At 42.4% G+C, this 60,948-nt stretch overlaps 2 protein-coding genes and 1 long non-coding RNA gene across 3 annotated transcripts in view; all 3 read right to left on the bottom strand.

Moving 5' to 3' along the window:
* Nucleotides 1-1,114: 1,114 nt before the first annotated feature.
* LOC308295364 (kelch-like protein 23) lies at nt 1,115-25,566 on the bottom strand (the record flags this gene model as incomplete). Its single annotated transcript, XM_080738419.1, has 11 exons — nt 25,434-25,566; nt 23,431-23,565; nt 22,654-22,845; nt 21,099-21,242; nt 19,719-19,905; nt 19,034-19,174; nt 17,933-18,040; nt 16,075-16,257; nt 10,685-10,828; nt 3,167-3,350; nt 1,115-1,406 (listed from the first exon to the last, which is right to left on the bottom strand). Exons 2-11 carry the CDS (start codon nt 23,560-23,562, stop codon nt 1,115-1,117), a joined length of 1,707 nt encoding a protein of 568 aa, XP_080594545.1. The 5' UTR covers nt 23,563-23,565; nt 25,434-25,566.
* LOC308295215 lies at nt 25,563-27,939 on the bottom strand. The gene is made up of 3 exons (XR_013962566.1): nt 27,792-27,939; nt 26,184-26,278; nt 25,563-25,631 (listed from the first exon to the last, which is right to left on the bottom strand). It is a non-coding gene; the product is annotated as an uncharacterized lncRNA (long non-coding RNA).
* Nucleotides 27,940-47,310: 19,371 nt separating this feature from the next.
* Nucleotides 47,311-60,948, bottom strand: part of LOC308295363 (kelch-like protein 3) — a 22,858-nt gene continuing 9,220 nt past the window's right edge. The window contains exons 9-13 of the mRNA XM_080738418.1: nt 52,236-52,343; nt 51,271-51,369; nt 49,789-49,932; nt 48,845-49,031; nt 47,311-47,582 (exon numbers count right to left, since the gene is read on the bottom strand). Coding sequence (XP_080594544.1) covers nt 47,357-47,582; nt 48,845-49,031; nt 49,789-49,932; nt 51,271-51,369; nt 52,236-52,343 — 764 coding nt within the window. The 3' untranslated portion in view covers nt 47,311-47,356. The remainder of the gene's footprint in view (nt 47,583-48,844; nt 49,032-49,788; nt 49,933-51,270; nt 51,370-52,235; nt 52,344-60,948) is intronic.

The following is a 60,948-nucleotide window of genomic DNA, read 5'->3' as shown; positions in this document are numbered from 1 at the left end:
GAGCAGTGTCCAAAAATGTGTTTTAAAAATCGGCCTGAAGGTGGCGCTAGAAGAGGGCCATGTGAGAAATGAGGGGTGGGGTCTCCGCGTTGCCTTGGCGGACGAATAGGTACCGGCCCCGGCTCTCCTGGACGCTCCACAGCCGGTGGAGGTTTTGGTAGTAAATGCGACCTACGGTCGCAATTAATATTACTATTATTCAATGCTGGTTGCCGCAGTGGAATATCTAATATTAACATCAAAACAAAGGCCATATTAAGGTAGAAAGGATCACTTTAGGCTATTCTATGAAGCCCAGAGGTAACACATTTTCGGGTTTTGTCCCCCGTTCACGCCGTCAATGTGATGATGTCATCAAACGATAAAGTCGACTTCAACTCAAATTTTTACCGAGTCGAGTCGACTTGCAAAAATCACAAGTCGTTAAAAGCCCTAGTACAGGGGTCTTCAACGTTTTCAGGCCAAGGACACCCTAGTTAAGAGAGAGAGAGAGAGAGATGAAGCAGGGACCCCCACAACCTTTTCATAGTTTCCATATAGTTTCATCGTTTGACAGCACAATCAGTGTATTTTGGATTCATTTCAATTTGTGTTTTCAGATATTTAACCACTTAGAGTCGTCATTACTTAGGTCAAGTTTATTAACTTGATCTTTCACTCTGTACTTGGTTTGCTCCTTTTCCTTCTAATACACCAAAGCTATTTGCCAAAAAAAGCCGATCTACAAGCTCACAACGCCTCACGTTGCGAGGCATTGTGAGCTTGTAGATCGGCTATATTTGGTCACAGTTCTCAGAACATGGACACTAGGGTTCAAGTTGTTAATTTAAAAAGGATTGGAGGATCAACTGTAGTAACTCTGGGTCCCGGACCCCCTGTTGAAGACCCCTGCCCTAGGGCAACAGTCCGCCATTCCGAAACACCGCTATTCCGAAGCAGGGTTAGGGTTAGGTTTAGGGTTAGGGTTAGGGGTAGGGTTAGGGTTAGTTAGGGTTAGGGTAAGGGTTAGGGTTAGGGGTAGGGTTAGGGGTAGGGTTAGGGTTAGAAGTCAACGTTCGGAATAGCGGTGTTTCGGAATGGCGGGGTGTAACCCTGCCCTAGTACCCATAGGGTCTCATGGACTATAGGGTATATAGTCCATGAGAAAGAGGCCATCGTCGGAGTCACTCACATAATAACTACCAGCATCATCATCATCATCATCATCATCACTATCAACCACCTCCTCATCATCGTCGTCATCATCATCATCATCATCATCATCAGCTGGATATGGGAAGTCATCCCTCAGCCTGAAAGACACGCAGTTGAGAGCATAGCAAGCACTGTGGCGAGAGGTGGGCATCTGTCCCACGGTCTCCCACGAGTCGGTCTCTTCACAGTAGCGCTCGATGCTGTTGGAAAACCTGCACGAGGAGAGAGACCGATAGTCATGAGAGAAATGTCTGTTATTACACTTGAGATTATTGAGATCATCTCAATTATTTTCGCATAATCGATACATTTTATTTTATATAAAATGATTGTCTTTAAAGGGGAAGACCACCCATTTTCAATATTGAAATATGTCATTAATATACCTTAGAGGAGTTGTGTGGAAATAGAAAGAAAGTTCCCCCTCTTCTGTGTTGCCTAGAACTGGAGGATTGATTTTGGGGTTTGTATTGTAAAGTACAATGTGTGATGTCATCAAATTGTACTTTACAATACAAACCCCAAAATCAATCCTCCAGTTCTAGGCAACACAGAAGAGGGGGAAATTTTTTTCTATTTCCACACAACTTAATGACACAGTTCAATATTGAAAATGGGTGGTCTTCCCCTTTAAAGGAGTAGTTCACCCCCAAAATGACTTTTTTCTATTGATTACTCATGCCATGGAGACTAGAGTTCAATAATATTTTTAGTTTTTTGTCGCATTCCTAAGACAAAAATGTGATAACAATGAATTTACCCCCATTCGTTCCGGATGGTGACCCGTTTCGAAACGGGTCACCATCCGGAATCAATGGGGGGTAAATTTACTCAAATCATTTTTTTTGTCTTAGGAATGTGATAAAAACCAAAAAATATTATTGAACTCTAGTCTCCATGGCCTGAGTAATCAATAGAAAAAAAGTCATTTTGGGGGTGAACTACTCCTTTAAGGTTAGTGTTATGTTAACTCATTTAGTGCCACCCTAGTCACCACTAGAGGGCGCCCAGTGGCCATAGAAAATCCCATAGAGATATGCTGGTATATGCAGAAGCCCTGCAGCCATGACTTGCCTGAACACTTTCCTTTGTGCATGTACAGGAAGAGGATGAAGTTAGCTTGAAGTTAGCTATTGGCTACCAAGCATTTTAGAAGCCTTATTTTCGTCAACTTAGCCATGATTAAATCTTGCACACCTCATGCATGGGAAAAAAACTGAGAAGAATGAGCTCTAAAAAATCCAATGCAATCCTGGATTGCATTGGAGTGGATTTGTGCAGTTTGTTCACAGCTTTCAAACAAAAAAATCCGATTGGAAATCCGTTCAGGCATTCTTGAGATAATCGCCATTATGTTTTACATGTTATGTAAACAAACATGGCTGCCCTGTATGTTAGATGGGGTTGTATGGGGGTGGAACATGCAAAATCGCGATTGAAATCATGTTCACTAGATTTGATGGGGTCCAAAAAAAAAATTTCAATTTTTTTTTTTCAAAAAATATATTTTTTTTTTTTTTTTTTTTTTTAATATCCCGAACTAGTTCGGGATAGGCACTCTGGGATGCGATAATATATCCCGAACTAATTCGGGATAGGCACTCAATGAGTTAAGTTCCAGCGTTCAATATCAAAAAGACAATTCAGTCGCAAATCGCAATCATTTGTTAGGGCTGTTTGATTTGGCCTAAAAATAAAATTAGATTTATTTCTCAGATAAGTTGATTTCAGTTTTTTTGTCCGACTTGGGCTTATTATATTGCAGAACCTTGTCATGTCTTAGGAGGACTGGGCTGTGGACCTTTTGCCCTGTAATGAGCGAGATCCATACCAGAATTACCCTAACTAAAGTGAAAATCGATTTGACGATTTTCTTTTTTTTAAATCTTCCAAACAAAACGAATCTGATTTCGATTAAAAATCGATTAATCGCCCAGCCCTATTGTTTATTGGGACTCCAGCAGTGTCTTACTGGTCGTATGCTTGCTCCCATTCTAGCATGGCCGCGAATTCTTTCATCCCTCCTAGAACGTAGATCTTCCCATCCACCACCACCACACCAGAGTCACAGCGGGGCTCTTTCATGGGGGCACACACACTCCACTGGTCCGTCTTCGGGTTGTAGCATTCCATTGTGTTTTCCGCAAATGCACCACCTATTTGATCAATAAGAATGAGCAGGATAGAGAATGTCAGTGGGCTCTATTGGATTCATTTTTGTGTTGTTGTTGCTATGTACAGTATAGAAACATATTTATACAGAATATTATTTTATTTTTGTTTGAATAAATTGAAGTTTTTCAGAAATCTTAGGTCAGGACTTAGGGGCCTATTATACGGAGACGAATTTGTAATTACCAGGTAGTTTTTACTAGTAAAACGGCCATTTTGACACACGGAGACGCGTTTTTATGACCTAATCCGACACTTTTTTGAATTCGGGTCTGAAAGTGGAAAAGTGGGTTTTCGCATCAAATACGCAGCTGTGTAATAAAGGAAATCGCCGGCGAGGGAGAGTGCGATGATGTCATAGCCCCCCTGCTCCCCCTCCCCGCTGCATAACAGTGTCAGTCTGTCATACTAACCGAAAATGTATTGTGTTGTTGTAGGCCTAATTAAAACCCAGAAAATAGCCAAAACTGAACACATAGTGATCTATTAGCCCAAACCTCATTTGGAAAATATCAGGAGTAGGCTAGCCTATATGAAAGCCTTTTAAAAATGTTTATAGCCTACAATTGGAATCCTTCTCCAAACCAATCAATTACAACTGCCAGCAAAAGACGTAAAGATTATGTAGGTCAGATCAATTTAGTATTTAGCGCAGCTGGCTACTATACAGCTCGTTTGACAGGAGTCGCAAGCACTAGGCTACCAACAGCTCTCCTCTCATCAAAGTTACTTTAAACCAGTATTCCATTCTCAGCCAACTAATTATTAAATCCATTTATTTCCGAGTTTCCAAGAGACCGACCATTTAATGATTATTAAAGCCCATAGTTGTGCGTCCCTCTCTGCCTTCATGTGCCGATCCATCCACTTGCAGTGCAGCCGTGCGCTGTTCTGATTGACAGCGAGGAGCTGTAAACTGTACACTTTATCGTGTAACATTTATGGTATTCCAGGCAATAATGCATTCCCCTTGTTTTTACCTAAAAACTGGATTAATTCTTCAAAATGTGGACTACATCACGTCACAGATGCAGCGCACTCAAGGTAATTATTGTGATTTATCCAGATGCTTTGCAATTAGGCTACTCACACGAGTAATGAATATGCTGACAGACAGACAGATAAAAGAAACAGCTCATATCACAAAAATCAAACCTCGGTTCGAAGTGGAGCCGTGAATTTGAGCAGTTCCAGGTCTATGTTTTTGATTGAAGTGATTTGTAATTATAATCAAAATCTACAAAGTATTTACAAAATAAATAACTTTTGAACGGCTCTTTGAAAAGAACGGATCCCAGAGATTCGGCTCACTTCAAAGTGACATAAATCCCATCCAAAAAATCGGCTCACTTCAAAGTGACATAAATCCCATCCAAAAAATCGGCTCACTTCAAAGTGACATAAATCCCATCCAAAAAATCGGCTCACTTCAAAGTGACATAAATCCCATCCAAAAAATCGGCTCACTTCAAAGTGACATAAATCCCATCCAAAAGATCGGCTCACTTCAAAGTGACATAAATCCCATCCAAAGAATTGCGCATGGGCAGATCCTGTTCATTCTTGACTGGACACAGACTCTGGTGAGACAGGACACACATTGCCACTCAGAGGGAGCTCATGTGCTCTGCACACGGCTCCAAAAAAACGTCCTCCTATCGCTCCTAACTTTTACTGTCCAGTCAGAGTCCACGAATAGGCCACTTGCTCATAATGTCACAAAATTCTCCTCCTCCTCCGGCGCTGCTGGCGCTCCTCCCGCCAGCAGCGTCAGTTCTGCAAATGCAAAGGTATGGCAACATGGCTGTTGTCTTGCACGTGTGAAGGCATGCATGCAATACACCAGTCATGTTGCCAATACTTTTTAGCAACAAGCATGATTAATTCATTTTAAGAAGTACATTTTATTATTTTCTCCTGTAATCAAGGTACGTTATACCATACCCATGTGCGCCTCTGTAGTCTACTCCACTCGCTGCCTCGCTCGGGTTATGCATTTTTTCCGACTTTATATCGCCCATCCCCATAGATGTCCAGAAATTTGCTCCATATAGTTCCAACCTTCATCTTCCAGGTGGCTTTTATTGGCTTTTTAAAAAACCTCTACGATTTAACTTCAGCCAACTGGCTGCACCGCGGGACTCATTGAATATGCGAACAGAGTTCAACAGACGATAATAATATGGATTTGGGAGCATAGCATGTCTCATTAAAAACAACATAGGCTATATTTTATAGTTGAAGGGTAAATACACAGTAGCCTATATGTACGGGCATATGTAGGCTACTACAGCATTTTGCATGACATGGTGCGTTTCGTGTAAACGCAGACAATACGAATCAATGAGGAGCCAATGCGAGGTGTAAAGGCGATCTCATTTTGATAACGAATCCAAAATGAGATCGGCAGCGTCTCCGTTTAATAGCAGCCTTAGAAGGCGTTTTGAGGTGCTTTTATTTTACTGGAATATTTTAACCCTTTTTGTGCCTATCCCGGACAGGTTCGGCTTTATTTCAATCCAATACAATGTTTTTTTTTGCTATTTTACTTACCCTGAGGTGCTTGTAGAGATGTGGGTGGTCCTGGGTCGTCCTACGCTTTCAAACAAGTGATTCTAGATGGTCCGACGATTTATTCCATTGAAAATGGTTTAAAATAAAGTTTAGAGCCCCCCAAAAAAAACTCAATCTATACTGTCGGCGGCGCGACATATTCCGGGGTGCCTATCCCGTACTAGTCCGGGATATTTAATAAAATGAATTAATTAATCGGAGGCCTCAACGAAGCCCCGGTCTAAATGTCCATCCATGGCCGGGGCCGAGACTCTGTTTACATCGGCCCGTAATCGGGCAACGCTGCCGCACCGCGCCGCCCACATCAATACAAACTCACATCTTTAGAGACCTTTTTCTCTGAACTGTGTTCCCAGTGCAGCGACAAAGTTTTTTTGCGACTAAAATAGCTTCAGATCGGGCTTCTAAAAAATAAAGAAGCTAATAGCTAACTGTTAGCTAACTTCCTCGTCATCCATAACACTGGTCGCAGTGAAATCACAAGCCATTACTGGCTGTGTCGACGGAAGCTAGAGCGAAGGCCTATACAGAAATGTCTGGCTCTCTGGCGCCCTCTTTTGGCCCAGGCACAGTATGAGTTAAAAGTGTTTAAATAGACTAATCTTTATTTCTACTCCACTATATCTCTGGAGCAACGTTTTAATATGTGTACCAAGCAACATCTCCAGGTGCTCCCCTGAGAACTAGATTACAACAGCGCCCCCTAGAAAATGTCAACGGCACAGCCCTACTATACGGTTTCACCTACACGTCCGAAAATTGGTACACATTTGTATCATGTCCAGACTCACAAAAAAAAGTCTCTTGGCGCCATGTCCGAAACCAAACAGGAAGTCAGCCATTTTTACTAATTTATGGCGTTTTGGCGCATTTTTGGCCGTTTTCACATGTCTCACTTTAACAAACTCCTCCTAGGGGGTTGATCGGATCAACTTCAGATTCGCTCGGCATACACAAGACAACTTAACGATGAAAAGTTATCAAAATCGTGAGTTTTCGTAAAACGGCGTGCCCGTGGCGAAGCATCAAACTTCCTTCGCCAAACAGGAAGTGCCCCCTCTTCTGATTGGTCGATACTTGATTGTTCCTTTTTTTTGCTAGAACTCATCAACCGTTTGTCGCACAAACTTGTGGGTAGTGTCATTTTACTTGATTCAAAGTCCTTGTACTTAATTGGTTTAAGTTAGCCCCGCCCCCTCTTCTGATTGGTCGATTATTGATAGTTCGTATTTGCTATATCTTTTCAATGGTTTGTAAGTGCAATAGAGTAACTGTGTCTAGGTGTAATAACTGTAATAGTGTAATAGCGCAATAAGTGTAATAGTGTAATAAGTGTAATAGTGTAATAGTGTAATAAGTGTAATAGTGTAATAGTGCAATAAGTGTAATAGTGTAATAAGTGTAATAGTATAATAGTGTAATAAGTGTAATAGTGTAATAAGTGTAATAGTGTAATAGTTTAATAAGTGTAATAGTGTAATAAGTGTAATAGCGTAATAGTGTAATAGCACAATACGTGTAATAGTGTAATAGCGCAATAAGTGTAATAGTGTAATAGCGTAATAAGTCTAATAGTGTAATACAGGGTTCCCCAATTAGTTTTCGCCAAGGGCCGAATTATGTCTAGGGCACCAAGCCAAGGGCCACAACATTACGGGTGGCGACGGCGGCGTTCCTGCTACTCCAGCGACAATTCAGATATAGGCCTATTAGTGCAGTGTTTCTCAAGCATTGTGCAGCGGACCTTTGGTGTGGCTTTTGAAATTTGACAGTGAAGTCACGATTTAAGAACTTTTAAAACCTGTTTAATACATCAAGAAATAAAATAAAATAGACCATTACAGCATCAAAAATAATCAACAAACTATATAAAAACTGGTAAAACATTGGCCAATTTTAAAATAATATAAGAAATAGGCAAACATTTTGAAAATAGCCACACATGCCATATATCTAGGTGTGCCCTGGGATCTTTTGGCTATGAAAAGTGTGCCCTGGCAGAAAAAAGGTTGAGAAACACTGTACTAGTGTTGTTGCTGCTCTTATACCACCATTATTATAATTATTATGAGAAATGCACTCCTTAAAATTTAAACAAAATAAGTTAAGAACCAATTAACCAGTCTGCTTGAAAAGTATGCATCTGTAGCAGCTAGTTAACAGTGCAGCGACATAATTGCCTTCCTTTGATCCATTGACAAGGGGCCGTTACTACTTATTGGCATCAGCTGCCAGCTGGACACAGATGCCCTCATTTATCAACGTGGTGCAGATCAAAATTTGGGTGTACACCGAAATTTAGGGAAGTCTCGACATTTATCATTTCAACTTGACTTTGACGTTGGCGTAGGGTAGGATCAAATCTCACGTCAAGTCCAGAGGTGGTGTAGGATTCATCCTACACCACTTTGTTCCATTGTAGACGTGCGGAGCAGCATTGTCTAACTATCTGACAGGCAATGGAAACATGTATCCACTCGAAAATGTATATCCAACACAATAATAAATAATCCTGTGAAAATATTACATTTTATAAAAGCATAGCCTATTATAGCCAGCTACATCATGGACATGCACGCCGATTTTATTTCCAAGTTACAATGACAAGCAATTAAAATCTAGCAATATGGAAGCAATCTACTGTTAAGTGCTTTAACAGTCTAAATCTTAAGATTGCAGACCTGGCTCAGAACAATTGCACATAGCCTATATAGGCTAGCCTACGAATGCATGCGAGAGCATTTTCGGGACCAGCGCGGCGCCGCTGTGATCTTACATTACCGTGAGGCGTGAGCCTCCAATTTATACAGTGACGCGAGTCCTTTTAAATATGGATAAAACCCGAAGGTCCAAACCTGGCTGTGCCCAGCCCAGCGCACGCACGCTGCGGATGATTTATTTGGGGGTCCACGGCCCACCGGGGAGAAGACCAGCCCGTGCGGGAACGGTGCATGATTGCAAGTTCAAGCACTCAAACGCGCATTGTGCTCGTTGCCGAAACTGGGTTAAATTTATATCCAAAACGTAACTGTGGGGTCTCTCAATTTATACAGTCGCTACAGTACTGTAGTAGGCCTACACTATGCTGGAGTTAATGATGAAAGGTAATAATGATTCAGTGAACCAAAATGCTGCTGGGCTTGGTGGTGTGTGTGTGTGCGTGCGTGCGTGCGTGCATGCGTGCGTGGTCTGTGTGGGACTGGACATGGGATTGAACTTGAAGCGTGAGGAGTAAAATCTCTTCTATTGGCTTTCCTTTCGTTGTTAGGTCGTATTCAGGTCGTTCTAGTCGTAAAATCGGGGCGTTTCGAGAATAATTAAGGGCGTTAGGCCTGGGGCGGTATCGACATTTTGTTACCGCGATTACCGTCTTCCCATTTACCGACGGTACTGCGGTAATTACCGCACCCCCGTATCTATTAATTAAGGTTCGGCGATAAGCCAAAATATTGCAATCATCTTCCCTAAAGTCGCCTCTCCACAGTGGAGAGGCGACACAGCCTGACCGCCCGAGTTATACTTCTCCGTACAGCACAGCGGGTATGGCTTTGAAAGGAGCAGATCTACAATCTCACAACACATTGCATCCGCGACGCGTTCTGAGCTTTTAGATCTGCACTGTCGGGTTACCATAGTAACGTAGGCTAGCTAGTAGGCTTTTCAGACACAAACAGCTGTGTGAACAAACCAGAAGAGGAAGGGTAGTCAGATCGTGTACAGTGATTCTGTAAACTCACGTCACGTCTCAACTCTCAAATCGCAGTGATTGAGTGCTGCTATATACAGGTTTTAGTTACAAGACTTGACAGAAAAGGTTATACAATCTCCGACGCGCCGCCGAACGGGCACAACGTGCGACGCGATGGAAAAAGTAAAATAGTTTCATTTTCGGCTTTAGTCCACGCGGCCCGCGCTCCGCCAGTAATCCGTATGAATAAAAAAAGATATGCCACAACACAAGGTATGTATTAACATCCTTGTGTCGAGTGGATTACAAAGAAAGTTTACGCTGCTCTGTACTCCTCTACGCAGGCAGCTGCAGGAGTGACTGTCTGTGTCTGAGTGAGAGTGACGTATGTGGCTTCCAAACTGTGGTACACGGCCCAGAGCAGAGCGGCATGGAGCGCATGCGGTCCTCGCTTCTCCCCTGTTTTAAAACTCGCTTGTTTTCCAATAAAAAATAGACTTTTTTTTGTCTTTTTTTACCGCGGTAAGCACACCGACACCGCGGTAGACCTCGGTTTACCGCGGTACGGCGGTTACCGTGTCCAACCCTAAAGGGCGTGTTATTTAAATTTCAGCCTGCGCATTTATCAACGCTGGGATCAAATGTACGCCAGGTGTGTCTGTTTAGGACGTTTTCGTAAATGCCACGCAAACGTTGCCCTACGCAAAATTTGGTGAAAAAAATAGACCATTTTTTACACTCCATTGATAAATGAGGGCCAGAGTCTGACACAATCACCTTCCCTCTGCAGGGCTCTGTGTCTGTCTCATTTCTCCAAAAGCCCTTGAATATGATTGAAAATGATTAAGGATTACTGTGATTATGGTAAGCTTACGTTTCATATCGCACTCACCTTACCTGTAACTTTCACTATTCCACGAAAATATATATATATCTTTTTTACTGGGGTTGGTGGGGGCCAGACAGAACCCCCCCGCGGGCCGCAAATGGCCTGCGGGCCGCCTATTGGGGAACCCTGCCCTAGTGTATAGTAATCTTTAAGAACAGGTATGATACCTATAATGTAGATCTTTCCATTCAGGGTACAGACAGCTGGGTCACAATGGGCAATCTGCGTAGGCGCGACTTCTGTCCACACAGATGTTTCAAGATCGTACTTGACCACCTGGACTCGCTCTTCATGAGAACTGCGAGGGACGCCTAGGGCCCAGTCGGACGGCACGCACACACACACACACACACACACACACACACACACACACACACACACACACACACACACACACACACACACACACACACACACACACACACACACACACACACACACACACACACACTTAATTATTCAGTGTCAACATGAAAAGGATGACATGTAATAATAGGGTGACCACCTCCAACATATAGACACTAACTAGAAGTTAGTGAATTAGTTTTACACAGCACATGGTTGGTTCTACAGACTCCAACTTTCGCATGCAGATAGCTCAGATCATTGCCTACGTTCTTAGCTACTTCCCCTGCTGTTACTGTACTTGCATGATGTACAGTTGTACAAAACAACATTTTTCAGTAGAAATAGAGAAATAGAGATCTCCATATATGAGAAATAGAGATCTCCATATATGAGCACATATTGGTTTTACATCACGCTGACATCACAATTAGTATTATAACTAGAAGTTTGCGGCCCTTCGGGCCGCTCACGTCTAGAGATCGCGCCCGCTTCGCGGGCGCTCACAGCTAAATTGCAGCAGTGTTCCAACTGATATGGGCATATATGGAGATCTGTATCTGTCAGTCCTTTCACACTGCCAGAGAAACATAAGCATATATGCTAATGGAGAAACATAAGCATATACAGTGTATAGTATATGCTTATGTGAGAAATATGTTTGCGTCAGCAAAATAAGCAAACTTTCATTTTGGGAGGATTGCTCCCCCAAAAATCATGTTTTGGCATGAAACGGTTGCATTTTGTGCATTTGTGGCACGCCCTGCTTCTGGGAATTCGTTGAGCATACAACCCTTGACATGTGATTCGAATTTAGTCTTGACTGGATGTTTTGTTTGTGATTTGTGGCCTTTTCTGATAAATAGGCCCCTCCCACTAACTTTGGAAGCATATTACAGGTGAACAATATGGACTATGAAAATTGTCGCTTGAATATGTTTATTGCATGGGTCCAGAGAACATGTGTACCGATTTTGGTGAGATTTGGAGGAAATATGTCGAAAAGGAGCAAAAAGTGTGTTTTGAAGAAAATTTAAAATGGCGGAAAATCTATCCTGATGCAAATGGGTGTGGCCTATGTGGGGACATGTGTCATGACCCAAGGAATCCTGGGGAAAATACATTTTGATTTTCCGACCTATGGTTAAAGAGTTATAGGGCAAAATGTGAAGTGGGCTGTTATAGCACCACCATGAGGCTGAACGTAATTATTATGAATCTCCCCTCTAAGTTATGCATTTTGAAAACATGACATTTACTTTATTACTATTCAAACCCCTCAGGTACAGGAAAGCTTGCTCTGTGTTGGCTTGGTGTGTTAAAATAAGGTATGATGTTAAAGTTGTACCATGTAACTTTTTTTATAAAACAAATCTTAAAATGGTCCTAGCTGTTAAATCGCTAAAGTTTTAGAACCCCCACTCCGTTATTTTCAGCTTCTAAAGCCTTCTCTTTATATGTTTTCTATGATCCCTGCCCGGGACCGGTTTTCGCGGAAAAATTGCGTCATCACACTACCGGCCAATCACAGCGAGGGTTATACACTGCCGGCCAATCACAGCGCAGAACATACACTGCCGGGCTCTCTGGTGGGTTTAGGAAACACGCCTTCAGGAAGTACACTGCAGTGTTTACACTGGAGGAGTCTAGCATGTAACTCTCCAGGCTGCTCGTAGAAGGACACGGGAGACCTCATTGAAAGCGTCTCGGCGAGGCGAGGCGGACGCGGTGGTCTGACGGCCCGGTCCGCGAGCGAAAAACGGACGAAAAAAGCAAACGCGACCGCGGTTTGCTATACTGCTACAGACCACCAGTTGAGCAACTTACACAGTATAGCTTTAATGCGCAAGAGCGACAGGTAAATGCCACTAATGTAGATTTTGAAGTGAACCACACCGCCAGAGTTCTATATCTATGTATCTATGTGTCTGTCTATCTATGTATGTATCTATCTAGCTACTGGGCAAAATGTGTAGGAACAGTGTCCAAAAATGTGTTAGAAAAAATTTGAGGGTTCCTGATATGAACAGAACCACTGTTCCATGGTGTATTCCTAGCAGCATGTAAAACAAAAGCACCTGATGGAGTTACAGTTGACTCATTTATTTCCAATGCAATCAATCAATCAATCAATCAATCAATCTCTCTGGAAGAAGTTGCACGTGACTTCTGCAGCAGCACTGAGGCGCTCCAACGACCACTCTGACAAGCTAAATGATGGGTGCAGTAAATGTATTTGTCTGCATACAGCCCAATGAGCCCATAATATTAACATCGTAACAGTGCCCGTCATTTCAGCTGATATGGTAGCCCAAATTACCTGAAAACTGCTAATCAAGAAAATGTGTGACAGCTGTTTCAAAAGCTGTAGGATCAAAACGAATTTATTTTATTACATAAATTAAACTTAAACATGTTGACAACAGTCCTTATTAATCATAAAAACAAATTCAGTATCACACATTGCTTTTTCTTAGTTTCCTAGGCCAATTACCAAAAAGCGGACCAAATTACCTGACTTCTTTTCAGATTCTAATGAGCTAATGTTAACCCTCACCCTTACTTCAACTGTTCTCTGTCTCACAGTTGAGAGCTCAACTGGGGCCCCCTGATGGCCATGTTGGTTAAAAAATAAAATAATAATAATAATCTCATGAGGCCCCCCCCCTCAGTGGACGCCTTTCTCCCACTTAGAGGATCTAGACTTTGCGGACGACCTGGCGGTCTTGTCCTCAAAGAGAGATCACCTGCAAGAGAAAACGGATAGGCTGAGTAAATATGCAAAACAGACAGGTCTGAACATCAACACCTCAAAGACACAAGTCATGTGCATAAACACCACCAACCCTACACCTATCACCATCAATGGCGTGCCACTTGATTTTGCAGAGGACTTCACATATCTGGGGAGCCTCATCAGCAAGGACAATGGAGCGAAAAAAGACATCCAAGCAAGGCTCTCCAAAGCTCGTGGGGCTTTCGCAAGACTACAGCCAATCTGGAAGTCCCGACAGTACCATCTTAGGACCAAGATCCAGCTCTACAACAGCTGCGTGAAATCTGTCCTCATGTACGGTTCGGAATGCTGGCGAGTAGTTAAAGGGGACATGAATAAAATCAGTGCCTTCCACAATGGGTGCCTTAGAAAGATCTGCCGAATCTTCTGGCCAAACAAAATAACAAACAAGGAGCTGTACGCCAAAACAGGATGCAGAGATGTGGTCCTTGAAATAAAACTCAGGCGACTCAGATGGCTAGGCCATGTTCTAAGAATGGACAACGAGAGGATACCAAAGGCAGCGCTTAGATGGACACCACCGGGAAAACGTAGGCCTGGGCGGCCTAGGAACACCTGGCGGAGAACGGTTGAGGGGGAGCTGAAGGAGCTGAAGCTTACATGGGGCGAGGCACAGAGACTAGCACAGCAGAGAGATGAATGGCGTCGAGTCGTCGAAGCCTTATTTCCCATCCGGGAAGAAGAGGATTAAGTAAGTAAGCATGAGGCCCCCAGGCGGCTGCCTATTTTGCCTGTATGGGCTGCACGGCCCTGCTTCACCCTATACTTTGCGCTTCCAAAAAGTGTCCCAATTTACCTGACTTCACCCTATTGTTTTACAGCATAGCCTACTTTGCGCTTCATTGCAGAGCTGCTGCTGTACAGTCTCAGGCTTCATTTGGATCAACAGATTTACAATCTTTTCTTTCTTGCACAAACATGTGATTTATAGGGGAGCTTTAGCAACACAGAGGATATGCAGCTCGTTTTATGTTGACAGCACGGCACTCACAGCAGGCAGCGGCTTGAAAAAAAAAGAGAGAGAGGAAAAAAAAACTTTCACTCTCTTGCTTGGACAGAACGGGAGACAAACACACATCAGCTGATCTTCACGCAGATAACATCTCGATGTGCGTCTTGCGTGAGGCGTTGTGAGCTTGCAGATCTGCTCTCCAGAATTACGTCAGAAGTTGAACTCTCTCTCTCTGAAATACGATTCTCTCTCTCGCGCTCTTTCTCTCTCTCTCTCTCTATTCGGTAACACTTCCCAACGTTAGGTATCAATCAAGTAAAAGTACAAAAGTATCGCTACCAACATACCATGCTTGTTAACGGACTACACAAACACACACGCGTGTCTGGTCAAACATCGCATGCATAATCTACTCTTTATGGAGGGAAGCAATGTTGTGTTGAGAACATGGAGAACTGACACACACACGTGGCTTAAATAAGTCATTTTTCTGCTGTAAGCTGCATTGTGAAGGTTGTCATTGCAGAAAGGGTAAAGTTAAAAGTTAAAATTCCTATCATATTCCAATGGCAGTGTGTGTCCCTGTGTAGTGTTTGGTGTGAAGCAGAACAGCGTGATGGTGCTCTCTCGAACTGCCCCCTCCCCCTTGCTCCATCTCTGCTAGCAGGCAGTTGGGAGTGCGTTGTGTTTACGCCCATTTGTGACCTAAATCGCGTCGCCGGTCAACTTTGGATCACTCCGTCAGGAGTGGCTGCTATGCGTAAGGCGAATTTTGTTAAATTGAAATAAATGCGGTTCAAAGAGTGGCATGTTTAAAATGTGGACAGTTGTAAATTTTCACGTTTGTTCGACGTGGTGGCTATGTTTGTGAGAGGTGTTTGTGAGAATATGTTGCTAAACATTCTGGTTTAGGTTTGCCACCAATTGGTCCAGTATAGATGCTTGATTATAATAACTAGAAGCTCGTTGTTGACTCATGTGGCGTACGTGGCCGAGCCTTTTATGATGTGATGTCACAAAGAGTCAGCGCTTGCGCCGGTTTCCTCAGAAACAGCCTGATGTCAACAATCATCTCCGCATACGGAGATTCCGAACGTTTCGCGCCGGTAACCATGGCATTTTTTGTTGACTCATGTGGCGTACGTGATGTCAGAGCCTTTTATGATGTGATGTCACAATGAGTCAGCGCTTGCGCCGGTTTCCTCAGAAACAGTCTGATGTCAACAATCATCTCCGCGTACGGAGATTCCGAACGTTTCGCGCCGGTTCGGGAAAACCGCGCATCGGGTCGGACAGAGGCCCGGCACGGCACTCCGCGCCGTGGCGGGGAACGCGCGTGCCGAATCTGAAGCTAATTTCTTCTTTCCATATCTTTCATTTGCGTGACATTGTGCCATTTGTTCGGGACTGTCCTGTGAGGATGCGGGGACGGGTAGTCACCCTATAGAAAACCTGTTCCATACCAATGAAATAGAGCAGTCCATCTACCGCGACCATAGTAGTCCGTTTGGAATGACAGTGGTTGGCCAACCCAGCACACTTGATGATCTGCCAGGTGTTGGTGCTGGGGTCGTAGCGCTCCATGGAATCCTTCTTGCCGACCACTGCATACACATAGCCGTCCAGCGTCACCAGGCCTACGTGGGCTTAAGCAGAGAGAAAAAGACGTCATCCGCAAAATGTTGTAAAATGTAATCCATTTAGGCCTGATCGCAAATCTGAGTTATTTTATGCTTTAACTATGAAAAAATAGCAGATATACAAGCTCACGGCGTGGCACCACTGCGAGCTTGTAGATCTGCTATTAACTCTCCTACTGCCAGATTATTTATTTATTTATTGGGTCTGGTGCCATCAAAAAGCGGCTTACCTTTGCGACGTTATAGTAGATAGACATTTATTTATTTTATTATGATTTTTTTTTTTGATTGTGCAATAGTGCACTTTGGTCTGCCAGGCAGCAGAGGGCGGCGTCATGCTGAGAATGAATGTGATTTGCCTGTTACGTGCATTCAGACCAGTCACTGGCCACAGAGCCTCACAGCCAGAGAAATCAACAAGGAAGTGAATTGGTCTCCGTTGATGTTAACGCATAATGGATTTTTTACACCATCACCGCGGAAAATGTGTTTACAGTACACGGCGGCGCGACCCCTCATCAGCTTCAACAAGGTAAATGAACGAACGAACGCGAACGAGCGCCGTAATGGCGCGGAGGTCTCTTGAGAATTGGGGCGAACAGGAACGTCCAAAGCAGTATGAGAGTTAAATGTGTCTTTGAATATTTTTCACCCGATTCTATAAATCCTTCTTCTAAACCAGTGGTTCTCAAACTTTCTCAAACTTTCAAGGACCCCCAAAATTACATGCATTTTGCCGTGGACCCCCAAACCCATCTCAAAGTAGGTTGTTCCAGGGACCAACCAAAGAAAATATTTGAGTTATAAATGTTCGCTTTTAAAAAGATATATTCAAAGATAGCAGATCTACAAGCTTGCAGCACGGCACTCGGTGCCGCGTTGTGAGCTTGTAGATCTGCTAGTTTTCACTAGTTAAAGCATTAAATAATTCTAGGCCTAAATGGGTTTGAATTGGGAATGTGTGTGCCAAATATCATGGCAATCGCACGCTGTGTTTATGATTTGAGACAACTATGGAAGCCAATGTTTGCCAATGAATCAGGATGGAAAATGAAAAATCTTTCAGATCTGTCTTGATCACAGGTCTATAGAGATGTTTGAACAAAATCTCTAGGAGTAATATAAATAAAAAAGTGTTTAGCAAAAATGATCCACCTCTTTCCGCGGGAATTTACTGGAGATTTTTTTGCACCACACTTCCGGTTAACAGCAGACATACAAGCTCATGTCGCGTTGCAGATGCAACCGTTGTGAGCTTGTAGATCACACTCGGCTGCGGCACCGGAAGCTCCGTGCAACTTCTGTGCAATGCACAATGGGATGTAGGAAAGTTGTGGATACATTTAAAAAAATGTCAAATGACATTTCCACGTACAAAAAAAGAAAATCTACATTTTTTGCAAATTATTAGTTAGGTTGATTAGAAATATGCATTAAGGAGCAGCACCTGACTAACTTTTGTTGAAGTGAATGCCATAAGCCGCTTTCCAATCCGAGGGATTCACACTTTGAAGTGCGCATTTCAAGGGCTATGACGTCACTGGGCCGCGCCAAATAGCGTATCTACAAGCTCACAATGTGTTGCGTTGCGACGCATTGTGAGCTTGTAGATCTAACCTAATGCGCACTTCGAAGTGTGAATCCCTCGGATTGGAAAGCGGCTATAGTTTGTGGATCTTACTCATGAAACCGTGACTTTCATTCATGGGAGCCATCTTCAACCAGGAGTTACAGGTAACGTCATAGCGCCACATCTCCCCTCGGAACGACGTCAAATATAACGTAGAGCCTACAGTATGGTGGGAGAAGATAAGAATTAAAAATAACTTATGGCTTGGTGATTGTCAAAGAAATAAAGACTTTAATATGCATACACGACTTGGGTCAATATTATTGTCATGGTTCACACGTAACTGTTGAACAAGGCCTGACCTGTGAACTAGGCTTGGGCGGTAATGCTTTTTATAATACCGGTATTATATTTGAAATACCGGTATTATATTTGAGATTTGATCGTGATATTGATATCGTGGTATTATCGTCCAATAAAAGAAACATGAATTAAGTGCAATATTTTTGTTGTGCCTCCTTGCCATGTTATGTTATTTGATCATCATCTGTGTGAGGACTGAGCACACTGTGGTTCGCACGCATGAGCAGGCACACGTCTCAAATGAAGGAGTACATGTCATATGTACAGGTTCTGCTTTAGGAAAAGTATAGCTGTTTTCAAATAGACTCGAACAATTATCGCATACATACAGTTACAGTGCTTGGAAATTCTTAATTTACCTCATATTCTGTTATGTATTCATTAATTAATTCAGTAGCTTCTGCCAGGGTTTTTCAGTGTTTTTACCGTATTTTCGAGGGCAATCACAAGCGAGTGTCTGTGTGGATATGATTGTGGAATGTTAACAGAAAAAAACATTTCTCCGGTTGATGCAACTTCACCTAGTCTCCACTAAACAACGTGTGAATGGACTATGGGCACTGTGGAAACCTAGATCCAGAGATGATCCAATTTCCCTGCAGAAGAAGAAGTTGAACTGGATGGAGAAGCGCTTTTCATTTCCAGGGTTATCTTTGCATGCATTCGTCTCCTGGCAACCGCGGATCTTTATTACAGTAGCCAACAGCGACATTAATACGCTCGCATTAAAAAGACCGCAAGTCGGAGATCTCTGTTTTTGGCACGAAATGTGTTAAACTATAGTGCATATTTAATCATTTCATCAGCTGGTCTACAAGCTCTCAACGTGTCACATACTGTAGATCTCACCTGCCATCACCACGGAATGATGTCCGTACTCTGAGTCTGGAAGACGTCCCAGAGTCTTCCACTGGCTGGTCAGGAGATCAAAGCGCTTTATCTTGTCAGAGTGTTCAGCATTCCGACATTGTCCTCCCAACGCCACAATCACTTGGGGGGGGGAGACAGATTTAAGAGTTCAAGGATATATTGTTTGTTTCATTTTGCCCCACCATCAGTTCCATCGTGCATGCATGTGTGAGTAGGGATGGGGCGCTAAGCGATATTATCGTTTATTGTGATAAAAAAAAACAAAAAAAACAATCACAAAAATCATATCGTGAAGATTAATTTATCGTGAAATTGTCCTTCGTCATGCACTGGGATCAATTCACCTTTTATTTGCAGAGCTGCATATCCAGTACCATTTAAACCCGCTATAATTGGTAAAAGTTACTTATATGTTGATACAGGGTTTTTTTTTCACTCTCTATCAAATGTCTTTGCCAAAAAATAGCCAATCTACACTCATGCGTTGTGAGCGGCTACTTTTGGGCAAATGTTCCGCGCCAGGATAATGGATTTTGATTATCGCGATAATATCGTGAATCGCAATTTCCTTCGCCACAATAATCGTGATATGACATTTTCATATGGTCCCATCCATACCACTTCCATATGGTGCATGCATGTGTGAGGCAGCCAGCCAGGGTACCTGTTCTCCTGCCTGGGCGTGTGGTAGCGCCAGGCTTGGGCCGGTTCTTGCCCCGGCTCCTGGCCTGCTTCCTGGCCTCAGAGATGAAGCTCTGGCAGCCCTTGAGTTCCTTCAGCTGGTCCACAGACTGACTCACAGTGTGGCGGTAGGACGGGCTGATGAGAGGCAGACGGATCTGATCCAGCACCTTGCAGAGCAGGGACGTGCAGAGAATGTTAGAGAGGTAGGGGCTGAAATGTCGAAAAGGGCCTTTTGGTGGAAATGTCGAAATTAGCAGACCTCCAAGCTCACAACGCGTCGCTCTGCGATGCGTTGAAGGTCGCTATTTTCGGCGCTTGATACCACACTGAACTAAGCATAATCAAGTCAATACTGGAGATGTGGCGTAACGGCATGGATTTCTACACAGAGAGGGCAATTCTTTGAACATAAGATGCTGCACTCAAGTTCAGGAGAGTTTGGACGAGACAATTCTCTTGAATGCTGCCTTCAGGTATGGCATGGAAAGAGGGGCATTTGCATTTCTTTCAGTTTCAGCATTAGTAAAAATTGCATTCATGGTCTGCAGAGGGCAGCTTTTACAGACGCATAAAAGGGCAGGGGCTCAAGCCCCCTTTGATGTCTATGTGTGCACGTGCCTGTTGCAGAGCACATAGAAGATAGAAGCCTAGTTATTTACAACAGGGGTTTTCAAAGTGGCTGACGGGACACCCTGGGGTGCCGTGATGGCAGTCCAGGGGTGCCGCAAGATCATTTGATAATATTTGGAATCTAATTGGAGTGGACACTTGAAAAAATATTTAGTATCATTTTAAACTTGAAGTACAAAGTTATTTTCAGTCAGTTCTAACCAAAATAGCTATTATCCCAACGTTTTCCTCGCAACATAATCACAAAAATATCGTCACTGTCGGGCAGAAACCTTGTATCTCCAAGTTCCAAATGTGTACGTCTTTTGGTAAAGCAAAGCCCTGCTTCATCATACAAGACCGTTGCACAAAACTATTGAAAACAGCCGATCTACAGGCACGTTGTGTGCTTGTAGATTTGCTGTTTCCACTAGTTTAGTACATTTTATAGATGGTAAATACAAAATGATCGGTTTTGGACATACAAGGTTTCCACCCGACAACAACGATATATGCTATAAATATAAGGTGCAGGGAGTGAAAATTATAATGTAGGGGTGCCTCGAATTAAAAAAGAAAAAATCATGGGGTGCCCTGAGACAAAAAGGTTTGGGAACCCCTGATTTACTAGTCTGTTGGAATGCGGACATTCTATGCCCCAAAAGGGCATCGCTATTGGTTCTCTCTGTTCTCCAAATCAGTCAGCACAACTCAGTTTGTTCTGCAGGGACCTTTCTAAGAGATAACTGACCTTTTCAAAGGTCAGCCTGCGGGTAGGATCCTTGTCCAACCATAACATGGCTGCCTCAAACACCATGTCCTCCTTGGTAACGTTGAGGTGGTCACTGGACAGAATCTGTGTCAGTCTTTCCATAGAGAGGGAGAGGAACTCTTCCTAGTAGGGATAGAAATAAATACAGTGGATTAGCACAGTGTTTGAGTTCATATAGCTCCTTTCAGAACCTCTCCCTCCGCTATGCAGCTCCAAGTTGTGCTGTCGTCAACCAGAATCGTCCGACTGGGTGGAAGATCCGACAGTCGCGAACACTTCTTACCTTTTGTCAACATTCTATCCAAAAAGTAAAGGTCCAGTGCCGGTCTCTCAGAGCAGTGATGGCTGAGTGGTTAGTGTCCATACCTAGGACTCCGGAGACCCCAGAGGTCGCAGGTACGATCCCCCACTACAGCTATCACTGCTCCCCCCCTTGCGCTCCTTGTGGGCTGCCTCATAAGGGTTCAGCTCGGTTAAGCTGAAAAAAAGCAGCTGGGTTGGGCTGCGATACCCGAATTTCCCCCGCGGGAGGAGTAGGTAACTATCATTATTATCAAGTGTGAAAGAACATCGAAGTAACGTGTTGAAATTAAGAGTTTATATCGCTCATTTTGTCAGCCGGTTCTGTGTTTTCATCAACACGTTGCTTCGATTTTTATTCCACGCTTGAGAAGTAGACAGATGAGGCCGGCATAGGACCTTTACTTTTGGATAGAATGTTCTCAAAAGGAAAAAAATTAGATAGAAAAAAAAAAAAAAAAAGAATGTTCTCAAAAGGTAAGAAGTGTTCGCGAGCGGCAGATCTTCCCCCCAGTCGGACGATTCTGGTTGACGACTGTGAGGAACCTCATCTCGGAGCTGCATAGCGGAGGGAGAGGTTCCGAAAGGAGCTAGAGTTCATAATACACAATCATAGTCAGGATAAAAAAAGAAACAAAAAGGAAGAACAGCAGAGAGGCTATCTATTCATCGGACAAGAAGTATAGAGCTCATCTCCCATTACATCCTGGGTTGCCAACACTCCTGAATCCAACAGGAGTCTCCTGAATTCCGTCCCCATCTCCGGCGGTGCTCCTGAAATGTAATTTCTCCTGAATTTCTCCCAGATTTGGTAACAAGCTCCCCAAATTCACCAAAACACAGGAAATTACATTTACTATGTTAAAAGTTTTCTGGGGGAGGACCCCCAGAGCACTGGGCCAGTGCATGCAATCATACAGAGATATTCATTTAAGTAATGCCTGGTTATTATTAAAGATGGGTCTTCAAATCAATTGCTGTAAGCCTACTTTTTGTGTTTTAATGACTTAAATTGTACCCCTCACTTTCCATGCTGGTAAAGCAAGCCTGATGAAAGTATAAGACACGCACAATTCAACAGAACACAGGAAAATACATCTACTCTGTTAAAAGAAATACGGGCGGAGGACCCACAGAGTCAGACCCCCGCTTGGGGGCGATGGTAATAAAACAAAGTTATAGAAGATAAAGCCAACAACAGACAAACAAACGATATGATCTCTCAATCACTGACCTGCTGGTAGACGACTCTGAAGTGCTCTAAGATGTAGTCCATGCTGTGTTTCTCTAACTTGTCACAGGAGTGAGCCTCAGCGAAGCAGTAAACGCCCACACAGTTGTCTGTGTTCAAGTGACGCTCCATGTAGTCACAGCAGGCCTCTCGAACAGCAGTGATGTCCCACAGGTTGGACGCTGCCAGAAGGGCCTAGAGACCCAATGAACAAAATACGTTTATTAACCCATTTGGCATTGAGGCCAAACATTATTTAATGCTTTAACTATTGAAAAATAGTAGATATACAAGCTCACAGCACGGCACCGAGTGCCGCGCTGCGAGCTTGTAGATCTGCTATTTTTTTTAAAGTCGTGAAAATGTGTGCAAATCTTTGAATATATGTATTTTTAAAGCAAACGTTTATAACAAAGATTTTGCTTCTGGGTGGTCCGTGGAACTAAATATTTTGAGATGGGGGTCCGTGGCCAAATACATATCATTTTGGGGGTCCTTCACATGAAAAGGTTTGAGAACCACTGACATAGTAGTCTCTCAAGAACAGGCTAACTGAGCTCCATTTAAGTGAAAAGGACCTTTTCTTTGACGATGGCTGGCCAGATTGCTGACGTAGAAACATAGGTTTTTCAGAAAATCTTAGAAGAATTCAAAAACACTCGGGTCAAAATTCAAATTTTCATGATAAAAAAATAAAATAATAGCAGATCTACAAGCTCACAGTGCGGCACTTGGTGCCACGCTGTGAGCTTGTGTATTGTGTTTAATCACGATAATTACCTGTACATTTGCAGCAGAAATGGACACCTTCGATGTGTAGGCGTAGCTGACCAACAAACCAATGGTCTCAGGTTCCACTCCACTGATGGTCACCCTCTCATGTGTGGACTCCTTCATCCCAGATGTAAACATGGCCTGTGGAAGGTTGAAAGGACAACTTAGTTGTTTTTACAACAAGGGTTCATATTTTAGATTGTAATTAGAGAAAAGAAAAGATGAGTGTCAAAATGTTTTAATTTACTCCTTGGTTTTCTTGATTCTAGCGAGCTTGATTTCAGTGGGTGGGGGCATGCGTGCAAGTGGCTAAATGTGTCTTTTCAGACACAATGAGCCTACAAATTCTTTATCACTATTTACAGTAACACTACTAGCCCTCCATGAGTCACACCTAAACATGAAAGATTGCAGTTTCATGTTGGGAATGGGCTTATTGTGTCTCTAAAAAGACATGTTTAGCCACTTGTACGCATGCTCCCTAACCCACTGAAATCAAAATACTAAAATGATTTAAAATCGATATAGTAACTATTTAGCAAAGACAATAAATCTGTGCGAAACGTGTCAATAGTGCAGGTTTTATCTAATATTATGGATATATGATAAATGTCAGTTGGAGCATGGAGCATAAGTGATTCTCTAGCAATTGGCAAATACATTTTTGTTTAGTTTAGTTTATTTGATCATCTCATACTTTTATACAGGTCATACATTCATATAATCATTGTTACAGGTGATCAAAAGGAATAGGCAAAAGCTGAAAGAGTGTGAATGCCTATCCTACGTATTCATGAATTAAGACATTGATTAGTTATAAGAGTGTTCAAAAAAAAAATCCATTATAAAAAGAAAAAAAAGAAAGAAAGAAAAAAACAAGGAAAAAACAAGAGAAAAAAAAACAAGAGAAAAAACAAGAATGTATATGGAGATAAAGGACTTGATAAAAATAAAAATACCCATGCATTATAGTTCAACACGTGGACACACCCACACCTTGGCATGAACACACACAGAGATTACACACATTTATCGATAGACCAAGAGTAGCTATATGGAATGGAAAAGTAATTAGACCCCTCTTTTCATTTTCCTTCTTAAAATTGTTAAATACAAGGCACAAATACTTTGTTTCCGTACAATCGGTTGTTTGCATTACAAACCGATTCCATACTGATTATCTGCATTGTAAAACAATACGATACAAAGCCAGACGGTACGATATGTTGCTTTTGCATATCGATAGAGTAGATCATTGCAAATTAAAATCGATTTTTCAATTCAGTTACTATATCGTTACACCTCTAGTTGTTGTAGGTCTAACCAGTAGAGTCCATTTGAATCTCTGTGTAACCGCCCCATGGAAAAAAGAAAATGCATTGATAAGAACCAGACCAGGGACTTGCTGGGCCCCTGATTCAGCCCGGGAAAAATAGTTGGAGAGGCCCTCATTGCGTGCTATAGAGAGAGATCTCTCTACAGCGCTGCTGCTACTCAAAGATTTGTGACAAAGTAAGCCAGTGGGCAAATTACATGAGTTATATTTTGTCGTTGTCGGGTGGAAACCTTGTATTTATCATTTTAAAAATCATTTAAACTAGTGAAAACAGCCGATCTACAAGCACACAACGCCTCGCACCGCGAGGCGTTGTGTGCTTGTAGATCTGCTGTTTTCGCTACTTTTGTGCGACAAAATGATGAAGTATGATGAAGCAGGGCTTGCTTTGAGAAGAAATTCACAAATTTGAAACTTGGAGAAACAAGGTTTCTGCCCGACAGTGACGATTTACTTTGTTGGCTGCCCAGCCCCCAAAATGGAACGAAGGCCGACATTTTATTTTTTTCCTAATGGCCGGCCTGGACCGGCCGTGAATGAACCGGCCATTCGGGAGTTGTCCCGCTTTTCCCAATGGCCAGCGCGTCTCTGAACCAGACTATCCACGAAGTGTGATAGAGTCTGGCTATGCGAGGCTAAAACAGCAGCAGGTCAATAAATGTTGTTTGTTTACCTCAAAGTAAGAGCTGAAGGAGGCCAGCACGTAACGATGGCACGGGAACTCCTGTCCCTCACAGCACAGGATCAAGTCACACAGGGTAGCGTTGAGGCGCAGTCTGTTCAGGCCCTCCAACACCGTGTTGGGATGCTTGGGTTCCTCAAACAGCTCGGCATCCAGTGAGGGTGGTAGAGGTGCACTGGTGCTGTCCTCCTGAAGTGCAACGGCAACATTTATAAATGAATAATGTCATTAATTCGGCTCACCGATATTTTGTGACCCCCCCCCCCCCCCCCCCCCCCCGAACCGAACCAAAATAAATTCGGCTCTAAAAGTGGAGTATGCATCGACCTTAACAGCCAAGCATTATTTTATTTTTCTCTACATTTTTATCCCACGATTTTGTAACCCATTTTTTTCCCCGGTGTCAATTATCTAATGTAATCCTGGGCGCTACACTCCCTCTGCCTACCTGGGGAGAGCAACGGACTGACCTCATGCTTCCTTCTATGCATGAGGAGTCGAAGCTCGGGGGAGTTTCCCAGGCTGGACGTAGCGCGTTTAAGGAACACGTTAGTTCAACCAGTTCCTTTCCCTTTTAGACCCACATTTTAAACATCAATCCATAACTTGCTTTTTCACCCACTTTCAACCTGCCTGGCTGGCATCCCTATTTTGGGCATGTCATTATATTGTAAAAGATACTGTATTGTATGGAATGGGTTTTCAAGAAGTTTCAATAAAGTTTTAAAAAGTGAAACTCACATCATGGTCAGTGTCCAGTCTCATTCTCTTGGCAGCAGCCGGGGCGTTGTCAGCCATGGCTGAGGTGGGGGGAGGTGGAGTGGAGTGGGCTGCGTCTGCACACACACACACACACACACACACACACACACACACACACACACACACACACACACACACACACACACACACACACACAGGGTTAAGTTACAGTTACACCAATGTTTCCAATGTGAGTAAATATTGTATTCTTTTCCAGCTTGTAGATCTGCTACTTTAGGTACTTTCGTGTGGCGCTGGAGTGCAGTACGATCAGGTAGAGCGTTCATTTACGAAAGAAAGTTCGAAAGTTCGAAAATTGAGAAAATGCCAGAGCTGGCACCTGAGAAATCTGGACAATTCTTTTTGGTTCAAAATGTAAAAAATTAAGTAAAGAAAAGTGCTTATGCTAAGGTCTAACTCTGAAATAATGCAATGTGTACATGATTTGAATATGCATGGTATTATTTATAAGACTTAATTACCCTTCAACTTATTGTTTATGCCACAATTATTTTGTGTCATAATAATGATGTATAATGCTGACTATATTCACAGGTTTTGCAATTGCTTTTTTTGTTACATTTTGGAGAGAAATAAAAAGCTATTTTAACAGTGAGGTGCCCACTCTTCCAGTTACCCACCTATCAGTCCCTCAAGGCAAAGCACAACTCAATATATTATGCACCAAATGGACCTTGCGACACTCAGTTAACATAATTATGCAATACCAGTTGATACCACAAGGTGGTGCTTCCCTTTTGTTTTGCTATGGTTTGTGTGCACTTCCAGGTATTTCATCTAGTAATATTGTGGAGAGAAAAGAGACTTTATGTTAGTGATTGATATGTTAGTGCCATGATGAGACCTGGCTTCATGGAACTGGAGGTCCTCCCCCTGAAACCTTTTAACAGAGTAGATGTATTTTCCTGTGTTCTGGTGAATTTTAGAATTTTGATCATTTTATTATTGCTTTGCTTTACTTTGGAAATTGGGAAATGATGGGTAGGCCTTCAATTTCAGCCATTAAAACACAAAAAGTAGGTGTACAGAAATTGATTTCATTACTGAAGCAATGTAAGACCCATCTGTACTAACATTAATAAGTGAATATCTCAGTATGATTGCATACACTTCCCAGTTCCACATCCCCTAAGCTTGGGGTTTGGGGGTCATCTCATCTCACATGTCCTGTGTGACGTGATGACTGTCTCTGTTTGATGATTGTCATTTCTCCTTAATTTCTCCTGGATTTGGTATCAGCCTGAACTGAGGGAGGAGCCTGAGGAGACTGCAGCACTAGGGGTTGAGTCTCACCTCCTCCTCACCTCAGTTCAGTTTGATAAATCCAGGAGAAATCCAGTTGAAATGCCAATCCAGGAGCATGGCAGGAGATGGGGTCCAAATTCAGGAGACTCCTGCTGGATTCAGGAGGGTTGGCAACCCAGTAAAGCCTCTATCTGAGTCCAGGGTGAAGAGCTATTCACTTAACCAGCTAGGAAACTACAACACGGTGAAGTGAATAGCGCTTCACTCTGTACTACAACAAACACAGTCGTGACATAAATTAACTGAAGTTACTGAACATACCTCGTAAAACTGCGATGAAATTGCTCCGTAAACCAAACAGTGTAAACTAAAATGTTGATTTCTCCCTCCTCCCGCTTGTTGGTGTGGGACTGTGGGTACATCTGCTTCAAACAGAAGTCAGTTAGGTTTTTATAACTTCATGGTTCAGAGCGATGCGTGCGTTGTGTTGTGTGTTACCACTAACCGTGTCCTCCAACAACACACACTACACAAGCAGTTCCGGGGTCTCTCTCTCTCTCTCTCTCTCTCTCTCTCTCTCTCTCTCTCTCTCTCTCTCTCTCTCTCTCTCTCTCTCTCTCTGTGTGTGTGTGTGTGTGTGTGTGTGTGTGTGTGTGTGTGTGTGTGTGTGTGTGTGTGTGTGTGTGTGTGTGTGTGTGTGTGTATAATAACTGCATATAGGTAATCATCTCTCCATCTATTTGAATTGTGTGTGAGTTTATCAGTTGGAAGAGGGGAGGTTTGGATCATTAGTGGGCGTCTCACGTTGCATTAGCTGAGACTCCTTGGCTTGCTTGAAGAATTTATTATAAGATTGCAATAGAAACAACTTCTAATTCTTTTCACAATTTCTGCCTCTAATTTTTGACATTTTTTCATTTTAGAGGTATTAAAAAGTCCATAAATTGTTACTTTAGAAATGGGAACCACTGGCCTAGAAAGAGATGTTTTTAGGTTTCTTTCCTGGAACTGCTTGTGTAGAGTGTGTTGTCAGACCGGATGGTGTTTTCTGCACCCCCTGCTGGTGTTTCTCAGAGTTGTAGAAGAGAGAGTTACGTCACTTACGTCGACTCCCATAGTAAGCGTGGAAAGCCTATTTACTCTATGGTGGGAAGCTAACTTTAGCCTAGCTTACTGGAGCCTGTTCTCATTCCTAGCGAGCCTCTGCCCCGTCCGCCCCATTCATTTTTCACTCGCTGGTAAGTAGACTAAATCACGTCTTTTTCACTCTTTTAATAATGTTATCTACCTTAGAGAGGCCCGTGAATGCGTTACAATGGTGAAAAAGACGTGATTTGGTCTACTAACCAGTGAATTAATGACTCGGCTAGAATTGGGGCGGACGGGGCAGAGGCTCGCTAGGAATAAGAACGGCTCCATGCGAAGCCACTTCCGGTCTGCGGCGAGTTCAAAGCGTGACGCCACTCTCCTTAGATCGCTCTGGTGTTTCTGTCCGAGTGTATCAAAGGGTGCGTTCGGAAATGCGCACCGGGTGTGTGCTCAGTGTAGTAGTGAGTGCCTAAACCTAACCCTCATTGTAAGTGTCTGTGACACTTGAGACTTTTAAACTCGAATTATTTCTATAATAAAGTTTTGTCTTTTTGTTGCTTAATTTTGGTTACTCTAATTTGACATTTCCTGTAACTTTATTTTGATACTTCCTGTTGCTGATACTTCCTGTTGCTGAGACTTCCTGTTACTGACCAGAGCTCCTATATGTGATGCATGCACGCCTCACAGTTCACTCATTCAGACACACAGTGTTACATTGCAGCAGCAGCATTAGCTGCCACAGGTGCACAGGCCAGCACATCTCCACAGCTTTTGTTTGGAAAGCAATTTGGCCAGGTATGAATTGTTTGTAAGCATTTGCAACATGTATCTGAATCTTTAAGGAATGTCTTACCAGTTTGAGTGAGCTCTGTTCATGTTGTTTATACTACAGCACCATGCTATCACCAACTGTTTGGGGCACCAGAAGCTGGTAAAGGTGGCTCTTCTTGGCACAGGATTTGCAACCCCCGGTTAGCGGCAACAAGGTAGCAACATGAGTTTCCTTTTGTTTGAGGTTTTGTGCTTCATTGTTGATTATTTGGGAGCTCTTTAATTGTATTTGCTTGGTATTTCGTTTTGAGTTTTGTATATTTTGCTTTGTTCTTTTGTTTGTTTTTGGTATTTGTTTGTTGGCAGTTTAAATTGACTGGGTTATTGATTGATTGCTTTTAACTAAATTGAAATGAATCACTGCATTAATGAATTATCTTATTGTTGAATTGAATTGTTGAAAAGCCATTGATTGAAATACAGTTTTTATGGTTGACGTGAAACTATGAAGTGCTGAATGTATTTGTAATATTATTTTATTCTATTTTCATAGTTTTCACGGTGTTCGATGATGCTTCATTGTGTGAAGAGGCGAAAATAAAAGACACCCGTTTGGAAACAACCGCTTCATCTTTATTCATAACCGAGGGCAGCTACAGTGAAAACTTGTCGCAGAAGCCACTCAACATCAACACCAACAGTTCGTCTACAGCCATCTTCCTCACCATCTTCCTCATCATCAGCCCATGCCCCAAGTTTGTCACACAACACCCAACACACGGTAACACATGCTTTGAAAGGACAAATGACAGGTATTCTCTACTCTTCACCTGACTGAAGGTCGTTTAAAGGACAATAAAATAAAATAAAATTACAAGAACAAAGACAAAGGGGTGAAACACGAAATGTATTTTTTGATGTGAAGGGATTTCAGGTTTTGCCAAACAAGGTATTTGAGCTGCATTGATACATGACAGTTAAAGGGGACATTTGGGTCAGTACTGCATTTGGTGGTTTGTTCTTTGACATTACTTTGAAGTTCAAAATGGTAAATAATTGTGAAGCCTTGCATTAATGGTTGTTTAAACAAGGTATTTAAGCTGTGTTGATGGATACATGGCAATTAAAGGGGACATTTGAGTCGGTACTACATTTGCTGGTTTGTTTTCTATATTACTTTGAGGGTCAAAGTGGTACATATTGTGAAGCCTTGCGTTTCAATGGTTGTTTAAACTGAATTGTCAATATTCGAACAAAATGGCAGAACATGATGAGACTACAGTCAATATGCAGCAACCAGCATTGATACCTGAAGAAACAATTATCAACTCAGCGGACATTATTGAAAATGAAGGGGGAACAGTCAACGCACCCAATGCTATTGAGCATGAAGAGCCGGTGACCGACCAGGTCAGACAAAGTACCCGTGAAAGAACCCTAACAGAGAAGGGCCAGAAGATGCATGCAGATAAATTGAAAAAACAGGAAAAGGCATTTAACAAAGCTTACACTACCTGGATGCATGCTGCAAGAGAGTCTCGAAAGGCATTAAAATCATTTTGTTCAGCAGAGGACCTTGTTGACATCAAAACCAACATTCAGAACAACCACGCCGCAATAAGTGAAGGCTATGAGTCCATTCAGCAAAATTCCACTCCTACCCCAGATATCGTAAAGAAAATGGACACCTGCATAATAATCACCTCAGATATTTGCGAAATAGTAAATAAGCACTTGGAAACTCTGGGCAAACCTTTCAATGAGCAGCTTGTTAAAGCCTATGTCAGAATTGCTTTAAATAAAAAGGAGTTTGGCTCAGTTTTTGGACATACTGACACAGAAACAGTTATCTCTGGAACATCACATGGTGCAGATGACCGTGCACAGTCCCGTGGAACCCACCCATTGCAGCCACAAACCCCTTCCATAGCCAGCAATCACTCCAATACTAGCTCCAGCAAGAGAGCTGATGCCGAAGCAGATTTTGCTGCTAAAAGGGAGAAGGAAAAATATCAGCAGGAAATCCACATCCAGCAAGCAAAACTGCAAGAGGCAAAAGCTAAATTAAAGCAGCTTAAAGCTCAACGGGATGTTAACGTAGCAGCAGCACGAGTTCAGGCATATGACAACTTTCAAGGTGACCTTGAACCCTGCAACAACCCAATTAACAATTTACTCTCTGCTACTCCAAATGTTACATCAATTCCTCAACCAAATCCAAAGGCAACACCATCCCAGTCTATGCAAGCATCCAGTATTTCACCAGCTACTCTGGATACAGAAGGTCTCACCAAGTCACTCATAAGTTCACTAAGTATCAACCGTCTCCCTGCTCCTGAGCCAACAACCTTTTCTGGGGAGCCATTAGAATTTGTGGACTGGAAAATGTCTTTCATGGCACTGATTGACAGACAGCCACTTTCTGCGAGTGAGAAAATGTTCTATTTGAAGCACTATCTAGCTGGAGAAGCCCTCAGGGCTGTGGAAGGTTTCTTTTACAGAAACTCCGATGATGCATACCAGGGAGCTTGGAAGGTCTTACAAGACAGATACGGAAACCCCTTTATCGTACAAAAGGCTTTTCGTGACAAGCTAATGAAATGGCCCAACATTAGTTCAGATGATCCTTTTGCCCTCAGAGACTTCGCTGATTTCCTACAGAGTTGTGTGGAGGCTATGCCACATGTTAAAGGATTATCCATTCTGAATGATTGTGAGGAGAACCACAAAATCCTCAAAAAGCTACCAGAATGGATTGTGCGCAGATGGAGCAGAGTGGTAGTCAAGGAACTGGATGAATCTGGAGACTATCCGACCTTCTCACATTTTGCTAAGTATCTTCAAACAGAAGCTAGTATAGCTTGTAATCCCATTGCCTCTCCCTTCATGGTAAATCGCTGGCCGGCAGATGAGAGCACATCTAAAAGAACCAGTGCCTTCCACACCAGTGCCCAGAGTAATGACTTGAACTCCAAGCCTTTGTTCACCTGCCCCGTTTGTACTCAGGAAGGACATGGTATCGCAACATGCCCCACCTTCGCAAAGAAATCTCTTGAAGATAAGAAATCGTACATTCTTGAAAATCAACTCTGCTTCGGATGCCTGAGAAGGGGACATAGTAGCAAGGAATGCAGAAGGCGACATACCTGTGGCGCATGTGGCCGACCTCATCCCACCTGCTTGCATGACAGAGATGAAAGACCGGTGAGAGAAGCGGCGATGGGGGGAGAGTTGGCGAGGGAGTCTAATTCCACGGAGAGACATGGTGATAAAGAGATCCATACTGCCACGACTCACACAGTGTTCCGACAAGCTGCTTCTGCCACCACAACCATTGTTCCGGTATTTATATCGTCTGAGGAGGAGCCACAGAGAGAGGTTCTAACCTATGCAGCACTTGATACGCAAAGTAACTCCACATTTGTCTTGGAAAATATCCTTGGAGACCTGGCAGTAGACACCCAGCCCGTCCAGCTTAAACTCAGTACCATGACGGCCATTGATACGGTTACTCCAAGTATGAATGTACGAGGGCTGCAAGTCAGAGGTCTGCATTCTGACAAGAAGATCCGACTAAACCATGCCTACACCCGCAATTGTATTCCTGTGAATAAGTCTTACATCTCCACCAAGAATACTGCTCTGCAATGGCCCCATTTCAAACAGCTAGCAAATATACTGCCTCCATTGCAAGACTGCGAAGTGGGACTGCTAATTGGAACCGACTGCCCAGCAGCGCTAGCACCTCTCGAGGTAATCACTGGAGACGACAATGATCCATTCGCTCAAAGAACTGTCTTGGGGTGGAGCATAGTAGGATCTTCAAATCCACATTTTGATCGGCAAAGGTACATCAATTGCATCACCGTCAGAGAAATGCCAACTCCATCCACTGACGTGCCGACAGTCTTGGAATCGGACTCCAAACGGAGACTTGAAAATAAGGATAATGTATCCCAGGATGTACTCTCCTCGCAGCTGCTCAGTGACATCAGGCAGAATGATCTCGATACAAAAGATTATGTAAGTGTAACCGAAGGCTCACAGCAGTCTATAGAGCGGGAAAGTGACTCTGACACCCTTGAAGAATTAGACATGCACAGCAGTTTTGTTTGTAGAGCCAAACATAAATTGGAGCAGAAGAAGAAACCAGGAAAAGAAGCTAGAAGTTCTCGTCGTCCTTCCCAGCTTCAAGAAGCAACATTGTCCATGAGCAACAAACCTCTGGATCTAGTCCATAACAAGCCAAATGTCCCCCAGGTTCGTCCCAATCGTAATACTGTCGTAAACGAAGATAATTCCAACCAGAGGTATTGTCACCTCTGGAGGAATAGTGGTTGCAGTCATAGTAACTACAAGAAGGACTTTATCACGAAGAAAGATTTAAGCAAGATTTATCCTCCCAAACCTCACTGACTTTTAAATGGATGCTGTGAATCATGTTCTTTCTTATACTGGTAACATGATTGGGGGGAGTGTAAGTGTCTGTGACACTTGAGACTTTTAAACTCGAATTATTTCTATAATAAAGTTTTGTCTTTTTGTTGCTTAATTTTGGTTACTTTAATTTGACATTTCCTGTAACTTTATTTTGATACTTCCTGTTGCTGATACTTCCTGTTGCTGATACTTCCTGTTACTGACCAGAGCTCCTATATGTGATGCATGCACGCCTCACAGTTCACTCATTCAGACACACAGTGTTACATTGCAGCAGCAGCATTAGCTGCCACAGGTGCACAGGCCAGCACATCTCCACAGCTTTTGTTTGGAAAGCAATTTGGCCAGGTATGAATTGTTTGTAAGCATTTGCAACATATATCTGAATCTTTAAGGAATGTCTTACCAGTTTGAGTGAGCTCTGTTCATGTTGTTTATACTACAGCACCATGCTATCACCAACTGTTTGGGGCACCAGAAGCTGGTAAAGGTGGCTCTTCTTGGCACAGGATTTGCAACCCCCGGTTAGCGGCAACAAGGTAGCAACATGAGTTTCCTTTTGTTTGAGGTTTTGTGCTTCATTGTTGATTATTTGGGAGCTCTTTAATTGTATTTGCTTGGTATTTCGTTTTGAGTTTTGTATATTTTGCTTTGTTCTTTTGTTTGTTTTTGGTATTTGTTTGTTGGCAGTTTAAATTGACTGGGTTATTGATTGATTGCTTTTAACTAAATTGAAATGAATCACTGCATTAATGAATTATCTTATTGTTGAATTGAATTGTTGAAAAGCCATTGATTGAAATACAGTTTTTATGGTTGACGTGAAACTATGAAGTGCTGAATGTATTTGTAATATTATTTTATTCTATTTTCATAGTTTTCACGGTGTTCGATGATGCTTCATTGTGTGAAGAGGCGAAAATAAAAGACACCCGTTTGGAAACAACCGCTTCATCTTTATTCATAACCGAGGGCAGCTACACTCATCCTAACCCTAACCTCAGTAAAACTATGCCTAACCCTAACCCTAACCTCAGTAAAACTATGCCTAACCCTAAACCTAACCTCAGTAAAACTATGCCTAAACCTAACCATAACCCCTAACCCTAGCCACACCCGGTGCGCATTTACGAACGCACCCTTTGATACACTCTGACTGAATCACCAGCAGAAAACACTCTCCCTTAAAGGACCAGGTCACCTCTGGGACAACCAGATCTTATTTTATTGTTGTGTGGGACACGATCAACACAATCCTGAATTATTTTTTGTGTTCAATCTGTGTTTTTAGATATGTTAGTATTTCAGCATGCTACAACTGGTCATATGATGCATTTTGCATCATATGACCAGTTGTAGCATGCTGAAATCGGCTTTTTTTAGTTTTAATTACCTTGTAGGTGGTTGCTAAGTAACTTAACCAACATGAAAAAGAATGGTGATAAGATTGTGTATCGTGATACAGCTTTGAAAAGCATTGTGATATTGTATATTTCCATGTGGCCCACCCCTAGTGTGTACACTGTACAGTGACATCATTCACTGATCTGACTGTTCTGTACATTGTGTTTCACTCAAGCAGTCCCATGGTATGAAGTATAGCCTCCAGCAAGCAGCGAGTCACGCCGTTTCCAATCTGACTTACCATCGTCAAAGAAAAGTTCTTCACTCCACCCACTTGTGCCAGGTTTTCCACAACAAGGACCTGGGTAGAGTGGTGTGGAAGTGGTACTAAACGTGGTACTAAAAAGTATCCAATCTAGAGTAGGTCTGAGCTAGGCCAAACAGGGCCAAACACTTCATAATGACTGATCACTCACTGACTGTCATTTAGACCACCAGGATATAGTTATACATAATAGATTCTATTGTGTTATAACCACTATTATAATCTATTATAGTATATTATATTATCATAGTAATACATTAATACTTTATAGTGTATTATAATCACAGTTATAATTCATTATAGTGTACTAGAAGCTCGGCCGCCCTTCAGCGTCTAGTCGGCGACCTGGCCAACTCGGGAACGATGTAAATAGGGAATGAATGCCCCGCCCTTTAATGCAAACCCCATTATACCTGTTGTCATAGGACCCGTTTTGACCATCTGTTTGCTTGTGTACATTTATGCCCATACTGTATATGGAGATATCTGTCTGTCTGCGTCCATGTTATGCCCATATATGGAGATCTCTGTATTCAAGATTCAAGATTAATTTATTTGGTCCCGAAGGAAATTTGTCTTGGACATGCAGGCTGCTACATAACATACAACAGGACAAGACAGACAATTACAACGAATAGTGCACAACACACAGTGCTGACATACAGGTCAAGTGCATACATTACATTACATTACACTACAGTCATCACACCCTACTAACGGCCTGAGTTTAGCAGAGTAACGGATATGGGAATGAATGAGTATATATCTGTTCAGATGTCTTTTCTTGTTTTTAACTGGGACTCTATAACGTCTACCCGAGGGTAGCAGTTCGTATTCTGAATACAGACCATGAGAGGGGTCAGCAATTATTCTCTTAGCTTTCTTAACTACACTTTCCTCAAATATTGCTTGAAGGGTGGGGTGCTCCCTCACACCCATCACCTTCAATGCAATCCGAGCTAGTCTATTAATCTGTGCTTTTGACCTCACAGTCAAATTACCAAACCACACACAAATTGTATAACGGAAAATACTCTCGATCACAGCATGATAAAAAAGCAACATCACTCTCTGCTGGACACCAAACACCCTGAGCCTACTCAGAAAGTGAAGTCGCTGCTGGATCTTAGTACACACATGATTAACATGGACATCCCAGGATAACTTGCTGTCATTATGCACGACCAAGTATTTGTATGAATCGACCTGAGCAATATTGACATTGTTTATGAGTAATGGAGTGTGGTCTGGTCCCCCACATGACCTGGATCGAAAACCATTTCTTCAGTTTTTTTTGTGTTAACAGTGAGGTGATGGTCCTCACACCACTGTACAAAACCGCTTACCTCCTGCTCATACACAGAGGTGCTTGTCTTATCGTCTATAAGACCCAAAATGGCTGTGTCATCGGAGAACTTAATATATGAAACACTAGGATGAATGCTGATACAGTCATTAGTGTATGCCGTAAATAAATAGGGACTGCTCACAGTCACACAACCTTGAGGAACACCTGTACTTATTCCTCTGGTCTGTGATATTGTCTGGTTCACTCTGACCTGTTGGGTCCTGTTGGTTAAAAAAGAGTGATACCATCTGATGATATATGGGTTGACAGACATTTGTTTCAGTTTATTAAAAAGGATGTGTGGCTGCACGGTGTTAAAAGCAGAGCTGAAGTCAACAAAGAGTAGTCTGGCATGAGCTTTGGGATCTTCAAGATTGCCCAGGATTGAGTGAGTTATTGTGAGTATTGCATCATCAGTGCCACGGTTACCTCTGTAGGCAAACTGATGTGAATCTAATTGTCCATGCAAGTTCGACTTCATCTTCCACACCATCAACTTTTCCAAACACTTGACTACAATGGGAGTCAAGGCTAAAGGTCTGTAGTCATTATTTTCTCGGGGAACAGCTTTTTTGGGAAGGGGAATAATAGTTACCCTTTTCCACAGAGATGGAACTGACTGTGAATCCACTGACCTTTGAAAGACAGTTGCCCAAGCTGGCGTAAGTTCCTCCGCACGTCTTTAAAAGAAAAGATGAAACACCATCAGGGCCTGCAGCCTTTTTGGCATCTATTCTTTATAACAGTTTAGTTACTTCAACATGGTCGATGTCTATTTTTGGGACATCTCCCCCTATTGGTATACTGCTAATGACCTTGTTACATTCAGAAGAAAAATCCTGTGTCTCAAACCTGAGATAGAAATCATTTAGCTCATTTGCCATGGAACCCTCATCTGCTGAGTGCAGTGGTTTCCTGGTAGGGTTCATATTTGTAATTGATTTCATGGTAGCCCACATTTTTGTTGTATTGTTTGCCCTGAAATCCTTTTCACGCAGAGATTTGTCGCATTTATAGATAGATTATAATTAGGATAGTTGTAATACAAAATCATATTGTATTATAATCACAGTTAAAAGGGTCAATTTGTTTCTTACCGATAGGGGTACTTTTGTGTAATGGAAAATGTAGATATGTTTATGTGGTGCGGTGCGGTGCGGTGTAGTGTCGTGTGGTGCTAAAGCTGCAGTGGAAAAGGGTCGACTCTGTTCTTGAGAGACTAGACTATGCTGTTTCAGATGAGATAAGACCTGCTTCAGCCAACAGCAAGACACAGCAGCCATGATGAAATGCAGGTCTTTATTACTCAGTGGTGCAGAGTAAGTAGATTTTTAGCCTATTCTCAAGCACAGTACGCAAGTACAATTTTGAGGTAGGACTACTTTTACTTTACCTGAGTATATGTCCATTTGACAATTCTTATACTCTATCTCAGAGGCAAACATTACTACTTGGCCTGACACAACACTCAACAACAATTATTTGAAAACTTGTATACTGTGTGTGTGTGTGTGTGTGTGTGTGTGTGTGTGTGTGTGTGTGTGTGTGTGTGTGTGTGTGTGTGTGTGTGTGTGTGTTTTGGATTCATGTCAATTTGTGTTTTCAGATATTTAACCACTTGAACCATCAATACTTAATACAGTTGACCTTTCACTCTGTACTTGTAGATCTGCTTTTTTTGGCTAAAGTTCTCAGAATATGGACGCTAGGGTTCAAGTGGTTAATATAAAAAAGGAGAAAAAAGGTTTCTATCACACAAAGATTTGGAGGACCCCCTGTAGTGACTGAAGACCACCTAGGGGTCCCGGACCCCTTGTTGAAGACCCTTGGTGTAGTAGTCTAGTTGTGCCTACTGTATGCAACTCCCCATATACTGTAGTCAAATGGGGACATGCATAATGATTAGGAAAATAAAGACTCACAACTCATGTTTTTGGCTCTGTACAAAACTTCATTCCATATTAATATTTCGATCCACACACTTCAAAAAGTGACATTTAAGGAATATGGATCATATATTATGTACAGTCAATACACAGGAATATAATGAGCAACGTACAGTCTGTTGACAGTGAAACATAAATAAATGACAGGTTAACCACTTAAACGGGAAAAGACAGGAGAGCATTTTAACGTGTGCGGACATATTTTGGATCCGGGCAGAGATGGGCGAAAATACATTGAAAAGTATTTTGATACAAAATACAAATACTGGGTCAAAAAATGTATCAAAATACAAAATATAAATACAGGCCAGAGAAATGTATTTAAGATTCAAATACGTATTTTGTATTTTGAAAATACATAAATACTTTTTATAAAAATTGATGTAATGATTAGTAATTTTATAGATTGACTGCCAAATATTAAATTAATTGCCCATCCGAATTTCGAAGAATAAAGTGCCTTCCAGACAATACACGGTCACCGCCTCCTAGTAATTCATTTTCAATGGGAGGCGGGAGGCTATTTTGGCTGTGTGGAGAAGTTTTGGGGCGGCGAGGCGAGCGGGCGCGGTCCCGTGAAATCCCCGCGAGCATGCTCGCTTGTGCATGCATATGCGGGCGGTGAGAGATTGTGTTCATCTTTGTGAAATACTGCGTGGCGTTTACTCACTGAGCGAGTGTGCTTGTGTCTCACCGCAGTGCGGTAACCGCTGACCCAAGCGGCAGCTGCGTATCGTGTGGAAGGTACTTAAATTGACCATACTATGGTGTTTGTCTTGAGCAGGCAGCCTAAATGTTTACCACTGTGTGCCAGTGTGTGAGAGCTCAGGCCAGAAGTGCCTTCCACACGATACACGGTCACCGCTATGGCTGCCGCTTGGGTCAGCGGTTACCGCACCGCGGTGAGACACAAACACACTTGCACAGTGAGTAAACGCAACACGGTATTTCACAAAGATGAACACAATCCATCTCTCACTGCCCATGTACGCATGCACAAACGAGCACGCTCGCAGGGATTTTCACGGGACTGCGCCCGCTCGCCACCTCAAAACGTCGCTGCGCGGCAGAAATAGCCGCCCGCCTCTCATTGAAAATTAATTACTAGGAGGCGGTGACCGCGTATCGTCTGGAACCCACTTTACCGCTATCTTCTAAAGGAACTATGAGACTGAATGCAGAGGTGCCGCTGCGCCAGTACTTCATAGAGTGCAAAACCGCTCTGCCAGCCTTATAATAATAACTAAAACTGCACTCTGTCGAGGTGCCAACTTGCGCCTTGTGCACAAGTAGGCCATGTATGGCCTGCTTGTGCGCCAGCCAGGGCTCCAGACTAACTTTTTCACAGGTAGCACTGGTGCCACCTACGTTTTAATTAAGTAGCACCATCAGAAATTAGGTAGCACCATATTTTTCTTTGTATAGCGTATTAGCGTGGTATTAATACATAGCCTTATTATACTGATGACAGTTGTGTTCATTTCCATACCATAAGCCATTTCAATTTGCCTTGATGTAAAGATTGACAATGACCCAAACTTGATATATTTTTTCAATATTTGCAAACTAAAGACATTAATTCAAGAAAGAATATCTCGGCTAACAAAGGCAATATAGAACTATGAATTTCAACTTGCACAACGTAGACTAAATGCAATAGGCCTGCTTTCATGCAGGATGGAAAAATGAAATTGTCCTTATGGTTTTAGAGTGAGATACTGGGAAGTAAGCTGCTTGATCAACAGAAAACGTTCACTTGGAGACACACACACACACACACACACACACACACACACACACACACACACACACACACACACACACACACACACACACACACACACACACACACACACGCACACACACACACACACACACACACACACACACACGAGACACCAAAGACAGAAAAGTTTACAGCTGCCGTTCATTTGAGCTAATTGGCTATGAAGTGAGAAGCGCATTTTGGGCACTGAGGAACTTAACAAGTCACACAGCTGTTTTAACGTAACAGTAGGTTAATGTAACCAACGGTGGAAACATCCAGAGGGGGACGCAGCTGCAGACCCCCCAGCTCATGGATATCCATGGTAGACAGGATGTCCATGAGTGGCAGGAAGTGACCTCACAACAAGCGTCTGGATTTTATTATATTTATTATAATAATTATATTTATACTTGCTTATTATACTTATTGCTTAGTTATTATGCTTATTATGCTTATTATATTTATACTTATTATAACTCTATGGGTGTAAGAGTATTTTTCGCGGGCAGGTCTTTCAGTCCGAGTGTATCAAAAAAGCAACTGGGTTAAGCACCGAAGACTTGTAAACACTCTCCCATTTCACCATCAAGCATCCAGCAGCGAGCAGAATGAATGGAGGGAGATAACCCCGACGGTAAGACAACATAAATAGTCTATTAATTATCTTTTTTTGAGGAAGGAAACGGCCGCGTAACTTGATCTGCTGTTCACACCATACTCTATGGTTCACACCAACACCGGGTTAATTTATTAACGGTCTAGGGTAGCTCTGTTAGCTCTGTTAGCAAGCTAGGCTAGCGTTAGCTCTAGAGCTAGGCTAGCGTTAGCTTGTACTGTGTTCATTATTCACATATCGATCGATCCAGACTCATGAATGATACTGTATTTGAACGTGGATCATCCTGCTTCAAAAACTGAATAAGATCAGTGGTGCCAATCTGCACACTTCTCACACCAACACCGGGTGAATTTATTAAGGGTCTAGGGTAGCTCTGTTAGCTCTGTTAGCAAGCTAGGCTAGCGTTAGCTCTGGTCCATCGCGTTACGCTATGGACCAGAGCTAGGCTAGCGTTAGCTTGTACTGTGTTCATTATTCACATATCGATCGATCCAGACTCATGAATGATACTGTATTTGAACGTGGATCATCCTGCTTCAAAAACTGAATAAGATCAGTGGTGCCAATCTGCACACGTTGGGTGTGCAGGCTTATCTGTTGTGGCATTGGTTTTCAACCCTTTTCACATCAGGGACCATTATTTATTCAGAATTTGATTTGAGCCACGGACACCCGTTTGATGAGATGTTGCCTCTCGGAACCAAAACTTAGAATATTTGTTGTTGTTGGATAAGATTTTGTCCACAATTCCATTCTGTATCGATGTGCCATAGGAGAGATAACAGACAAACGTTGATCAAAATTATTCTACATTTTCTAATTGTGTGGACTAATTGTAAATCAATTATACAATATTTTTACTCTTTAAAGCATAAAATGAAAGCGTTGCAAATATAATAGATCGGGGTCCAACCTATGTTCCCCAGGTTCTATGTTCCCCAGGTTCTATGTTCCCCACCTCACAGCATTAGTTTAGTGAGGTTATGGTTAGGGGTAAGGTTAGGTGGTAAGAAAGTGGGGAACATAGAACCTGGGGAACATAGGTACGGTCCCTAATAGATCTACAAGGGTCCATTTGGTTACTAACTCAACATCATTTAGCTGGGGACCACCTGGAACCCCCTCAAGGACCACTGGTTAAACCACTGTGTTGTGGAACCCCTCTGCTTGGTTTGTAATGAGTGTTTATTTGCTTCAAATCTTTGTTTCCCTCTGTTTCTTCTAATCTCATCCTCTCCACACAGATGTGACGACATGGCTACAGAGCATGTTATCAGGAACGGGGGCACAGAGGAGCAGGAACCAATGGAGACGCCCGAGCTGTTGTAGTAATCCGCTCTGTTGGAGGCTGGGCTGCCTCAGAAGGTTGCTGAGAAACTAGACCAGATCTATGTTGCAGGTAAAGAGCCAACTGGTTTCTAACGCATCAGTCCAATTCACCATACACAACACACACTCTCGTTAATGTTAATGGGACTATTAATGTACTATTTATGTACATTTGATCAGAAGTATGCAGTATTTATTTATTTTGTTTATTTATTTTTGTGTCAGCATGTTGGCACTGGAAAAACTGTTATTTAAATGATCTGAATAATCCCATAAGGGATGGGCTGTGATGCAGCCAGACACACAAATAAATAATTAACATATGGCACTTTATATTGATTCAGGCATTTTGCTCCTCCACACACGGCTATGTATTAGAATTATTGGTCATATACCATGATATTTAATTCATTCATACTGTTGCAAATCCTTTCTCCATCCCACCCTTTCTTAAACACAGAGGGTCTCACTGATGTCATCCTTTACCACCAACCGGATGACAAGAAGAAGAACTGGGGCTTCTGTTTCCCGAGTATGAAGACCATTAAACGCCAGCTCAAGCTCGGCGCCGGCTGATGAGTGGCAAGTTTGCTGCTGGAGAACTACTGTAGACCTTAGAAACGGCAGAACCAGCATTCCAGCTTTTCCTCAAGGACATTGTGGTTCCTCAGTAATAGTGTTGCTGCAGTAATCACGTGACCAGATATGGTCACGTACTGTACTGGCCACTCCGTTGTGCAAAGCAACTAACACTGAGGACAGTCCTCCAATTCACATTTCGTCACATGTTTTCCCCATGCTTTACGCCGTACATGTATCGGCACAGATAAACCACGACTACATTTATTGACAGCGTATACTCGATTCCCCAGTCCACCACAATTACACCTTCAGAGTTGCCATCTTCACGTGTGAGATCTTTTAAAATCAGTGAAGTGTCCCCTTTGCTCCATTGTTCTGTACAAAAAGAACTTAGGAGTACAATACAAAGAAAGCATGAGAGGACAAGACATTACAACTGAATCTCATCTGAAATGTGTATGTGTGGACCAATCCCGTGGCCTGTATATTGATATTCCAAACTCAATACTGATGCAAATATGAGGATGATGAGGCAGGAGGCACTGATGTGGGTATCAACTCTGAAGGTGTGATTGGTGGACTGGGGATACACTGAGGAATTGAGTGTATATTGATGGTCCAAAGTTAATACTGATGCAGGTGAAGGTGGCACTGATGTGGGTTGGACCACTGAACTTGAGTCACGTGGCATGATAGTTTGGTTATTACGACATGCAGTCAAATGTGATACCATGTCCTCTTTACGCACTATAGTTTTAGTACAAGATGGGCAAAGTAATGTCCTGTGTCCCGGCATGAGAGCTTGCACCTGCAGATGATTGTATCTGTAAGGGAACAATAGTTTTCCTTCAAAATCATATGACAAAAATATCAGTTCGAACCGTTAATAGGTGAAATTAATACTCTACAATGACTTACTAAATAAAGTTATGGCCCCTCGAATATATGTTTTGCTTTATTACCAAGGTGATATAGCCCCAAATAACAGATTTTAAATCTATAGTAATTGCAATGGGAAAGAGCAGTGCTACTGCTGGATTTTGTCTTCGTTGTCATGCTCCCAGAGGTAAGACAGTTTTGGTGGTACACCTCATGCTAAACCTGGATGAGCATACTTTCATGGTGCACCACTAAAAAAGGTTTTGTACAGTAGGTACAGTGTCTCTAGTAGTAAACAAAAATTATAGACAAAGCACAGAAAACAAAACAGATGTACACTTAGGACAGCTTATTGACATACTTTAATGGCACTTCTTTAAGATACTTAATGACTGCCATAAAGTAATCTTTGTCTTGACACTGGCTATTTTACTTGGGAAGGTTTCTGTGGAAGAGGTTTTCAACGATGGAGAATAGGGCACAAAGTTGTTTGGTACCCCAGGCAATGTTGAAAATTGTCTAAATCCACTTCTACTTAGTTGTGAGCCCTTTCACCTTCATCTTCATCTGCAGGATGACAGAGGCTGTTGAGTTGTGAACATTGTTTTCAAAGTATCAGATCAAGGTAACTTTAAAATCAATTGTGCTGTTAAGTAATTAAATTCTCTATCAATAATTACATTTTCATCATTAGCTGTCTTTGGCTTCATGACGACTTATCAAAGATGAGACCGGGAAGCTGTTTCAATGTATGGGAGCATGAAAACAGGCTTTAGTATTAAGTCTTGGAAGCTGTAAACAAGCACAATGCCTGATTGGACACAACCGTTTGAAATCCATTTATTACTTAATTCAATACATAGTACACATTTCCTCACAGACAATCTTTCAGGGCCACAAATCTATTCTTGCTTTAATCCTGGACAAGTCAATGTGATGTAATTATATTTTTTATTATAATTATAATTTTTCTTTTACATTTTCTGAGGAGAACTTTAAATAAAGTTTTGACTATGACTTTACTGTGTTTGGACTGGCAATCATTCATTTCTCATCAAAAACATTGTGTGTGTGGTCCCCCCCCACAGGAAGGTGCTGTGGCTAACACTTTTATGTAAACGTAATATTTAAAAAAAAAACATGCACTGAGATTTTAGAAAGGTGTGTAATAAACGTATGTTAATTCAGTTAATGTTAGTTAAATATGATTGTGAATTAATGATTGTGAAAAGAAATTCTGAAGGGTCCAATATTAATGTTCTGATAATGTTTTTGATGGCTATGTAGGTGGGTGTGTGTGTGTGTGTGTGTGTGTGATTCTGTCACTTATAGTTAGATCTTTAACTGCTAACTTCTCCGTATTGTGTAAAGCAGGGGTCTTCAACGTTTTCAGGCCAGGGACCCCCAAACCGTGGGGCTAACATATTGTATAGTATACTGTAATGTAGACAGATCTGACACATACTGCATTAGTATTCTACCAGCAGATGGCAGTAGCTCAGAGACTAGCCGTCAGTCATACTGCTGTATATTTCATCTGTGCACAAGTTTGGATTAAACTGAACAGAACTGCAGCCTTGTTCTCCTGAGTGTTCTCTTAATTTTACATATACCATTGTGTTTCATGTGTATAAACATATTGTGCATTCAATAATATGCTATTAAAAGAATAGATTCATGCTTTTATTTTAAACATGCATGTACCACTGCCATTTATAACTGACAACCAATGTCAATACTATCAATCTATCACTAACAATCTGCCAATAACACAATATTCATACATACAAGCTATTCAAAAGAGGCAGATATTTTATTTTTAAAGCAAAATAATATTTTTTCTTTCTTTTTAAAAATACAATACAGATATAGATTTTTTAATAATTATTATTATAGATAGATTAGATAGATACCTTTATTATCCCAAGGGGGAAAATGTGTTGCCCAGAGGCAGCACAGCAGTATAAGGTTATTTACAAAGTTACAGAGAAGTATGAAAAAGATAAAAAGAAAAAACAAGAACAGTACAGTAAGTACAGTAAGAGCAAGGTACAACAGGAAAGGGAACGAATAATATTATTAATATAATTATTATTACCATAATTATTATTATTATTATTCAACAATTTCGGGGACCCCAGTATCCCCACGGACCCCCTAGGAGTCGCGGACCCCCTGTTGAAGACCCCTGGTGTAAAGCCTTTTAAATCCATGTGTTACTTCGAAACATGAAGACGAACAACGCTGCAGGGTTAGCAGCTCTGGACTGGTCCGTCCAGGGTCTCCCTCACGCTCTGCAAGGAAGCAGCCTCTAACACAGGGCCAGGAATTCCACTGCCCTACCAGCGCTACACTCTAGTCAAAATAAACTAGACTACGTCGCAACTCACAAAAACAAAGGTTGTTTTGTGTTGTTGAAAGTGTATTCTCGAGAGTGGCAAACCTCTCAGCACCCCATCCACGCTGTAAAATACACATTTTGAGGAGAACATAAAAGAAAAAGTGCGTCGTCTCTGCCTTGTGGAGGTGTGACGTCACGTCCTGCCACTGGTGGACATCCTGTCTACCATGGATATCCATGAGCTGCGGGGGTCTGCAGCTGCGTTCCCTTGAACATCCACGAGCGATTGCTAATCAATATCTAATCTAATAGCAAACAAACAACCTGTGGATTATAGATTATCCAGTTTGAGATGACAACAGAAAAAAGCATGGTTATACAAAGAAAGGTTAGTATGTGATATCTATCCAATGTGAGCGAGAGAGAGAGAGAGAGAGAGAGAGAGAGAGAGAGTCTGTCTGTCTGTCTGTCTGTCTGTCTGTCTGTCTGTCTGTCTGCGTGTGTGACCCACCACCGGACCAACGCTAAAGTTTGTGTGTAGTACTGTGTGTGTAATGTATGTGAGTGAAAGAGAAAGAGAAGGGGAGGGGCCGAGCATAGGCTCTGCAGGCAGGCAGCCAGGGAGAGAGAGAGACGGAGCGAGAGAGAGAGAGAGAGAGAGGCGTCAGGCGATCCTCGATTGAGGATTTTTTCCCCTCTTTTTTTTCAACTCGCACCAGCGCGACCTGGTTGAATTTTAACTCGCACTTTATGAAATTAAGTCGCATATGCGACCTAATAGCTCGCACCCTGGAGCCCTGGCGCCAGCAGAGCGTGCCATGAGGTGCGCTCACCACTGGCATCACCACTGGCGATGCCAGTGATATCACCAGTAAGACTCCCTAATCGGGAGATAAGCGACCGTTGGTCGCTTATCTCCACAAATAGGCCAAAAGTTTGTTTTACCAATTATCAAGACATACGGGCAGTTGACAGTTTGCCATGGTTACTCATTGAAGTTGAATCTCCACAGTTGAAGTTGAATCGCACAGGACTTCGCACAGGGCCCCGCATTTCTACGGAACTGCCCTGCCATAGGGTATGCCATGGTTCATGGCATACCCTATGCCATGAACCATGGTATGCCATCGTCGGAGTCACTATCAACCACCTCCTCATCATCGTCGTCGTCATCATCATCATCAGCAGCTGGATATGGGAAGTCGTCCCTCAGCCTGAAAGACACGCAGTTGAGAGCATAGCGAGCACTGTAGCGAGAGGTTGGCATCTGTCCCACGATCTCCCACGAGTCGGTCTCTTCACAGTAGCGCTCAATGCTGTTGGAAAACCTGCACGGAGAGAGAGACCAATAGTCGTGAGAGAAATCTCAATTACTTCCGCATAATCGCCACCATGTTGAAACATTGATACATTTTATTTGATATCAAATTATTGTCTTAGGTTAGTGTTGTGTTAAGTTCCAGTGTTCAATATCAAAAAGACAATTCAGTCGCAAATCGCAATTATTTGTTAGGGCTGTTTGTTTTGGCCTAAAAATAAAATCCAGATTTTAGTTGATTTCCGATTTTTTGTCGGACTTGGGCTTATTATATTGCAGAACCTTGTCGTGTCTTAGGAGGACTGGGCTGTGGATCATTAGAGTCCTGAAGGATTTCGATTAAAAATCGATTAATCGCCCAGCCCTATTGTTTGTATGACAATAGACTAGTTTGCAAATCCCGCCCCATTCTGCCCTGTTACTATGATGGGACATTTTCCCTGGGCAGATTGTTTTTATAGTGGCAGTGAATGGGATTTTTTTATGTTTTCATAGCCTCATTACAGCTATATAAAGTACCAAAGGAAAAACATCTAGGTGATATTAATAAAAAGGGAAGACAAAGGTACAGTAGTTACATTGCAAAACAGGGGGTTTCCCCGAAAATATATGTTTTAATGTGTTTAATCCCAGTGGGACAGAATCACTATTGCAGATTCTTTTATAGTGGAAGTGGATGGGATTTTTTTTTTGTTCATAGCCTCATTACAGCTATATAAAGTACCAAAAAAAACACATCTACGTGATATTAATAAAAAGGGAAGAAAAGGGTCCAGTAATTACATAGCAAAACAGTAGTTTCCCCCCGAAAATATATGTTTTAATTAGTTTAATCCTCTGGATCAGAGAGAGAATAGAAATAGCAATAGAAAGCGCATTGAATCTTGGGTAGGAAGAGGAGAACTATAATCTGTTCTCCTCACATACACGTAATTCTGCCCATTTAAAATATATGTACCCAATCGTAACTAGTTAGACCATTGATAAGGTCCATGTGAACTAGTTTGTTGAAGCTTATTCATTATGATGAGCGAGATCGCCCCCTACTGCCGCGGCCGTACCGGGCGATTGCCGTGCTCTGCACTGCGGACAGTTTTTGAAAGGCTGAAGCAACATTCTCCACTGCACAAACTCCACCCCCGATAGCAAAAAGTGAATGTTTTTTCTGGTTGGCCAGTCAGGGAGTCTCAGGGACCAATCAGAAGGCTGACAAAAGGTCTATTAATCATCAAATATCATGAGGATGGTGACAGGACTCCAGCAGTGTCTTACTGGTCGTATGCTTGGTTCTCTTCTAGCATGCTCTCGTATCCTCCTTCCACCCCTCCTAGAACGTAGATCTTCCCATCCACCACCACCACCCCAGGGTTACAGCGTGGCTCTTTCATGGAGGCACACACGCTCCACTGGTCCGTCTTCGGGTTGTAGCAGTCCATTGTGTTTTCCGCAAATTCGCCACCTATTTGATCAATAAGAATGAGCAGGATAGAGAATGTCAGTGGGCTCTATTCGATTCATTTTTGTGTTGTTGTTGCTATGTACAGTATAGCAACATATTTATACAGAATACCAGTAAGACTCCCTAATCGGGAGATAAGCGACCGCCAGGTCGCAGCGTGATTTTAGGCCAAAATGTGTAGGAGCAGTGTCCAAAAATGTGTTTGAAAAAATGGGCCTGATGGTGGCGCTATATGGGACAGATCAATGTTGATGAGATGAGTGTAGACATACTGTGTACCGATTTGCGTGATTTTAGGGCAAAATCTGTAGGAGTAGTGTCCAAAAATGTGTTTTGCAAGAATCGGCCTCATGGTGGCGCTAGAAGAGGGGCATGTGAGAATTGATGGGGTTGTGGTTTGGCAGGCAAGGGGAGTGTGTGCAAAATTTGGCATGGATCGGGGCAACGGTTGCGGAGATATGAGCAGGGCAAAAGTGTGACGTGTGACGTGACAGACTCACAGACTGACTCACAGACTGACTCACAGACTGACGGACACTCGGACAGCTGGTCGAGGTTTTGATAGTAACTGCGACCTGACGGTCGCAATTATTTTATTTTTATGTTTGAATAAATATTTGAAGTTTTTCAGAAAACTTAGGTCAGGAGGACTTAGAAGGCGTTTTTAGAATTGGCCTTGGTCTAAATGATACAATGTTGAGGTGGGGAACCCTGACCTAGTGTATAGTAATCTTTAAGAACAGGTATGATACAGTACCTATAAGGTAGATCTTTCCATTCAGGGTACAGACAGCTGGTTGATAACGGGCAATCTGCGTAGGCGCGACTTCTGTCCACACAGATGTTTCAAGATCGTACTTGACCACCTGGATGTCTTCAGGTGGGTGTCCGCGAGGGACATCTAGGGCACAGTCGGACAAACAGACGGACAGGCGCACGTGCACACGCACACACACACACACACACACACACACACTTAATTATTCAGTGTCAACATGAAAAGGATGACATGTAATAATAGGGTGACCACCTCCAAACAACCCCTTTGTTTCAAAAGGACATAGAGACACTAACTAGAAGTTAGTGAATTCGTTTTACACAGCACATGGTTGGTTCTACAGACTCCACTTTCACACGCAGATAGCTCAGATCTTTGCCTATGTTCTTAGCTACTTCCCCTGCCGTTACTGTACTTGCATGATGTACAGTTGTACGAAACATCATTTTTTTGTAGAACCAATATGCCCATAAAAGGGGACAAGGACTGAGAAATACAGAGATCTCCATATATGGGCACATATTCGTTTTACGTCACGCTGACATCACAATTAGTATTATAATTTCTAGAAGCTCGGCCGCCGCAGTCGCGATCTGGCCAACTCAGGAACAATGTAAATAGGAAATGAATGCCCCGCCTTTAATGCAAATCCCATTATACCTGTTGTCATAGGATCTGTTTGCGTGTGTCCATTTATGCCCATATATAGAGATATCTGTCTGTCTACGTCCATTTTATGCCCATATATGGAGATCTCTGTAGGACCCATTTTGACCATCTGTTTGCCTGTGTCCATTTATGCCCATAAATAGAGTTTTTTGTTGACACATGTGGCGTACGTGATGTCAGAGCCTTTTATGATGTGATGTCACAATGAGTCAGCGCTTGCGCCGGTTTCCTCAGAAACAGCCTGATGTCAACAATCATCTCCGCATACAGAGATTCCGAACGTTTCGCGCCGGTAACCATGGCATTTTTTGTTGACTCATGTGGCGTTTATGATGTGATGTCACAATGAGTCAGCGCTTGCGCCGGTTTCCTCAGAAACAGCCTGATGTCAACAATCATCTCCGCATACGGAGATTCCGAGCGTTTCGCGCCGGTTCGGGAAAACCGTGAATCAGGTCGGGCCGAGGCCCGGCACTGCACTCCGCGCTGCGGCGGGGAACGCGCGTGCCGAATCTGAAGCCGTTGGAACAAACGGTTCTCAAGATACGCGGTTTACAGACAGACAGACAGACAGACTCACAGAGACTTCTCGCATTTATTGTAAGATAATTTCTTCTTTCCATATCTTTCATTTGCGTGACATTGTGCCATTTGTTCGGGACTGTCCTGTGAGGATGCGGGGACGGGTAGTCACCCTATAGGAGACCTGTTCCATACCAATGAAATAGAGCAGTCCATCTAGCGCGACCACAGAAGTCCGTTCGGAATGACAGTGTTTGGCCAACCCAGTACACTTGATGATCTGCCAGGTGTTGGTGCTGGGGTCGTAGCGCTCCATAGAGTCCTTCTTGCCGACCACTGCATACACATAGCCGCCCAGCGTCACCAGGCCTACGTGGGATTAAGCAGAGAGAAAAATACGTCATCCGCAAAATGTTGTAAAATGTAATCCATTTAGGCCTGAACGCAAATCAAGTCACTTTAGATTTGAACCACTTTAACCATTATGTTACGCTTTAACTATGAAAAAATAACAGATATACAAGCTCACGGCGTGGCACCACTGCGAGCTTGTAGATCTGCTATTAAATGTGTCTTTGAATATTTTTCACCCGATTCTATAAATCCTTTTCTAAATCAGTGGTTCCCAAACTTTCTCATGTCAAGGACCCCAAAATTACATGCATTTTGCCGTGGACCCCCAAACCAATCTCAAAGTAGGTTGTTCCAGGGACCAACCAAAGAAAATATTTGAGTTACAAATGTTCGCTTTTAAAAAGATATATTCAAAGATAGCAGATCTACAAGCTTGCAGCACGGCACTCTGTGCCGCGTTGTGAGCGTGTAGATCTGCTAGTTTTCAATAGTTAAAGCATTAAATAATTTTAGGCCTAAATGGGTTTGAAGTGGGAATGTGTGTGCCAAATGTCATGGCAATCGCACGCTGTGTTTATGATTTGAGACAACATAATGGAAGCCAATGTTTGCCAATGAATCAGGAGGGAAAACGAAAACTCTTACAGATCTGTCTTGATCACAGGTCTATAGAGATGTTTGAACAAAATCTCTAGGAGTAATATAAATAAAAAAGTGTTTAGCAAAAATTACACATTTTTAAAAATGTCAAATGACATTTCCACGCACAAAAAAAAATACATTTTTTGAAAATTGTTAGTTAGGTTAATTAGAAATATGCATTAAGGAGCAGCGCCTGACTAACTTTTGTTGAATTGAATGCCATAGTGTGTGGATCTTACTCATGAAACTGTGACTTTCATTCATGGGAGCCATCTTCAACCAGGAGTTACAGGTAATGTCATAGCGCCACATCTCCCCTTGGGACGACGTCAAATACAACGTAGAGCCTAGTATGGTGGGAGAAGATAAGAATTACTTATGGCTTGGTGATTGTCAAAGAAATAAAGACTTTAATATGCATACACAACTTGGGTCTATATTATTGTCATGGTTCACACGTAACTGTTGAACAAGGCCTGACCTGTGAACTAGGCTTGGGCGGTAATGCTTTTTATAACACCGGTATTGTTAACTTACACTGCTACTTTATTGCACACATTACGGCTCACACTGTGGGTCTATACGCATGAGTATCAGTACGCGCTGGGGATTCAGATGTGAATATAGAGGGAAACGAGTGTGTTGTTGACGACAGTATGGACACTTTATTAGCGAAGCTGGGCGGTGTGTTTCAGCTGGAGGAAAAGGACCGGGCGTACGAAGCGTATTCCGAGTTTGATCGTTTGACAAAAGACAGTTCAGTTTCCATGGCAGACTACATAATTGACTTTGAACAGCGATACAACCGGATAAAAAAGTATGACATGACGCTCCCGGATGCCGTATTAGCTTTCAAGCTACTAGATACAGCCTGTCTCGACGAGAAAAACAGACAGCTTGCATTAACGGCATGCCCAGAGCTAACGTTTTCATCGATGAAGTCGGCACTCGGCGGATCTTTGGAGGTAAAACGGCAGGCTCGTCAAACAGAATACAACTGAATCAGGATGCAGCTTTCTTCACAGAACAACGACAAGGGAGAGGAAAACGGAACACGACGTTTCAAAATGCTCAACAAAAGACACCGTTGCCGGGCACCAACCCATTGGACAAGTTTGGTAGGCGTTCAAGATGTGCAGTGTGTCAAAGCACATTTCATTGGGCTAAAGACTGCCCCCACAAGAAGAACGAACAAGTAAGATTAACTGAAGACGAAAATGTGGATGAAGTAATCATCACGTTGTTAACAAATGACCCGATTTCTGACATTTTCATGACTGAATCCCTGGGATCAGCCATCATAGACACTGCCTGCACTCGTACAGTATGTGGGGAGAAATGGCTTGACAGTTATGCTAATTCGTCTCAGTCAAGAACAGGAAAATAAGCTAAAGAAGACAGCAACAGATACCCCTTGAGTTCGGGCTAGTCCCAGTTGTCTGGTGTCCCAGTTGGGCGAACAGACTGTAAAGCAAGCGATCTTCATCCCATTTATGCGTTTATCGTGCGCGGGCATAAATAGAACGATTGCATTCACCACGGCTTTGTAACTCGCGCCCTGGCCCGCTCTTCGCGGGCACTCGCGCCTGCGGCGCTCGGGCGCGAAGAGCAGGACCAAGGTCCGCTGGCCTTCGCGCCGCTTGCAATGTCGTGGACAATAATTACAGTCTGTTCGCCCAACTGGGACACCGGACAACTGGAATTTTCCCTTGAGTTCACCAGCTCAGGACACTACTGTGTGGACATCAGAGACAAGGACAACACAAGGAGACAAATAAAATATGACATGATACTTGCAGCGACAGCTGAAGATGAAGCCCTGACAGTGACAGAGAACATGTCCCCAGGTGAAAAGCGCAAAGTCCTTCTCAAGCTTCACAAGCAGTTTGGCCACGCTTCGGCAGAAAGGCTGCAGAGGCTAATTCAAAGCTCTGGTAACAAAGACAAGGACTGCCTCACTATTTTGCAACAAATAGTACATGACTGCGACATGTCAGAGAGCAAAACGAAGCCTAAGCCAGCTGTAGGACTGCCTCTAGCTTCAGAGTACAATGAAACAGTGGCAGTGGACCTGCATGAGTTGGAACCAGGGGTATGGTACCTACATGTGATTGACCAATTTACACGCTTCAGTGCAGGAAGCATTGTTTAGACAAAGAAGGCCTCTGAGATTGTCAACTCCCTCATCCACACATGGATAAGTGTTCACGGACCCCCGCGGATTCTGTACAGCGACAATGGCGGCGAGTTCAATAATGAAGAGTTCAGAGACATGGCAGAAAACTTCAACATTGAGACGAGGACAACAGCAGGATATAGTCCCTGGTCTAATGGACTTCTTGAGAGGCACAATGCGTCTCTCACGGACATCATCCTCAAGGTGAAAAAGGAAAACGGATGTGACTGGTACACTGCCCTGGACTGGGCCCTTATGGTTAAGAACTGTATGCACAGTGTTCATGGTTATAGTCCACATCAACTGGTATTTGGTCAAAATCCTAACCTTCCTAGTGTATTAGTTGATAAGCTACCTGCTCTGGAGGGCACTACAGTGAGTGCAAGGGTAGGGCAACACATATCAGCGTTGCATGCCTCTAGGAAGGCTTTCACTGAATCTGAATGTTCAGAGAGGATTAGGAGAGCACTACGTAAGCAGCTCAGACCTACAGATGAAAAATATGAGACAGGAGACAAAGTCTATTACAAAAGAGCTGCCAGTGCAGAGTGGAAGGGACCAGGAGTAGTAATTGGTCAAGATGGAGCTGTTGTATTTGTAAGACATGGAGGTATCCTTGTTAGAGTCCATCACTTAAGACTTAATAAGGTACACACACATGATCAGGATAATGTACAAGTTGAGGTACACAGTGAAACAAACAGTGAGAAAGATGTACAAAACCGTGCAGCAGACACTGGGCAGGATGAAAGTGCAAGTGTTGTGAACAGAGCCACAGGTAGCTCACATAGTGAACAAAACACAGACACTGAAAATGAACAGGAGAGTGACAGAGAGTCTAATACAGGAGAAGGGGCACGTTCACTAGTGACTCAAAATGACATGGAGCACACTGTTTGTGATGATGATAACTCTGTTCTTTCTGCAAGTGTAAAGTTGAAAACAGGACAGACTGTAACCTTTATGAAAAGAGATGAAGGTGTTTCATGTAGAGCTAAAGTTCTAGGCAGAGCAGGCAAAGCCACAGGACAGTACAAAAATTGGTATAACCTGCAACATATCTAAACTGATGGAAGTCCTGGTCAAAAGGAGGCAGTTGATATGTCCGTGTTATTTGTAGCCGATCCCGAGTATACTCGCGAAAAATACCCGAGTATTTAGAGTGCCGATCCTGAGTATAAAATCGCGTAAAATACTGTATATAGAGTAACGCTGGCGTTCTTACCCTACGGTCCGTTGGAAAGTCCTGGCACGATTGGACTCGCCGATTCATCATCATCACGGATGCACGTGCACAAAATAGTAATCCCTTAACATGGAGGCCGACGGCCGATCTCATCTTTAATGTCCATTATCTCCAAAAAACACTTTAGAAGCCAAGGATGGCATTAGATTCTCGCTACAAAAACACATGTTGAAAGGCAACGGTCGGCCATTACACAATCGCATGTGGATGACGATCGCTTCCGGTGAATGACGTCATGACGTCAAACAGGAAGTGTTTACGCAATCGACTTCTGGCCTTCAAAATAAGAGACTGGCCGCGGATGGAGCCTGCGAGAGGCACGCTGGACATTTTAACCCGTTCATGTCTGGAGCACAAAATGAGTTAATAGTCTCAGTATTGAATCAGAAGTCAGGGATGCTGATGTACTAAATGATGTATCATTTGATGCAGCTAAACAGGAAGATATAAAAAAACTGGAACAATAATTATGTTTTTGAAGAAGTTGTAGATGCAGGCCAAAAGTGTGTTTCCACCCGATGGGTTTGTAGTCTAAAAGAAACTGACAAGGGTATTGTGCCCAAAGCTAGACTTGTAGCCAGGGGTTTTGAAGAGCATGATATTCAACAGCTACAGAAAGATTCACCAACCTGTGCCTCGGAATCCCTAAGGTTATTGCTAACTGTGATTTGTCAAAATCAGTGGCAAATCCATTCTATGGACATTAAATCTGCTTTTTTTTTGCAGGGTATGGAGTTGTCAAGGGACATTTATATTTGTCCACCCCCAGAAGCAGACAGTAAAGGGATTCTATGGAAACTAAAGAAATGTGTTTATGGTCTACAGTAGCTGATGCATCACTTCATTGGTACAACATGGTGAAAGATATCATGCTGGGTACAGGTGGTAAAGTGTCCCAAGTGAATCCCGCAGTGTTTTATTGGTTAGATGAACACTGCAAAGTTAAAGGTGTACTTGCATGTCATGTAGATGATTTTCTGTGGGCAGGCATACAACACTTTGTAAATGATGTGATTCCTCGACTGAAGTCTGCGTTCCATGTGGGACGTGAGGAACATGAGAATTTCTGTTATGTGGGAATGGATATTGTAACTGTTAATGGTGTAATAGAGATGCATCAGCACTGCTATATTGAAAACATGCAACCCATCCACATGCAACCAGCATGTGGTATACAAAGAGATTCACCTCTTACCGAGACAGAACAAGAGCAGCTTAGGTCAAAAATGGGACAAATACTTTGGGTTGCAAAACAGACCAGGCCTGATGTTATGTTTGATGTTTCTATTTTGGCATCCATTCTAAAAAATGCTATTGTGCAGTCCATCCATGATGCTAATAAGGTGATTCATAAACTAAAAGCTGATAAGGTTACTCTGAAATTTCAACATTTAGGTAATAACGATGCTTTGAACTTGACTGTTTTCAGTGATGCTTCGCTGGGAAACTTGCCAGATGGAGGTACACAAGGGGGGACATTGATCACTCTCATGGGTGACAACGGGATGTTTTCTCCTCTATGTTGGCAATCAAGGAGGATCAGACGTGTGGTGCGAAGCACTCTTGCAGGAGAGACTCTTGCCATGTCGGATGGAATAGACCAGGGATGTCAAACATACGGCCCGCGGGCCGGATCCGGCCCCAGGCTTGTAGAGCATATATTTCTGAGCATTTAGGAAAAAAAAGTAAGTCTCTAGCCCATTCCTGTCAAGAGTTATGATTGTTTTAAAGTGATCCCTGACTAATACGACAAATATGCCTTAATACATTATAATTGTCCTCTATAACTACAATGTAAAATTAAAAACACCTTCAATAGTTTATTTCTTCAAGAAATAGCTAATCTTTCACTCAACAGGGGAAATGCCCGTCGCAAGTTGATGATGTCATAAATGTCATGTGTGATCTATCCCTATGGAATTTATGGCATGCATGTGCAAATAAAAACAAACTTAATACTTCATATGGTTAATATGAGCATCAACTCAATATTTCAAATGTGTTTTTTGCACATGCATGCCATAACTTCCATAGGGTTAGATCACACATGACATTTATGACATCATCAACTTGCGACAGGCATTTCCCCTGTTGAGTGAAAGATTAGCTATTTCTTGAAGAAATAAAATATTGAAGGTGTTTTTAATTTGACATTGTAGTTATAGAGGACAATTATAATGTATTAAGGCATATTTGTCGTATTAGTCAGGGATCACTTTAACTCATTCCCCGCCTCCCCCGATAGTCCCGAGAAAATCCCAATGTCGTTCCCCGCCAGGCCCGATAGTCCCGAGAATTTGCTTTTATATAATGTAATGTTTAATTACACTCTCCCCCAGCTCGTGACAAATTTTTATCCTTTTATCTTACAGAGAACCTAAAATATCACACATCAAAGTAAGTGTGTTTGAAAAAAAGACTGTAATAATGTATAAATTGCAATACAAATGCATATAAATCTCCCCATAACCCACAGTGAACTGGCACAGTGACGCATTTTGCGCACACAAGGCTGGCGGAAAAAAAAAGAGAAGAAAAAAAAAGTGTGAGAACAGCTGTGTGTGTGTGTGTGTGTGTGTGTGTGTGTGTGTGTGTGTGTGTGTGTGTGTGTGTGTGTGTGTGTGTGTGTGTGTGTGTGTGTGTGTGTGTGAACATCTCTTAGCTGGCTGGTGGTCCACGGACCACTGTCTGTTTCAGTGGTCCCCCTGTCCTGATCAGCACAGTGCTATCAGAGTCTCTGATTCAGAGATCTGTCTCTCTCTCTCTCTCTCTCTCTCTCTCTCTCTCTCTAGATACAAAATAATTATCGCCAATTCGCCATATAAATGCTTCTAAAACATACCTGAGAATGATGATGGTTGATTAGAATCCACAGGTTATAATCCATATATCCAGGCTATAATATATTGTTTTGTAATGGTCCACAAGCAGCCAAGCAGGCCATTGGCGCCAGGCGGTCCTTTGCAAAGGGGGGTCCCTGGTCGGCTTTCTAACAGGGGGTCCGCGGGCCCAACGCTTCGCTCCGCAGAGCAGTGGGAACACGATAATCAACTCTTACAAAATCAATCAATAAAACTGCCCGATTACATAAAGTTCACGATGCGATCCAGTTGAGTCAGAGACAAGTGAAGTGGTCCCTGGAAGGGGGTCCGTCCTCTCATTACCCTGCCTGGTCTCCAGCCAACACTTCTCACGGACCACCACCAAAACTCCCACGCTCCCCCACCACGCTCCTCCCAAAAAGCAAGAGATCAACTAGTGTCGTTACTAACGAGCAAAGACGCAGAGGAGCTGTTTAGCAGGGCAGTGCAGAGGATTTTTTTAGGGGCAGGGGGAGACATTTTTCCAACATGTCCTAGAATGTGAAAATAGCAGATCTACAAGCTCGACTTTGATTGATTGATTGAAGACTTTATTAGAAGTTTGCATAGGAAAAGGTACAGTTTCATGACGGTACAGTTCACTGGTACAAGGTCTACTAAAAGGAGATCCATGAAAAGACTAAGCTTATTTCCACTGGAAACCATTGAAGTATCTCATATAAAATTGAATGACAAGCTCTCAATGTGTCACAGTCTCAGAGCGATGTGTTGAGCTTGTAGAGCTTGTAGATCTGCTATTTTCACATTCTAGGACATGTTAGAAAAAAGACTCATGCCCCCTTTTATGTCTATTTGTGTGTGTGCATTGTACAGAGCAAAAGACAACCAGCAGACACACAGAGACAGAGAGAAAGCGCCCCCAAGTGGGGGCTCACAGAAATACTCACAGAAATACTGCAATATAGTATGTGAGTTTTTTGGTCAGATATAGCCAATAAAAATATTTTTCTCTGCATTTTTCTAAACAGAAAATTCTAAAAATAAATCCTATTACATAATTACATTAGTACACTTATCTGATAATGCCTGAAGCCATAAAGACACATCTCAAGTGAGTTATCCACTTGAAAACAGATCATTCACAAAAAGGTCAATAACTCCAATTATTTTGAATTTCCACCTGGATTTTGAAAAAACAAGGGGTTTGAAATGGCCAAAACTCTAGATTGCTACATCGTACATACAAAAAAATATTTTTTGGAGAGACTAGAGGATGTCCTCTTTTAATCCATGCACTGTATGACATTTTCGTGCAAACAGGGAATTTAGGAAAAATGTCTAAATATGAAGAAAATGCTTAAACAAAATGGCAGGGGAGCCTACAGTGAATGTTAAAATGGCGGTCAATGTGTTAAGAACTGCAGGCTAGGTTTCTCCCACCAGGTGGCGGTGATTGAGTTGATTGATTGGAATGTTAAGTGATCAGCTCTCTCTCTCTCTGAAGATGACAGCATTGCTAGGAATGGGGTGGGGGGGTCTGGCTATGAATAATACCTGAACGTACCTACAATATTCGAACTGTACTCAAAGATTACACATATTAGACATGGAAATTAATGTTGTTAAGAAAATAACTTATTTAAAAAATATAATAATAATAAAATGTAAAAGTTTTATTATTCAGATATTTTCTGAATATGCCATTATTGTTCATTACTTTTATTCTTTTTATTATAAAATACAATAAAAATATATATATATATTTTTTAGCCATTTACAAATTATAGCAGAGACTATCAGGAATTGAATTATTCTATTATCAAATGGTTTATTCTTATTGGCACTTCTTAAAGGAGTAGTTCACCCCCAAAATGCCATGGAGCCAATGTAGACTCATTCCTAAAACAGAAATTTGATTACAATAAATGCATGCCTATTGATTCTGGATGGGGACGGTCCCAATCCGGAATCAATGGGGGGAAGTGTACTATTATCACATTTTTGTCTTAGTAATGCGACAAATAAAATAAAAATATATTATTGAACTCAAGTCTCCATGGCGTGAGTAATCAAAGAAAAAAAAGTCCTTTTGGGGATGAACTACTCCTTTAAACAAATAGCATCTCTCGTACCTAACTGCAACTGTAATACCAATAATGAAAGTAGCTATTTTACTTAATAATTAACACAATTTGTAAAATGATATACTGCTATACTGCTAGCTATAGCAGTATAGCAGACGACAGGAAGAAAAACAGAGCGAACATGTGAGCGAGTGTGCATGCCATCCGATCCGGATGGCATGCAAGTCGCCTTTCATCCAATCCGGCCCTCACCCCAAAATGAGTTCGACACCCCTGGAATAGACAATTCAATCTTCCTTGCCACCCTCTTTTCTGAGCTCACTACTGGAACTGTTGATCTTAATGCTCCTCCGTTGGTCTGTGTGACTGACAATCACTCCCTGTACGATGCCCTTAAGTCTACAAAACAGGTCACAGAGAAAAGACTTCGGCTAGACATTAGTGGCATCAAGGAGCTCATTCAGAGCAAGAAAATCAAAACTGTGATCTGGTCAGAGACAAAAGCTCAACTCGCTGACTGTCTAACCAAAAAGTGAGCATCACCTTTAGTGCTATTGAAAGCACTCAGCGAAGGACTTTGGAATCCAACCTAAATGTTATGACTTAAAAAAAAGGGGTGATGAT

The sequence above is a fragment of the Nannobrachium achirus genome (assembly GCF_963921795.1).
Source record: "Nannobrachium achirus genome assembly, chromosome: 12".
Classification (NCBI taxonomy): Eukaryota; Metazoa; Chordata; class Actinopteri; order Myctophiformes; family Myctophidae; genus Nannobrachium; species Nannobrachium achirus.
This window is presented reverse-complemented; position numbering and strand designations above follow the sequence as displayed.